Source organism: Seriola aureovittata, chromosome 1, assembly GCF_021018895.1.
Source record: "Seriola aureovittata isolate HTS-2021-v1 ecotype China chromosome 1, ASM2101889v1, whole genome shotgun sequence".
Lineage (NCBI taxonomy): Eukaryota > Metazoa > Chordata > Actinopteri > Carangiformes > Carangidae > Seriola > Seriola aureovittata.
This window is the reverse complement of record NC_079364.1, coordinates 5215757-5286076: the sequence shown is the minus strand read 5'-3', so window position 1 is coordinate 5286076 and position 70320 is coordinate 5215757. Positions and strand designations below refer to the sequence as shown.

General features: G+C 40.9%; 5 protein-coding genes and 3 long non-coding RNA genes across 13 annotated transcripts in view; 5 read left to right on the top strand and 3 right to left on the bottom strand.

The window, feature by feature from the left end:
* Window positions 1-6114, top strand: part of psmd13 (proteasome 26S subunit, non-ATPase 13) — a 6584-nt gene extending 470 nt beyond the window's left edge. Inside the window, exons 2-13 of the mRNA XM_056380351.1 lie at window positions 361-439; window positions 1288-1322; window positions 1415-1470; window positions 1557-1600; window positions 1697-1783; window positions 2044-2215; window positions 2314-2393; window positions 2491-2616; window positions 3846-3908; window positions 5092-5172; window positions 5378-5494; window positions 5783-6114. Coding sequence (XP_056236326.1) covers window positions 361-439; window positions 1288-1322; window positions 1415-1470; window positions 1557-1600; window positions 1697-1783; window positions 2044-2215; window positions 2314-2393; window positions 2491-2616; window positions 3846-3908; window positions 5092-5172; window positions 5378-5494; window positions 5783-5878 — 1036 coding nt within the window. The 3' untranslated portion in view covers window positions 5879-6114. The remainder of the gene's footprint in view (window positions 1-360; window positions 440-1287; window positions 1323-1414; window positions 1471-1556; window positions 1601-1696; window positions 1784-2043; window positions 2216-2313; window positions 2394-2490; window positions 2617-3845; window positions 3909-5091; window positions 5173-5377; window positions 5495-5782) is intronic.
* A 6579-nt stretch (window positions 6115-12693) lies between these two features.
* On the top strand, window positions 12694-28215 carry jph3a (junctophilin 3a). The gene is made up of 5 exons (XM_056376436.1): window positions 12694-13075; window positions 21404-22184; window positions 22782-22906; window positions 24206-25452; window positions 26373-28215. Exons 1-5 carry the CDS (start codon window positions 12694-12696, stop codon window positions 26451-26453), a joined length of 2616 nt encoding a protein of 871 aa, XP_056232411.1. The 3' UTR covers window positions 26454-28215.
* A 126-nt stretch (window positions 28216-28341) lies between these two features.
* LOC130169629 (uncharacterized) lies at window positions 28342-31680 on the bottom strand. Its single transcript, XR_008827852.1, has 3 exons — window positions 31553-31680; window positions 30026-30084; window positions 28342-29719 (listed from the first exon to the last, which is right to left on the bottom strand). It is a non-coding gene; the product is annotated as an uncharacterized LOC130169629 (long non-coding RNA).
* Window positions 31611-35924, top strand: LOC130169615 (zinc finger protein 319). The gene is given in 4 exon segments (XM_056376509.1): window positions 31611-31786; window positions 33539-34236; window positions 34238-34268; window positions 34313-35924. Coding segments are annotated over 3 exon segments (1731 nt in total). The 5' UTR covers window positions 31611-31786; window positions 33539-33685; the 3' UTR covers window positions 35462-35924.
* Window positions 35863-39049, bottom strand: LOC130169636 (uncharacterized). The gene is made up of 2 exons (XR_008827855.1): window positions 38913-39049; window positions 35863-38357 (listed from the first exon to the last, which is right to left on the bottom strand). It is a non-coding gene; the product is annotated as an uncharacterized LOC130169636 (long non-coding RNA).
* LOC130169603 (casein kinase II subunit alpha'-like) lies at window positions 38980-48676 on the top strand. Of its 2 annotated transcripts, XM_056376487.1 has the most exons (13): window positions 38981-39188; window positions 40720-41096; window positions 42001-42112; window positions 43705-43806; window positions 43981-44031; window positions 44230-44289; window positions 44392-44475; window positions 45151-45261; window positions 45368-45469; window positions 45583-45683; window positions 46774-46922; window positions 47562-47649; window positions 48193-48676. In XM_056376487.1, exons 2-12 carry the CDS (start codon window positions 40990-40992, stop codon window positions 47633-47635), a joined length of 1053 nt encoding a protein of 350 aa, XP_056232462.1. In that variant the 5' UTR covers window positions 38981-39188; window positions 40720-40989; the 3' UTR covers window positions 47636-47649; window positions 48193-48676. The 2 variants fall into 2 exon arrangements, with proteins under 2 accessions (XP_056232471.1, XP_056232462.1); XM_056376496.1 differs by lacking the exon at window positions 43981-44031 and having other exon boundaries at window positions 38980-39188.
* A 315-nt stretch (window positions 48677-48991) lies between these two features.
* On the bottom strand, window positions 48992-59966 carry kiaa0895l. 4 transcript variants are annotated; one of them, XM_056376465.1, is made up of 7 exons: window positions 59749-59966; window positions 57284-58065; window positions 57044-57187; window positions 56146-56278; window positions 53365-53670; window positions 52466-52563; window positions 48992-51986 (listed from the first exon to the last, which is right to left on the bottom strand). In XM_056376465.1, exons 2-7 carry the CDS (start codon window positions 58013-58015, stop codon window positions 51825-51827), a joined length of 1575 nt encoding a protein of 524 aa, XP_056232440.1. In that variant the 5' UTR covers window positions 58016-58065; window positions 59749-59966; the 3' UTR covers window positions 48992-51824. The 4 variants fall into 4 exon arrangements, with proteins under 4 accessions (XP_056232440.1, XP_056232449.1, XP_056232431.1 ...); XM_056376474.1 differs by having other exon boundaries at window positions 57284-58062; XM_056376456.1 differs by having other exon boundaries at window positions 57284-58062; window positions 59753-59964.
* Window positions 59965-66045, top strand: LOC130169623 (uncharacterized). 2 transcript variants are annotated; one of them, XR_008827850.1, is made up of 4 exons: window positions 59965-60099; window positions 62791-62827; window positions 63208-63290; window positions 63564-63871. It is a non-coding gene; the product is annotated as an uncharacterized LOC130169623 (long non-coding RNA). The 2 variants fall into 2 exon arrangements; XR_008827851.1 differs by lacking the exon at window positions 59965-60099 and adding an exon at window positions 65860-66045 and having other exon boundaries at window positions 60504-62827; window positions 63564-65760.
* Window positions 66046-70320: the final 4275 nt, after the last annotated feature.

Here is a 70320-nt window from a genome sequence, read left to right as displayed (position 1 = left end):
TGGTTGTTAGCGTCTGTACGACTTTATGGTCACGGCTCCAAGTATACAACTTAAAGACCCTGAGTATTCAATACACACAGGTTGGACCAATTCACACCTTGTATACTACCTATTTGTATTTGCATCTGTATAACTACTGACTATTAATCAATACTAGTCGCTGTTTGGTTTTAGAAGTTTAAGCTGAATGTTCGACGTGTAACCATGACATGACAAGTTATTTTAAATCACTTTCACTTGTATCTGAAAACTCAGTTAGTTTATTTCTTGGCTAAAACTACATTGTTTCTGTGGAACATTTGTTTGTCTTCGGCTGTTGTGATGCAGTGTAATTCAGATGACCTGTGTTGTTATTGACAGATTGTGGCATCAGTTGACTCTGAAGCTGACAGACTTTGTTAAAGATCCCTGCTTCAAAACAGGAGATGGCCTCATACAGGTAACTGCACCACAGTCACACTATATTACTGAACATAAACAAAAGCGGTTGATTGCTTATTTTTATAACTCTCGAGGAGAATTCAAAACGTCATTGTAGTTCTATTTACGCCAGTCAGAACAGGACATGGTGTCATCCCTGTTTAATTCACACTGTACCAGCATCAAGCAGACAGTCACCCACAGTTAACTCTCTGAGGTGCTTTAAATGACACTGACACCGATGACAATAAGATGTCTAGTGGTGGTGATCATAAGTGTCCAATTCCAGACAGGCTCATTACTTGTTAGGAATAATATACCACAAACCTATTTGTTTTGTTTTATGTGTCGTTAAGAGGCACAGCTCTGTCAGGCTGTGTGACATGGTTGAAATTATTAACATGATATTAATATGTCTATTTTTACTGATCATCATCATAATATGACTAATGTATGTAGAATTGCACATAAGACAATCAGAATGATGTTTAAAGCAAAAACTCGTTCCACTGTTTTACATTACATTTGACCAAATTGGGACCAAGCAGTGATGGAATTGTTTACGCTGCTAACAAAAGATCATTCATCATCCAGCTCTGTATCTCGTGTTGTTATTCTGATTGTTTTGTGTTCATGTTCAAGATATTAACTGGCTAAGGGACCGTATGAGGCTTTATGGTTAGAAAGGCTGGTGAAATATCAACCGATACAGACATTTACAAAAATGAAGGAACGTCATACAGATCCTCTCTACAAATGTGAAACTTGAACAATAAATACTGTCATAGTCCAAATACTGTTAGTGGGAATTTGAACGTTGAACATATTATATTTTCTGTGATCTAACAGTTTGTTTTCTTCTTCCAGCTCTATGAAAATTTCCTCAGTGACTTCGAACACAGGTGATGGAAAGTTGCTTGACGCATGTACAAGCACCAGTTCAGTATTTATTGTTGGTTTTGGTGCTAATTTATTATTTTTTCTCCCTCAACAGAATCAATCCTTTGTCCCTTGTGGAAATTATACTGTATGTTGCCAGACAGATCTCAGGTAATGACAACATGATGCAGTACAGAATATTGCTCTGTACATTTAGCTTTTCTTCGAGTGTTTAGGAAAATGTTTTTTGTTTTCAGAGCCTAAAGATGCCATCACTTTTCTCGAGAAGACCAAGGAAAAGGTAAGCTGACAGATCCCAATATGTCGGCTCTCTCAGCTGAAAATTTTCAAAGCTGTTATATGATTAAACTTTAACACGTCTGTGTGTCTGCTCCAGGTGAAAAGCAGCGAAGAAGCCGTCATTCTCTGCAAGACAACTATTGGCAGCCTGAAACTGGAGATCAGCGATCATCCTGCCACAAAGGTTAGAGCTCCTAAAATCTCACCTCTCTCCTTTTTTACATGCTGCTGACGCAAAACCCGCCTTACACCTCATTCGCATATAACACGCGGTGGCACATTTCAAACTTCAAGCTGCTGGTGATCTTCACACATGATGTGTTGTAAAGCAGAGCGTCAAAAACCAACACCTGTAAAACAAAACAGAATCTGAAATGCTGCCCTGATACTGTAGTTCTGTATGAAAATGTGTAAATCACCTTTGATTTCCTTTTTGTGCTCCAGAAACTCATCGAAGAGGTTGAGGAAATGTTGAATAACTTGCCCGGGGTGACGTCAGTCCACGGCAGGTTTTATGACCTGTCCAGCAAATACTATCGCATCATCGGGAACCACGCCTCCTACTACAAGGACGCTCTGCGCTACCTCGGGTGTGTGGACATTAAAGACCTTCCAGGTGAGCAAAGGCACGATGGGGAAACAAACAGGAATTGATGAAACGTGGTGTATGGGTCATATCAGTGGCTGAACGACTGGTTGTTGTTGACTCCACAGAAACAGAGAAGCAGGAGAGGGCGTTCACACTCGGACTGGCTGGACTCTTGGGAGAAGGAGTTTACAACTTTGGAGAGCTGGTGGGGTTCTCACGTAAAAACTCTTTTGTTAATGCTGTGCAGCCTTCCAGCTGAAACGCAGTGTAGTAATGACCATGTCTGCTGTTGGTCTTTGCAGCTGATGCATCCTGTGCTGGAGTCCCTGAGGAACACAGACAAACAGTGGCTCATTGATACACTTTATGCCTTCAATGGAGGCAATGTGGAGAAATTCCAGGGCTTCAAGTCTGCCTGGGGCCAACAGGTAATTAACATGTACTAAGACATTAGAGACAGATGTGATCTGATCTACCTTAGTCACCTCTGATCAGTGAGTTAAGACTAAAAAAATGCTGTCAATCAAAAGCTGCCATAATGGCTGTTTGCCAAATATGGGAGTGTTAATTCATGTATTTGGCAGCTTAGTGTTTACAATGAAAAGGTTCACTGGCAACATCTGTTTCACTGGGAAACACAGAGTTTGGTTTTGATTCTGCATACATGTTTGAAGGTAACTTGCACAGTTAGATTTGAGAGATTAGCTCAGTTACTGATTGTTTACTGTAGAAGATTAGAAGTGGCTCCAATCAAAGGTTTCACAGTACAACTTTAAACCTCCGAAACCATGAAAGAGTGAATTTAACACGTTACCACATGTTAACAAAAGCCGCTTTTACACAGAGAGCCCAATATACTGCCGTTAAGAAAACCCCTCGGTTTGTCGCCTTTCCTTGTTTACACTGAACCAAAAAAGCCGACATAATGCCACCGCAGTGTGTGGACGTGTAACACCGCAGCCTCACCGTGACTATCTCTGCTGCTAGCATAAAGGTGGAGCAACAATATCTACACTCCATGTTCATACCCTTTTTATGCAGAGCAGCGAGACCTTGAACAGGCTGTAAAAGGGGCTAAAGAAATAAAGTTAGATCAGAAATTCAATCAATCTTCTGTATTTACATGGTGGAAATGATGCAATTGAGTAATCCCACACATCTCCACCATTAGTTACATTCGTCATTTCAGCCAACTTTAAGTCAACAACACGATGACATCCACATCTTTTAGCCACCTACTATCAGTAGGTGGCTAAAAGAAATGTAGGCACTCAGCAGCCGAGGCATTGGAGTGGGGTGGATGACTAAGGTTGTCCAAGTTAGCTGGGATTAGTGCGTAGAGGGAAATGGGCTCAGTGTGTTTGTGTGTGCTCTTTGAAAACCATTTTAAAATCATTAATACTTGCTAAGCTGGTAGAAAGTAGGAGAATGGGTTAATTTGAACGCAGCCAATAATTCAGAGAAACTTGACCGATCTCAACTTTTAACGTTGCATTCAAAACGGCGTTCGTGAGTTTTTCATTCTAACAAAATAATTCATCTTCACAAAACAAACTGTCCCATTCAAGTTCTGAAAGTCACCTGGAGCTGACAGAAAGATTTTCACTTGTACATGTGGATCATTGTTGACTGGTTTATTCTTCTCTCTTGGTGTTAGCCTGACCTTGCAGCACATGAAGCTAAACTGATGCAGAAGATCCAGCTGCTCTGTGTCATGGAGGTGAGCACCCCCACTACAAAAAATGATGTAACTCTGATCTGTATCAACATAAGTTTGTTTTTTCTCATAACTGAAGCTTTAAGACCGAAGGCCCACCTATGATAGCATTTAAATAATAAAATTTCGGTGGGGAAAAAAGTTAATTTCAGTAGAATCACAGTTGTGTTTTCACTAGCAGCTTGACTCTGATCGGCTGCAGCGTCTGTGTCTTTGATTTTCCCCGCTGCTGCTCTGAATCTTCATTTTCCTCACTCGCCTCGTTTCTCTCCGTCTGATTTGTGACTTTATTTGATGAGAAATTGATCCATTTCTATTGTTTGTGCGCTACATGTTTGCCAGCACGAGACCCTGCTGTAGCTGAATTACTAACACCTCTCCACAAGTGAGCAGTGTTGCCAGATTGCTGACAGATTTGTGGCTCAGACACACCTTGAAAAGTTGCAAGCTTATATTGCAGTGTGCTGTATTATATGTCTCTTTTTTAAAATCACAATATTTATTTACCCGTCCAACAACACTCTTCACCTCCTACACAGGCAACACTGCAGTATGTTAGGGTAGGTCCTGTGTTTGTAGTCCATGCTGCCACCTTGTGTATGAATAGTGTTGCTGTTTTTAGTATTTTAGGAATTATGTGCAATGTCTACATGTATGATTCATATAAATCACGTGCTGTCGACCAGTTGCAAACCATCTTAACAGTGTGGACCTTTGAGATATAACAGAACAACTGAGTCCAAAATGGAGGATGCTACTGTATTGGCTACATTGCACCCTTTTCTATTGCAGTTTAAACTGCGCCACAGTAAAGATGCAGCATGGATTTACAGTCATCCACGCGAGAGAAATCTATATAAATAATGTCTCTTGAATGAAACGTGTTAATTATGATCTTGTCTGCTATTCCTACACGTGACCTCTATGCCACCAAGACTTCAGTAGCTATTTGACTTGTATGAATCTCGCAGTGACACTTTCTGGTCTGACAGGTGCTCGACAGCTTTGTCAAACAGTTTTAGAGTAAAACAGATAATCAACAGCAACAAACCAAACTTGTAGTTTCTCAAACCTGTGTCTGACTCTACGGTTGTTTTACACTTAATATGAGACGGACATGACTGTCACTTTTGAAGGTTACAAACAAGAATACCAAATCACTTAAAATGTCTCCTTTCCCTTCCAGATGACTTTCACACGCCCTGCAAACCACAGACAGCTGACATTCACTGAGATCGCTCAGAGTGCCAAAATCCCTGTTAATGAGGTCAGTTGGATGACAAGTGCATTTAATCAGCCCGGCAATAAATGTCAATAAACCCAGTGATTAGCATGATTGACTTTGATTACCAGATGGTTTCTCAGTTTTAACCTGCAGTAGTTCTTACATTTTATTTGTCAAATTGCTTCATGTTTTGTCTGCATGTATTTGTTCGGGAGTTAAAAAACCTCTGTACGTTTGTCTCCTGCAGGTGGAGCTCCTGGTGATGAAGGCTCTGTCTGTCGGCCTGATCAAAGGCAACATTGATGAGGTGGACCAGAAGGTTCAGATGACCTGGGTGCAGCCCAGAGTGCTGGACCTGCAGCAGGTTAGTATCCATTTTCTTTATATTTGTTCTGTTACAGACTAATTCCAGCATCTTTGATTTTACCGCAACCTGAATCATCTTCATCCTGTTTTTTTTTTTAACACCTGGAAATTGGTCAAATGTAGATCATGCACTGTACATACAACATACGAACACCATCTCGATGTGTTTCCATCGGCTACGATAGGCTGATCGCAGAAAGTTGGAGTTGCTAGATCATTTTAAAGGAAGCACAGAGGCTGGTTTCTACCTGCTCGTCTAAGGCTCACCTGTTGTTTATGGTTTCAGATCAAAGGTATGAAGGAGCGGTTGGACTTCTGGTGCGGTGATGTTAAGAACATGGCCATGCTGGTGGAGCAGCAGGCTCACGACATCCTCACCTAAACAGGTTTCAGTCCACAGAAGGAAATCTCACTTCTTCCCAGAGATTTGTTTTTTCTATTGTTTTTTTTTTTTTTTCTATCGGATGTTTGTTTTTCTGTTGCTGTCACTGTTCATTACCAACCTGTAATTTACACTGTGGTATTTTACAAATAAACAGTTGGTTGTAACATTATCTTCACCATATGGAATAAAAATATTGTCTCAAACATTAATAAAAAATGTGTTCAAAAACTATAGTCATCAACGTCAGTTATTACCTGCTTAGTTGGGTTGTACATATAGACATCAGCCAATTAGATTTAAAATCTGAAAGATGTTTGAAGCCGTTTGACTTTTCTCACGTCTCAGGTTGTGTGTAGTCATGCAGTGAGGCACAGCCGTGCTAATTGCTAACATGCTGATGTTTAGCAGATGTATGGTTTACTATGTGCACTGTTTTAGTTTAGTATGTCGGCATGTAAACAAAAAAGAAAGAAAAGTACATCGGAGGCTGAAGGGAATATCATTAGTTTTGCAGGTACTTGGCCATAAACCAAAGTGTGGGACAAATTACAACTTGGAGCAAATGATGGTGATGAAGGAAAGTCAGAGAATCACCAAAGTTACTACGGTTCAACCCGTGGGACGTCCATGCAATCGTTGATGTTTCACTTTAGACCAAATTGCTGGACTGGCCAACACTGCCTGTTCTAGAGCCACATCATGGCTAAAAATGCTCTTAAATCTGCATTCAAACGACTAGTGAGAAAGGATCAGTAATACGACACTGAGCAGTAACTCCAAACGCAGAAGCTTTTTTTTTTTTTTCAACATTGGAGAAAAGTCAGAGGAAAATCCAAAAATCAGAAGGACTCATCCTCTGGGGACACAGAGTCTGTACAAAATTTCATGGCAATCCATTAAACAGGTGAAATACTTCAAGGAGCTATTTGTTGGTATCTGTTTTGTCTGACGCCAAATGTGGCAATAATAAAACTTACAAATAGCTCCTTTAGGTCTGGACCAACCAATGGACCTACTACCATACGAAGAGCTGTGCTGCTAGCATGGCTAAAAATGTCCTTAACATGTCAATAACAAGACAAAGCTCGCACAGAGAAAAAATCGTACAAAAACAATTGGCATTAGCTTCTAATTTTGGACAAAACATGGTGTCAACTTAAAAACATGAGTCCAAGGTGTTAAAGTTCAATGACTTCCAGCCACTAGGGGGCAGAAAACTCCACAACAAGCTGACAAACCAACAGCCCTGACACCTTGTACAGTCAGTAAGGCTAACAAGTTAGCCTGTTTACACAAACAACACATGGGGAAATTCGTTTGGAGTCATATTTGCCGCGTTCATGTCATATTGTTTAAACTGTAATTACCAGCAGGAGAACTGGCCACGTCAGCGTCCGACTTGAATCAGGATTTTTCTGACAACAAAGATATATCCCACTTGTGTGAAAAGAACTACAAACTGTTGGCAAAATGGCTGAACACGTAGCACTGCTAGCAGTTCATTAAGATTTAAGCCGTTTATCTGGTGTGACTGCAAGGTTAGCACTAGGGCGGACCACCTCGTAATAATGCGTGGATATTCCTGAGAGTTTGTCCTGATTTTCACACAGTATATCCAATAATCACTCTCCTTTTTGCTCTGCTTTTGGTCTCTACCAAGTGAAAAATATATCTCGCCCTTTAGCTGCTAAATGTTTCAGTATTATTCACCGGCTAACTAACTGCTAACTCTGTGTGTCTGCTGTTTAAACTATATTTAAATTTGTTTTTGTTGTTTGCTTGTTTGTTTTCAAACTTGTTTTCGGCAACAACAAATCTAAATGATAATATCACATTATGTGACTTTTAGTTGACTGCTCTCAGAGGAGCAACGTAACTATAATTACATTTTACTCGAGCACTGTTTTTGCACTTGGGCACTTTGAGGTATTTCATTTGAAGATTTTTCTTGTTCACCATATAAATTTAAATTCACACACATTAACCGATATATTTGACGAGTTGCAGATGGAATATAATTGAAATTATATTCAGTACCAATACTGTTGTGAATACTTGTGTACTTATATTTTTGTCTGACGGTGTGACCCTTTTGTTTATATTTGGATGATGGTTTTTAACTTTAAGTATTTCCATTTTGTGAGACTCTACACTGCACCACATCTCAAAGGGCTTGTTTCTTTATAGTCCTCTACATTAATCCTGTATCAGTGTCTGCTTTGCATAATAGGATTTTACATGTGAAACATTGTGTTAAGCTTATAAAATATGAAATCACTCAATAATATATGAAGACCACTGGAAGATTCTTACTACAATCAGCTTGGGTAGAAAAGTACAGTGGATGGGAAACAGCTTGTGACATGGATCCAAGAAAAAGAAATTGTGTTTTCTGTGAATCCGTATTAAATCTTAATGTGTTCTGGGAGTTTCAACAACTCATTACTGTGACAGAAAGACAAATTTGTCTTCACTTTTCTTTAATAATAATAAATCACTACCTTGTGCAGTAAAAGGTTAAGGTGTCATTGTTTCAACTGAACCTCGTCACTCACTGTTTCATAAGTCGGCGTACACTATCATTGTAAAGTGCAAGTTAATATATATGCTCACAACTACAGGATATCTTTCTTTCAACATGGAGTTAGAAAATAGTGCTGCAATTAACAATTATTTTCATTATCAATGAATCTGCAGATTATTTTCATACATTAATCATTTGACCTACAAAATGTCTGAAAAGTCATTTTCCACAGCCAAAGTTTTCATATAAACATTTCTTGTTTTATTCAACTTGACGTCCGAAATCCCCAAGTATTTATTCATTCATCCAATAGGTCGTGATCACTTCTTCAACTTGTGTGTATTCCTGCTTGTGTGGGTCCTTTAAGTTAAATTTGTCTCCATTTTGTCTTCATACTCCTTCAAGTGAAAGAAAATCTAGTGAGCGGGAACAAAGGTCGTGACGAGCGCCGTGCAGACAGCAGCTCATTAATCTCTTCCATAGCTTTCACTGTTATTACAGTCACATCCAACTCCGATTCATTCCAAAGTGACAAGCTCCTGCCTCCCGACACGTCTGTGATCATGTCTTCACGTGTGTTCTGACATATGGAGATTGTAAAGGTTTTTTCTGAAGCATCACAACACATCTTAAAGGCTCAAACAGATGACGACAAACTATGTCAAACAGAGATGTTAATTCACTTCTGCTCTGTGTAACTTTGAGGTTTAAGTGTTTTCACAGTGAATTTGTCACGTTGCAGCTACTATTTTCCCGTCCTCAGAGTGATATCTGAAGTGTTTTTCTTTCTTAAAAAAATCTAACAGAATCCACAAAATGTGTATTAAAAGAACGGGAGTGTCAGTAAATCATTGAAAAAAAAAACTTTTTGGTTTTTTATACTTTCACTGCATCTGTCAGTGTCAGAAATTAGATTTTTCTTTTCATGCTTCTGAATTTAGATAAAATGTGTTGGATATTGTACAAAATATGTATTGTTGCTTCCCCCCTCCTTTTTTATAACAGTTGATCATATAAATATTAATGTAGGCTATTTATTGTTGTATTTATTATTCTTGTATTATTCTGTTTCACTGATTAATTTATTAGTTCAGACAGAACTCTTATAAGTCGATGAATAGTTATTGTTAAATTAAAAAAAAAAAAAGAGAAAGGGATACAGATGGGGGAAATAACAGGGATTCAAAAAATGAAGTATTGCAACAACAGACTTGCACGAGGCAGAAACAATGTTTTAGTCGGTTCTCGGACCCTGATCTTCACACCACAATGTGCAAAAAAGAAAGTGCAGAAAGTGGAGACGACAGCATCATCAGCCAATGACAAAAACACTTATTATGAAGAATTTAAACATTTCCGCTGACATCTGCTCTTTAGCATGTTGTTTTACACTGTGGTGCAGGGAAGGGTCCATTAAATACCTTGAAGACATTTATTTCTGCCTTATTTGAGTCTTTTATGATGCTAAGTAGTTTTCAAGTTCTTTGTTTGTTGTCATATTTGATGATAGAAAAGAACTTTACACAGGGTCTTTACGTGCTTTGTGTATATTATCTTGCTTCACTGAACACCCAGGTCACGTTCAGCCCTGCCAAAGAAAACATGGTGCTTTGAATGTGTCTGTGGCAAAATCTTGCTCCAACATGCTGTTATAAAAAAAATTATTTAAAATTTAAGGTAAGATAACAAGCTAAGCTTTCATGCCCAGTATGAATTTCTTGCATTTTTTAAATATATTAGTGTCGACTGGTTGGCTTTTGTCACATCCTGACATATAAAAGCAGCTTCCCTCCCATGTCTGTGTAGAAAGGCTGCTGAAGGGCTCAGTAATGAACCACTCCTCTGAATACAGATGGTGTGCTGTGCTGTGCTCTCGTCGACCTTTGGTCTCCTCTACACCTGTCAACCTGCGCTCAGGTGTAGGTGTACAACTAACTAACAATTATTTTCTTCCTCTATTTGTCTGTTGGCTACTTTTATGTTTAATAAATAAACCATTTTGTCCATAAAGTAATAATAAGAATAATAATTAAGAAACATCATCATATTTCTAAATATTTATTATTTATATCATAGAAGAAAGGAAATATGAGTAAGATGTTTTATTACTTTCATTTTGTTAGAATAGAACAAACACAAAATTAATGTGACACATAAAACATTGAAGATGTATTTGTTTTTAATATTTCATAATTTAAATACTGATTTATTTTAATTTAATGAAATTATTTTTTTTAAATGTCAACATTATTTTTTATTCAAGTATCTATATATATTAATATTTTGAAATTATCATTGAATTGAATTATTTTTATATTTTAAACGTATATTTAAATGTGGGCATATGTATATGTATACGTGTGTGTGTGTGTGTGTGTGTGTGTGTGTATGTATATTTACAATGACTATTTATATAGTTATGTTGTAGATATAACTATGTATAGATTCTTACATTTCAATGCATTTAAATACACATTTTGTGTGAAATGCCACATCTTTTCCTCACAATCTGCTCTATGCGTTTCATTTCTATGACCGAAATGTTGGCGCTTATTAACCTTTGTTGAAACAAATAACTGGCTTTGAGGGACACCGGTCACTGGTCACTATACGATCCAACAGATGGTGCGTTCAATGACAATGATTTCATACCATAATGCTTACGTTATTGATTAGAAAAATATTAACCACATGACTGCTCTGAAAGTGAAGGCGGCTGTGTTTGGTTGTCACACTGTGATGAAGCTCCCACATTTTGGTAGCACACTGGCAGATAGAGGCTCCATAATTAGTTGTAGTTTTGTGGGCATTTTGCTGTTTAAAAAAAGGTCATTCAGGGTCTCTGTGGTCTTCAGCGAAAGCTCATTCAACTGACAGCTACAGTCCATATGAGACAACAGTGAAAAAGACCAACAATTAGCTAGGGGGAGAGTGGCAGAGGATCAATGAGCTCACAAACCTCCAGTTATCAGGGAAACAGACTGCTGACTGACCAGATTTCAGTCTGGAAGGAGGAGTGTGAGAGAGTGAAACGAGGCTGGATAATTAGGAAAAAGAAGGCTGTATCCCCAAAGGGAGAGAGCGGCGAGCTCCGTACATGCAGCTATTCGCACCATCCCTCCGTCTCTATCTCTTTAAGAGCTCAGAGAAGGAGTGTGTGTTCAGTGCGTGTGTGTGTGTATGTGGGGGAGGGGTATTGGCTGGGGTGGAACAGTCCTGTAATGAGCAGATTTTAGAGAGAGTGAGAGAGGGAGGGATAGAAAGAGAAAGAGCGAGAGAGAGGCCGAAAAAAAAGAGAGGGCAGATGACTTGGTGGAATTGGGATACAACAACAATCCAGATTCAGGCGAGCGCTGAAATGGAGACGACAAAGGGAAAAGGAGAGGAATAATTTTTTTTTTCTGCTTCTGTTTTCTGTCTTCACACCTTGATCTTCAGGAGAGAGCCTCATCTTCAGCTCACAGCAGAGCAGAGAGGAGAGAGGGGGAAGAAATAGGAAGAGCCGAGGAGATATTCACACTCTGTTATGTCTGCCGAGGTGGAGGTGTGTGTGCAAGGCTGAGGCTGTGTGTGTTTGACTATGGATGTGTGTCTCTGAGCATTAGCTTGGATTGCTTGTTTTCAGGCCATGCTATAGAAAAATATCTTCAACTTCTCTGATTTCCTCCTCTAATTTTTTTTTTTTTTTTTTTTAAATGGCGTTCGAGTGTAGCAGCATCCCTGTCCTGTATCCCTCTCCGTGTGCCGGAGCAGCAGGGATGTGAGGATGTTGTAATGTCTGATTGAGCTGAGCTCGGTCGCCGCTGCCACCGCCGCTACTCTGTGGGCCTGTGGGACTGCTGGAAAAGCCTAGGCCTCGCTTGTCTGGAGCGCCCCGCTGCACGGCTGAGGCGACGGGCCAGCGAGCTCCCCGGCTGCGAGGCTGTGTGGAAGCAGGAAGGTGGAGGAGGAAGTGGAGGAGGAGGAGGATGAGAAGCACTCTGAGCCTGCATGCCCATGGGAAGCAGCATGCACGGCAGCTGCGTTCGTCACTCCAGACCCATCGCTGAGGCTTAGATTGCTTCTCCATCGTAAGGTGATGCTCTTTGGGCCGTGTTGTGCTGTTTTTAAACCGAGGAGCGAGTGTTTTACATCCTAAACTGACGGGAGAAGGAGAGTCGAGGCCCTGCACCTCCATGCTACCTGATTCAAACGAGGCCTCCTCCCTCCTTACTCCTTCTGAGTGAACCAGGCCCTTGTTTTTTCTTTTTCTTGACATTCTAAGGATTTGCCTAAACCTGTTTCATGCATGTCCACTGGAGGCAGGTTTGACTTTGATGATGGGGGGTCGTACTGCGGGGGGTGGGAGCAGGGTAAGGCCCATGGCCGAGGGGTCTGCACGGGGCCCCAGGGTCAGGGTGAGTACGCGGGGGCCTGGAGCCATGGCTTCGAGGTCCTGGGCGTGTACACGTGGCCCAGTGGGAACAGCTATCAAGGCACCTGGGCGCAGGGCAAGCGGCATGGCATCGGAGTGGAGAGCAAGGGCCGGTGGGAGTACAGAGGGGAGTGGACGCAGGGGTTCAAAGGCCGTTATGGGCAGCTGGAGAGCACGGCCAGCGGGGCCCGGTACGAGGGGACGTGGAGCAACGGTCTGCAGGATGGATACGGCACTGAAACCTACTCCGACGGAGGTAAGTCTGCTAAAACTGATTTTCTGCAACACACAAAAGGAAATCTCACCTGTCAGAGCCACTTTACCCCCCCAGCATCGTCCCAGTGCCTCTGCTTTCACACCAAGCACCAGTGTAGAGACCAGGTTTAGCCATGTTCGACTTCTCTGAATAAAACATCTCTACTCGTTCCACAAACTGATTTTCAGGCTGAAAGTGGAGCGACTTGCTTACTGTAACAAATCTCCGATGTAGACTACATAAATAACATGTAGGTCACATCCACAGCCATGGATTGAATTACGGGGCACAGGCCCAGGGGCCTGAGGGGTCAGAGGGTCCCTGGGGGGCCATATTTTGTATAGTGTGCTGTAGCATTTAGTATAATATCTGTGCAGGGGAGTGCCGATCTGCTGTGGCAGGAGTCAGAAAGCCTCTCTTCATCTACAGTGTGAAGTAAATACTGAAGTTCGGCTGCTGCTTTTCCACTGACTTGAAAGGGACACAAAACGACCGGAAACACAATGTTGTTTGTCTACATTTTGTGTCTCTTCCAGTCTGGTCCAGTGTAGGAGGGGTGGGGGCCTCCATCCATGTCCACCTGTCCACATGTCCACAGTAGGTGGGCTGTCACAGGGATAGATCACCTTCACAGTGGCCCACTGACCAGCCTTTATCATTAGATGAGCAGAAAACAACAGTCACAGGCTGCGGGCGTTAAAAGGAGGACGTGTGTGTCTAATATTAGAAATTAAACCATGTTGAATTCTCATCACTCCTGTTTGGAGACACAAGGTTTATAAAAACACCCCCACCCCCTCCCTCTCTGCATCTCACCCTCTGTGCTGTGAGGTCTCCATGGTAACGGGAGACAGCAGGTCAGCGTGCCACTAGAGACCAGTTCGCGGCTCTTCTGCTCTCTGATTGGTTCTCGTTTCTGTCAGTCTTTGTTTTTTTTTTAATGACTTCGGGGGCTTGTAATCTAGGCCGTTTGATAACGGACGGCCGCACCGTCCGCCTCCGAGCAACGCGCAGGACCCGGATGATGGAGATGGAGAGCGAGGTCAATAAGTGATGCAGCGGGAATGAACACACGGGTGTGCGTCGGTGCTGCATCGAAGGTGGAGGTTGTTTACCGGCGGGTGGAGGCCTCCCAGCGCGAGCATTAAGGCTACATCCTTACACCTGCTGTTTTAACACGCAACTGTAAAAAGACAGAAAATAAAAACAACAGGAGAGGGAAACATAAAAAAGGACTGCGTCACGCGACTGCTCAGCTCCCGCTTCCGCTCACGTGGAAGACCGCCGACAGATGAATATAGCACGCACGAGCTGACACATTTTCCACAACGACAAAATGAGCAGGATGCTGCTTTTCTCAAGCGCACACACGAGATCGGTCTGTCAACAGAACGCGTGCTTATTAAAAACGATAACAGACTAATAATAAATGCATATCATAGGCCACACAAAGCCTCGTGCACCTATATACAGGTCTGCCAAGCGCGAGACGTTCCCGATTTGGTTTCAGCACCGCGGACAGCTCCTGATCCTCAAACAGTAAATCAGTGGTGGAAGATAGTGAGAATTAAAAGTACCAACACAACGGAGTAAAAATACTAAGAGTTCTACTTTCAAAAACTCACTTAAGTGACAGTACTAAACTGTCATCATCAAATTATGCATGAAGTATCAAAACTAAAAGTAAAATGTTCCTTGTGACTATTAATAATAATAATAATAATAATAATAATAATATTAACAATATTGATGCATCAATGCTTCATTTTACTGTTGTAGCTGCTCGTTTTAATCCTAAAAATCATATTTTTTCACATTTTATTTGAATGAATGAATGGGCTTCAAATTGTTTATTTTGGTTTATTTTAACAATACCAACTGAGAAAGTTGACTGGAGCTGCAATTGCACAGTTTTTATTTTCTCATTTATTTTTATCCAAAGTTGGATCACACTTTAATTTTTAACACTGTGTTGTATTTTATAAACTGATCATAATCTGTTTTAGGTCAAATCTCCATCTGCAAATTAACTGCATTCGTCAAAAGTAGGCTAGTGAAATAAGTACAATGTTTCCCTCTGAAATCTAGTGGAGTGGAAGTACAAAGCTGCAGAAAATTGAAATACCCATGTTAAGAACAAGTACTCCAATACCTGTACTTATGAGCTTCACATGAGTAAATGTACTGAGTTACTTTCCACCACTGTGGAAAATCCCATTATTAGAGTTTCTGGAGCCTTAAAAACATTAAGAAAAATATTTGTCAGTAATTAAAATGAAAAATAACAAAGAGCTAGGACAGAGAGAGTGAATTCAAAAATAAATAAAAGAATAACCCCAAAAAATTAAACATTTGAGATCTGAGTAGAGTCAGTAGAACTACAAGGTTTGGTTTCAGCACCATAGACAGCGCCATCTGGAGACAGTAGCTGTGCCCAAGTTCGAGGCTACAAAGACCGTATGCAGTATTTATATATATATACTGTACACTTATCTCTATAGAACACAGTTTTTGCCGTTAGTAAACAACACAGCCATTGTCCCTTACAATTTTTTACTAACAGGAAATGACGTAATACCAGCAACCAATAAACATCAGTCAAACTGAGATTTTAGAAGACGAATGCGAAAGAAAGTTAACAAAGAGAAAGCCTAGATTTCCGACATGACATGTTTTGTTTCCCAGGGTCGGTTTTACCAGAATCTGCAGTTTATATTGATGTTTTGCAGCTGTGAGTAGCCCCTCTATTTTCTCTCAATTCCGATGTGGGAGAATAGTGCCCATCAACAGCACATTCAAAAACTGTGTTTTTATTCTGTATTCTGACTGCTCAGAGTTTACTTAATGTGATAACCTTTTATGTGAAAGCATTACATGTTCAAAACCTGCTTAGAGTTAGTATGAAGCACAGTTAGGACACAGCTAGTGTGTGACCCAGTTCCTGACTACATACTAATTGTGTGTAGTATGTATGTAGTGTGTTCATGTTACCAGGGCCGGGGATGCACAATATAAATTAGTAAAGAGATTTGAAAATTAAATTTGACAAAGTTTTGGCTTCAAGATTAGGTAATAATGCAGGTGTCACCTTAAATGGTAACTAACACACTCTCCATGACAACTTTATTAGGTGATAATATGTCAGTGTTTATTTCACAGCTTGTTGTGCTGCCCCCAAGTGGCTAGGAAATCTCTTCAAACTGCTTTAAGGTCGTTATCATTTCAGTTGAGATTGTTTAGATGCATATTTCAACACAAACAAATAACACAGTGAAGATGATGCCCAGCCTTGCACACTGAAAACGTGACAAAGTATATAAAATAGTATAAAAAATTTGTGTTGTTTTTTTGTGTAGTTGAAATACAGTTGAAAATCCCAGAATGCTATGGTACAAAGGAAATGGAGGAGCTGCTCACAGTTGGAAAAATAAAATAAAACAAAATGTGCTCCAAAGCACTTTAAAGCCACAGCCACAAGTCTGAACCAATTCTGTGTCAACCGCTGTTGCAGTGATATGTGGATACTAAAATAATCAGGAGATTTTAAATTTTCAATCGATGTATAATTTGTTGAGGTTGCTTTCAGAATGAGTCTGGTAAAGACCAAAACACACCTGAAGTACAGTCCGACAGGTGGGACGGTGTGTTTTAAAAGTTGAAAGATACTGGGTCTGTCTATCGGTTTCAGCACCACGGACAGCTCCAGGAATGACCACATACAGTTTTACTTGATGTACTTCAGAGTATTTACTACATACTACACATACTGACGTTCATGGTGTACTGTGGTTGGAGTATAAACATCGAATTCACCACTTTTAACTAACATGAAGGTTCCAATTAATCTTGCAAAAGGTTTATAAGATCTCAGCTCTACCCTCTAAACGTTGTGGATGGGCTTGTGATTGCCATTGGATTCCATCCACAATCTGTTTTATTCATTAGAAATCTCATGATTCCAAAACACTTTAAAAAGTCACTATTTCTGTAACTTTTGCCTATTTCTTTATTTTTGTGTATTTCTATTTAATTCTACTTTATACTTCTACTCCACTACCCTTCAGAGGGAAGGGTTAGGGCTGCATTAACAATTAATAATAATATATTATAATACAATATTATGAAATGGTCCATTATGCATATTAAGCACTTAAGGTACTTTGGTACTACAGGTATATTTTGATGCTAATATGTATGTACTTTTACTTTTCAATACAGGACTTTGACATTGTGGTATTTCTGCTTTGACTTATGTAAAAGATCTGAGAACTTACATACAAAGCACCCCAACAGAAAAATTCATTTTGTAAAAAACAGAATAACCTTGGAAATATTAATTAACATTTTGAGGTTTATAGTAAAGATCAGTATAAATGTCAGTTCACTGCTGCAGCAAATAGCACAAACCCCTGTAATGACCCAGTAATGAAATAGTTTTCTCCTCACAGCTGTGTCTCACCAAGCAGCAAGTCTCACTGTCTCTAAAGCTGCTTCACTCAAGATTAAGTCTTTGAACTGAGGAGTATCTGTTTATTCTTAAACTGGTTCACTCTGAAACAGACCTACAACCTGTGTGAAGTTCATCATGTTCTGAAACAAACAGAACAGACTCTGAAAGACACTGCAGAGCCTGTCAACCATCCACGAATGTGTGGATGGATTTCCAAGAAAGTAATCACCACATTCATCTAGAAGCTGTAATTATACTATTACAAACCTGTGTGTCTCAACCCTCCAACAGAGCAGAACTATCAGTAATGTCACTAACATTTAGCCACATGTCAAGCATAAACACAAACCTGCCTGGCAAGGTGAGGCAACATGAAATATCTGTGATTGTGAAACTGATTTATTTGTGTTCGGTGCTAATTCAATGCTAATCATTATTGTGCTGTAGTCATCAGGCTTTGTCAGAACCATTCATTTTGGTTGAGTGTAATTTGGAGAGTGTGTGGTTCCTATTTAACATTCAACATTTACTTGGTCTGATGTTAAATGAACTTATTCACATGACAAGAATATTAAGCTGTTGTTACATGTCAAACTAACTTTTGTATGAATAATTATAATGGTCATCATGACAAACTCACAGACAATTATCACCCAACTGTGCAGTTCCCCTCAGCATTTTAGCTGCTTTTAGCTCATAGTTTTGGTTTTACAGCCCATTATTTGACTGTCCTGGTTCACTCTCACCTCTCTCATGGCCTTGTTTACAGTAACACCAGGCAGCTGTTTCCAGAGAAAAGGATCTAAAGTGTTCACCAACTGCACCAGTCTATCATTTATTAATGGCAGTGCATGTGCAAAGAGGTGGTCCGGGTGGATGGTGGTTGTACAGAACGCACAACTGTCACACTAGAGACCAGTACTCACAACCACAGTCCTGTCTGTGGTTTAGGCAACAAAAGAAGTTTGGTTATAGTTACAGGAAGATTGTGGTTTTTATTAAATGTAAATAAACATGTTGCGTCTGAAGTCACTGTGAACTTGTTCTGTATTAAAACAGACCAGGATCTTTCTGCTGTGAGATTCTAAACAGGACCATAAAACAGATTAATACTGCTGGAGCCACTTTACTGAACTCAGAATCAACATATTTGCCATTTGCCAAATATGCAACCAACAACATATCCACATTACGTTTATAGAAAACATAACATGGTTGTAATGACATTTTCTTCTAAATGTATTTGCTGTTGCAGTTTAGCTGTATATATATGTAATTTCTAGGAGACAGGGTGAACACAGTGGAGCATTTCGCAGCTAGAAAGCCAGACTTGTCCCTCAGGAGCCGGTAGAGACCAAAAACAGAGCTAAAAGAGAGGGAATACTGAACTAACATTCATCAGGTGGCCAGAGACATGACTCCAAATGAATTAACATCTTTCTCTGTGTTTGCTGGATGTGTAAAAAAGCAACTGTTTGATATCACTTTCAACATAATTTAGGCATTAGGTTAAGGTGATATTTACAGTTTGTTCCGCTGCCCTCAAGTAGCCAAAACCCTGTATTTGTGCTGTTTTCATGAGGTAAAAATGAGTGTCCAGGCATGACAATCAAATCTAAATGAGCCGCTTGAGTTTAATGCAGTTTTGATTAGATTGGATTTTTGCTTTTAATGTTGACATTATTAACATTGTAAATGATATGTTCACACTGATTATGACACATTTGTGTGCACAAATGAGTTGTTTTTGTTCTCTCCTTGACACGGCTTGGCACCATAGGAAACAGACAATAGGCTAAAAGCATGTAGCATGTTCAGCAACTGGCACTTAGTTATAACATTGACTCAAGGTGCAGGATTAGAGCTCAAAGTGATGATTTGTCAATCAATATGAAGCACAAAAAAGTCTGAATGTGACTGTACTGTAAAATTAAAACCAATTTCTGACAGATTGCTATATTTGGTGTTTTTGCTTGAAAAGTGACAATTAACCAATTATCAAAATAACTGATGATTAATTTCCAAACTCTAATGGACATTTTCACTGTTTTCTGACAGTTTACAGACTAATCAATTCACTGAGAGCCCTGGTTTGATTTAGATGAGTGAGGCGGTCGTGTAGGGACACACTGAGGCTGAGCCCAGATTATATGAAGGAAATGTAGACAGCTGTTAAATGCCTTTCATGACATGAAACTCTGCAGCTTTGTCAGCGGGAACGTCTGCCGCCGAGCTCTCCTCTAAATGAAACTGACAAGCCACGAGTAGAACAGGAGGCTGTCGGGTTTCCTGCCCAGAAACATGAGACTCTGGATCTGCTTCATCTCTTGTTCTGACCACCTCAGGGATTTGAGGAGAGGATGGAGGGTGTACGATGTTGACCTCTCCCTACAGCAGACCTGCTTTGTTTTGAAGTTTCTCGAGGGAGCTCTGCTCCTTCCGGGAGGTCTGGGTGTTAACTTCAGTTTATTTTTCAGTGGTGTAGATGAACAGGAGGGAGGGAGCCTCCATGGGTGAGGGATTTAAATTTGTGTCGATAAGAGGACATTTTCAGAAGTTTTGAAGAAGATTCACAAGGAGGATTTTAGAGTAACAAGCCCCTTCTCTTTATGTTTTAGAAACTGTCGAACTGTTGGCAAACTCTCTTCCTGCACTGGAGAGTGTTGGTTGGCCGTCCACACACCCCCTCAGTCTAATCTGCCAAATCTTAAGAAGCTCAGGCATGAAGATTCACTCTATAAACATTACTGCTTGGCCAGTTTTTGGAAAGTACACATGTACTTTTCTGCAGTCTAGGAAATGCCAAATATCTGGTTTTATTCTGTGTTTGTTTCAAGTGTTTCTTTGATTTATTTTCACAGCTTAATGCTGCACCAATATGCCTCAGTTTGGCACTGAAATATTTCAAAGATTTTATTCCTGGCATTGTGTAGCTACCACACAAACCTTTACACACAGGAATTATAAATACATCTGTTGCTTGGCACACAATTTCTGGCATTTTGGGGCTGCTAGAAGGATACAAATTAGCAGCAGTGTATTAAGACATAAAAACGACATTGGTAATATAACATAGACACAGCTGTGCAGTCGAATAGTCGAATACAAGAGTCCTTCATTTAGTCGTACTTGTGGAGCTTTTAAAGATGAACCAGTTTTGAGGCTGTAACTTGTCACTTTAATCCAGTGCTACAGCAACTAGATACAGAAAAATATTTCTGATAATGCTGCCACTTTGAGAATTACTAAGGAAAAATGACAGACACTGGATTAGAAGGTGGGATATGTGGCAAGTCAAAACTTGCCCTGCGCCTGTAACCACAAGACTCCTTTACAGCTGTGCCACATGTGCAACTAAATCTTTGAAATTCCAGGGACAGAGAGACAAACGGAGTTACTTATATCTGCTGGCTGGGGCTACACATACCTTCTAACTCTCAAATTACAGTGGTACGGTGGAAATAGTTGTTAGCAACATCATGGAAACAACGCCATATCAGTGGCTCTGTGAGGCTGTACTTAGGCACAGGTGTTGCTTTAGATAAATGCTAACAATAACATGCTAACATGCACACAATGACAATGCTCACATGCTAATGGTTAGCAGGTATAATGGAAAAGTCAATAGCTGTTGAGATAATTCACTCAAAACCACAGATTTCAACCTCATGGTGGTGCTGGACCATGTGGGGACCATGAATGTTTGTACAAAATTTCATGGCAATCCATTTTTCAGTTGTTGAAATATTTCAGGCTGGCCCATAGAAGCGGACCGCCACACATTACGGCACGTTCCTATCGTGGCTAAAAAGCAGTGAAAATACTCCCATAAGCACTTGTTCTTTCTGAGACCCTCAGTTTCAATGTTTATGTTTCAGGAACCTACCAAGGCCAGTGGCTGGGTGGGATGCGTCATGGCTATGGCGTGCGGCAGAGTGTACCGTACGGCATGGCGGCCGTCATCCTCTTCCCTCTACGAACATCCATAAACTCCCTCCGCTCTGAGCACAGCCACGGGCCCCCAGCTGTGCTGGAGGACGGCAATGCCACCACGCCCACAGACGGTGTGGTGGCGGGGCTGGCCGGGAGCCCAGTGGGCCGAGGTGGGTTCGCTCTGACGGCTCCAAGTGAAGCTGAACGCCAGAGGAAGAGAAAAGGCCGTTTCCGCCAGTCCATCCTGAGCGGCCTGAAGCTGCGACGCTCCGAGTCCAAAAGCTCTCTGGCAAGTCAGCTCAGCAAGCAGAGCTCCTTCTGCAGCGAGGCCGGCATGAGCACCGTCAGCTCTGCTGCATCTGACATCCACTCCAACGCCAGTGAGAGTGAGCAGGGCGCCCCTGTGGACGCAACTGTCACAGAGATGTATGCTGGCGAGTGGCGGAGCGACCAGAGGGCCGGCTGGGGCGTGAGTCGACGCTCAGATGGCCTGCATTATGCAGGTGAATGGGCGGGGAACAAGAGGCATGGGTATGGCTGCACCACCTTCCCTGATGGCACCAAGGAGGAAGGAAAGTACAAACAGAACGTGCTGGTGAGTGGGAAACGCAAGAACCTGATTCCGCTGAGGGCCAGTAAAATCAGAGAGAAGGTGGACAGAGCTGTTGAGGCTGCTGAGAAGGCCGCAGACATCGCCAAGCAGAAAGCAGAGATCGCCATGTCAAGGTAGGAGATTACCTTTAAAGGCTCTGAAAACATGTTTTCTCCATCAGCTTTTTACTTAAAACCATCAAGGTCCTTCATGAACCTCGATTATTCACATGACAGATTACTGTGTGTCTGTGTTTCTCACTGGTTTGGAATGGGCAGTGCTATGTCACAAATGTCTGTGCACCAATCAGGATTTAGAAACATGCAAATTAAAATATAATCACAATCAATCAAATCTGATCAAACCACGCCCACACTTTGCTGAATAGAAATATCAGATCAAATAAAACCTAACGATGTTGTTATTTAGTCATTGATATTCAGTGTTAAAGAAAAAAACTTTAGGTTTTAATCTAAGGTTTCAGGGGATTTAACAGCCAGTGGTGCAATAATTTGTCAGTATTCAACGCTTAAAAATGGCGACTATTATGGGATATCTTAGCTTTAATAATCTTTCCTATATCTATTCCCGTGTTTCCTGGATGTGATTTCATAAAAATATAGAGAGTGAATTTGGCTTAAATGAGCACTAAATAGGACTTACATGACTCCAGAATCAATAAAGACCTTTAAAGCCTGTTTGACTGCACTGTGTCTACCTGTCCTGTTCAGGATGAGCCACGCTCGGGGGAAGGCAGAGGCAGCTGAAGGCGTGGCGCAGAAAGCCATGGAGGAGTGTCGACTGGCCCGGATAGCTGCCAAAGAGCTCTCCCCCTCCTTCCACATCTATGGGAACGGTGAGTAGCAGACACAGAATTTTAATTCCAGGCCAGACTTTTGTGGTGGATGTCATGTTTCATTGTAAACAGTCTCTTCATTTGTTCATCGTATAAAACCTGCAAGTCTTTTATAACCAGTTACTGGTGTTGTCATTTTTAGAGTTAAATTGCTGAATGACAGTTTCAAAGTTCTGCACGAAAGCACCTGGATTTACTTGAGGTTCCTCAAAATATGGGTAATCTGGTAATATAATAATATACTAATAATGTAATCAATGTAATGGATTGATTACATAATGGGCCCACTGGGCACAGGTCCAGGCACCCTTGAACCCTTGGGTTCCTGGACCTGTGCCCAGTGGGCCACACATCAGTTCAGGAGCTTCTGTTTGAAATGTTAATACTTCTTCATGAAAAGTCAAAACGATCACAAAGAGGTGGGAAACGAGTAAAAGAACAGAAAAACAACCATAAAAAGATGCAAAATGACTATATAGAAATGCAAAACGACCACAAGGAGCAAGACCGTCAGTTTATCAACATTAACATACTGATTACTGTGGCTTTAAAGATATCCACTAATATACAGTAGTTGTTGGGCAAGTTTATATTACAGTCCTATATGAAATATATGCAACAATGAAAAAGTAAATGATGAAACAAAAGTGATGGCTTTGTACTACAAGTCATTAGCTATGATATTGTTTGTATAATAATGTTCTCCTTTAGGTGTTTCTGTCAATGAGAGGCACCTTACGTTAAGAAACATACATAGCATTCATTTTTCTTTTGGCATGACCCACAGGCCTTTAATTTTCATCTTTGTTGAATATTCAAATTTGTTAAAGATCTACTGTCACTCTAAATTATTTTATTGCTGAATTTCTATCCATGTGATGGTGCTTCATTTCCCCCCAGAGACCTGGATTGTAACAGCATGTGATGTGAACTCACTATGTTGATTTAAAATCCACATAAAATATGTTTACGTATTTGACCTTTCACAGATTAATACAATACATATACAATATGTGGATTTACAATCCTGTACCAGGATCAGTGTTTGATCTCATAATAAACTTCAAACTACAGAGGATTAGCCTTTGAGAATTCAAACTAAATCAAGTCTATTCACTTCCATAATCCTCTCTAAGCCAACAGTGATTGCATGTACAAGATCCAGTCTGTATGCAGCTTTCTCTCCGTTTGTGACTCTGCATGCTAATAACACTGACACACACACTGTAGGTCTGATGGACTGGCTGTGGATCAGTGCCAAGTCGCTTCATTGCTGCTATTCTCCAACTGTTTTCATAGGGCTCGAATGTCAGAGGCCCAAGCACCAGGATGCCAAGGACAAAGACCATGAGGTCATCTCCACAGGAACAGACAGTCCGGAGCTGTGCACTCCGGACACCACGCCGCCTGTAATAACACCTGATCTCAGCCCCGTGCTGAGCGTACCCACCTCGCCCCCCCACAGCCCGCCCAAGCACGCCCATCGCCCCAGAAATGCTTGCTTCATGCGCCAGAGTGCCGTGGATGATCAGGGCGGGGCTGAGATCCAGGTGCTGGTGGAGGGGCGGGGGGTGGATCTGCCGAGGGGAGGGGCTAACAATTGGACTGATGACATGTACCCGGAGCGAGGGGGCAGCAGCCGATCCACCACACCTTCCCTTCTGGAAGAGCAGGAGGGCCAAATCAACGGCCACGAGCAAGCCCCTCTGTCCAACCACAAACCGCGGGAGAAATCCTTGTCCAATCACAAGTCCCGGGAGCACGCTTCCTCCTACAGAGCGTGGGAGCACTCCCTGTCCAACCAAAAGCCCTCCAAGCATGCCTCTTCCAATCACAAGTCAAGGGAGTACTCATCCTCCAATCACAAAACATGGGATCATTCTTCAACCAATCACAAGGCCTGTGAGCATGCCTCTTCCAACTACAAGCCGCAGGTGCACATTTTGTCCAATCACAAAGCCTTGGAACATAACATGTCCAATCACAAGACTTCTGAGCATGCTTCTTCCAATCACAAATCCCAAGATTATATCTCCTCTAATCACAATGCAAAGGACCACGTCTCTTCTAGTTATAACCCTCGAGAGCATGTCTACTCCAACCACCATCCAAAGCAGCACAACCCCTCCAACCACAAGCTTAACGAGCATGCTGTAATCGACCAAAGGCTAGATGGCCTCACGGTGGGCTGGACTGCTGAAAGCACCCTTAGGTGGAGCCCCGCCCACTCACGCCTCACGGAGCAGGACGAGGAGAGGATGAATGACTACACGGTTGACATGAGGCTTCAGTGTCCGGACTCACAGACATCTCGGGGGCTGGGCCAGGAGTCCCCCGCCCCCAAAAACAACAGGCTGCGATCCCGAGGCCTTCGGCCGGTTAGAGAGGGATCCATGGACTCTGTACAGATGCTGGACAACCTGAATGTGGGGGCAGAGCTGGAGGAGTGGCCTCTGCACAGGGACCTCACCCTCTCCCCACCCCTAAAGTCTCAGCCCATCACTCTGGAGCAGGAAGGAGAGCATCTCACCCTCAAATCAAACTCAGTGAGTCCTTACATTTAAGACAGATAAAGCGTATCTGTCTGTTTGTTTATAGCAACATGGATCCACATTTCCCATGATTTTTTTAATTGCTGAGTGGTAAATCTAACGACCAGCCAATGAAGAAATAATGCAATATTTTGGGAAATACGTTTTCTTTCTGCGACTGATATCGGTACCACTCTCATATCTGTAGGTTTAAAACAAAGCTTTTGTTTGCATCAGTCAAATTCAGGCAAAAAGGAGATGTAGTCAACTTAATGTAAAGAAAATTCTCACATAAAATCTAGTGTTTAATTAATGGCTCTTCACTAATGAAGGCAGAAACAATGAAAAACAGAGTATGGGAGGATTAAGCTAGTGCAATGGCTCACATGGTAAATTCAGCATGATATATATTTCCATTTTCACCACTCCGCTGCTCAGTGTTTCTTTTTAACAGAAATATCACCTATTAATCCCAGTGGTTCCACTTTCCTTCTTCTTGGTCAATGTTAAGCCATCAGATTTTTCACATTAAAAGCCTATCGATTTGAAGGCAGGAGGACTTTTAATGTGAAAATACAATACCTACGAGCACACTGGATCATTATTTAAAAAATTATACCTACAACAAATTTGAATGCAAAAATTATGTTCTTCACTCTTCCTGTCAACGCTCAACCCGCAGCAGAGGGACATCACATGACACATCACATGACACATCACAGACAGCTCCACGCTAAGTCGAGATGCTGCACTAGTTGCACATTTCTGAAATATCACGTTTGGTTAGTGTATAGGTTACTTATATACAAATAGGATCAAATTAACAACTGATAATTGATCACTTTTTGATTTCCATCTGTTCTTATATGGTGTAATATGTGTTTCTTGTAGCTGCACTGCACTAACTGCTTCTTTTCTCCTCTCTTGTCTCCCAGGGCTCCAGCTCTATTCTGGTGGTTATGGTCATTTTACTCAATATTGGAGTAGCCATTCTTTTCATTCACTTCTTTATTTAAGCTTATACAGGTATGATCTACTAAGACTTATTGATAATTACAGTATATGATATTATTACTTACCGAGACGGACATTCTGCCTATTCGACTGGAGCCCGCAGCCCGAGTGACGGACACAGCAGAGCCTTTCTATTGTTGCTACTGGTCTTTCCACCTCTGTTGAAGCCCATTTCAGTTTCTCTGAGAGCACCGTTCCTTTTCAAAATGCTTTTTTTGAACTTGCAACCATAGAAAAAAAAAAAAAGGTGATTGGATAAGAGTCACAGGAGGGTAAAGAGTGCAGCTTTAAACTAGCGCGGTGTATCGGGACACACATGCATGGGTGTCCATCACATACGGACTGGAGATGGCACAGGCAGTTTTGCCCATTTTTCCATCACTCTAGACAAGAATATAGCAACCCTTGTTTCCTGGTTATCATGAGGAACATGCTAACCAAGAGCATGGCACACACACTCCATCCTGAACTCCCCCCCCCCCCCCCCTCATTTGCCTTTTAACCCTTTCCCCTTTCAGTCCACTCCACCAGTCTCTAACCCCCCTCCCTCGCACTATGCGCTACATACAGAACTATGCTGCAAGAGTAGATCCATTTTAAAGGGCTCCGTCATTCTTTTCTTTTTTCCACTACGAACTACATAAACACACACAACCATTGCATGAGGCTGTGTGGGGTTTTAAAAAGTGCATTTTCTATCCCTTTAACATCACTGTTCTGTCTTCATCTGACACACTCCATCCTGATTATCACCTCTTGTCACCGCACCTGTTGGCAGAGATTTGGGAATCACTTCGCATCCAACCAAATCACAGAATCTGAGCGAAATCAGATTCACGTTTGATTTGTGGATCAAACTCCAGCGACCAACACACGCCGAGACCCATCAGTCTAAATCCTCCAGGGACTTCCTGAATTTTATTGTGAGTGAAGTGAAATTTTATGTCGACCCACACAAACACACACATTCGCACGCAAAAAAAAACACATAAAACAAATTTAACTGCTGACATACTGAGGAGGATTCAGCCTTGCCCCTTTGTACAGCCTAGAGACTGTTATGTTATAACCACTAATTCTACTATATATGTGTATGTGTCATTATTATTCAAGTTTGTTACTTTTTGCAGTTTGCAAGACAGAGAGAATGCTGAGTGCCTCGTATTTATTCATTTTCCGTCTCAAATTTATTTAAAACCCGACCCTGGATAAAACACCCCAATGTGGGCAGGCTAAGAGGAGAGGAATACCCTTCAACATTAAGAAAGGTGACCCTCCACCCCCCCACACACAAACCTTCCTCTTCACCCTGAAATGGCATGCACTGTTTTGTCTCTCTCTCCCAGTCCCCCTTTTGGACCAGTCAAAAAGGGAAAAATGGGGTTTCTACGGTGTCATTTCCAGACACTTTTTGGGCCGGATGAGATTTTTTTCAGCATGTTTGTTTAGCCTGCTCAATCTGGTGTCAGTTTGTGAGTTTCTCCCTCTCGTCTCTTTTATCCAGCAACACAAGGCTACGTGAGACATGGAGAGCAGTGTAAAATAAACGCTAGCTTTTAACTCTCAGTGGATACCGAAAAATGTCCTGAGTTTATGAATGATATAAAAAGAAACTCTCTGCTACTGTATGTTTTATACTTCGCACCCAGTGGCATCATCATGTTGTGACATCATTGCATGCCCGAGCATGCTCTTTCTTACTCTTTGGTTTATGAGGTTGTTTCGAAGTTAATGTGGAGAAAATAATGAAATGTTTGAAATTAATGAGTTTGGTGTGGTTATTACTGCTGTCTACGACTTAACTTCATAAAGGTGGTGAAGAAATCTACAGCTACAGCTACAGCTACTTGTACAACGACTGCAAACGACAGCTCAAGGTAGGGTCGGGCAATATGATGAAATATAACATGACCAGTGGTTGAAGAAGCACTCAGACATTTCAAAACCTTAGACTATATTACTAATTTGAGTCAAATTCAGGTAGCCATGATATGGAACTATGGGTAAGATATGAATAATAATTTCCCATATACACAATAAAACAGTGAAGGTATATGAATATGAACAATATGGGTAACTCAATACATACACCCACTACAGTAATAATAGAATACTATGATATATACCTACAGTGTGTATAGCTAAATGGAAAAGAAATTGAATAAACATCATTCCCTAAATCATACTTTTCCTTTAAATAACCCGAGTCAAACACAGAAACATAAATACAGTAAAAAAAAAACTTAACTTTTAATCTCTATGTTATGACTAAAAGCTTAAAAGGTTGAAGCCAAGCTTGAAATAAGTTTATATGAAGTGTTTCCACGTTTCCCCTCTTCAGGACTTGGGTAAGTACAATAAACTAAGAATCTTTTCACATAGTTTTCTGTATTTTGTTTTAAAATAAAATCTGAATACTTGACCGGGTTAGTAAAAGCAACACTGTCACATCCAACTGATGATTTTGTCTTTGAGACTGAACTTTACTTGCACTCATGTTTTCTTTTTGAATCAAGACGCAGTTGAAGTAGCATTAAGAGATGGAAAAAAGGGAAAAGGGATGAAGAATACAAACTGTAATGTAAGCAGTGAAAAAAGTTTAAATGTGAGTCATATTGTGTAAGTGAAGTTTTAAAGTCAAATTAACATAACATTTGGCATTACTTAGCCTAATCACACTCTACTGAGATTTACCGGAAACAGATGCACATAAAAAAAAAAATCCTTTAGTTTAGTAGTTACATGACAGCTGTGAGTGCACCCAATACAAAATAAATGTGCCACTTGTGCCTGGAGATTTCTGTTAGTTTAACACATTTTCAACCAAACGATTTGTTTTAATAACATAATTTCATGTCATGTTGAGTGGGAATATCTAGTACACATAACACAGAATTTGTGAGCTGTTTTTTCTATTTCTTAACAGAAAAAAAACTGTAATTCACACAAAAATACAAATTTCTTTGGCGCAAGCACATTTTTTCCACATGCACAAACTTGAATTTCTCATGCAGATTTATTTTACAGGTTTAAACCAATCAACAAGCTCAAAATCATTATGACCCGAATCTAAGTCCTCGACCTTATTTGAGTATGAGGTGTAGTAATACCCATGACATTTTTGGCAGCTCTTCACAATACAATATTGAAAAACAAATTTTACTTAAAATTAATTTCACTTACCATTATTAACTCAGTCAGGTGCCAGTTATGCAGGAAGCTCCCATCAGTTTCAAAGCAGTAGATACTGTGCTACTGTACAGGAATCCTGTTAAGATTTTAAAAGTTTTTCTTTAAGTTCAGTCAAACTCTAAAATGTTTTTGAAGCATTCTGATGTGTTTAACTCAAACTACTCTGTCTGTGAAGGAACATAAAACTCAATTGGCATATGAGTCTGTTTTTAAAGACGTTTGCTGCTAACTTAACATACATATCAGCATAAATCTATGACCATGGCTGTGTTAAACCTTAAATTACTTTACATCTTTACATTATGAAAATGAGAGCCTATTTCACCCTATGCCAAATTTTAACTGTCGCTTTTAGTGACAAATACGACGTCATTTGACTTACCATTTCTTGCTGGCTGTGGGGGACCATAAGGCACTCGCCTGAGGTGGATTCTTGCATCCCTGTGAAAACATGTATTAATACTAAATAAAATAAACTTTCCACTGCAGTACCAACAAGGACATTTTAAGCAGCTCAAAAAGCTCAAAAAAGGGCACCTCTATAGTTTGATGCTTTTGGCCTTATTGTGTCATTTTTAGTGCAAAAGCACAAGAAGTCTACAACTCTTTACTTTATATTCAGCATCTAAGTAAATTAAAATAAGGTAAAATGATATTTAAACTCAGTGCTTGAGTAAATATACTTGGTTATGTTCCACCACTGCTTTTATAATAAAATATATCACTGTTATATTTACTTAAATACTTTATAATACACTTTACTTTATTATACAAAATACATCAAGTTTTTCTTCAATATAGGATTACATTCACCCAGAACATCAAAGTGGTGTTTACTGTTGTTTTGTCAGACAAACATAATTAAAACCCTGCCCCCAGGATAAATAACAATTTACATCCAACAGCAATGAAACTGCCCCCTTTTGTTTTCCAATTAGGTTGAAACCTCAGAGGTTGTTAGATCGGGCTGCTGTGTTTAAAAATGATAATGAAAAGGTCCACCTTTAATTCAAGGAGTGTGTGAAGACTTCTACAGCTGAAACAAACAACAAAGTACATCTTAAATGGAAATTTTCTTTTCTTTATTTTGCATGTAACTCATTTTTTGATATATAAGATATAAAATGCTACTGGCCCCTGGGCCCAAAGAGTAAAGGCAAGGAGGGGTGGGGGAAATGTCTCCTTTAGATAGTTTATAATCTAGTTGTTTTGTGGCTCTTTTTTGTCGTTTTAAGTTTTATTATGGTACTGTTGAGTTATTTTATGGTCATTTTGCATCTCTTTGGACATTTTCCTTCTCTTTTTGGCTGTTTGCGTCACTTTGTAGACATTTTGAGTCTCTATGTGATGACTCTGTGGTTGTTTTAAGCCTCTTTGTGTTTGTTCTGCATCTCTTTTTCAGTTGTTTTACAACTCTTTGTAGTTGTTTCTAATCACTTTATGGTCTCTTTGAGCCTTTGAGGTCATGTTTTGACTGTTTTTTTGTTGTTTTAAGTTTTTCTGTTGTCACTCCTTGTCACCTTGTGATCGTTTTGACATTGTGTAGTCATTTAGTGTATATTTGTGGTTGTTTTGTGTCTTTTAACTGAGCTCTGATACTTGAAACAATAAATATCAAGAGTCACTTCATACAGGGGCTCTGCTGCAGGGACCCTTGACCCACTGGGCCTGTGCTCAGTTGGACTATTCGGTAATCCGTCCATGTTAATGAAGTGATTTTGTCTACAAATCGGTGAAAATGTCGGTTGCAGGTAAACTACCTACTCACTTCAGTGTTTACATTGATTGACTCGGTGAAACACTCCCCCCTACTGTTAAAACGAATAAATATCTTTGTAAATTTCTTAAGCTCGTATATTCCTTTGTATTTGTTTGAATCTTCTTCGAACAAACTCTGGGAGCAACCCACCTCGGGTTGTTTCTGGCTCCTCGGTGAAGCTCCGGCATGGAGCGGGTGTAGCATCAGCAGCACAGCGGCGGCAGTTCGCTGCGTGGCGGTTTCCGGTGTCCGTCCGTCTGTAGGAGGATGGCGTCCGGCTTCAACCGCATCCCCTCCACCGCCGGTCCTCCGAGTCTTAAATATACTAAAGGTTGTCGACCCCAGGCTGAAGCCGGCAGTGAAAATCATCGATAACATAATCGGGTAAGTTACCGCCAATTGTTTTTTTGTAAATGATGGTTTTTTGCGGATTTACGGGGCTAGGCTGCAGGAGGTTGATTTTCCCCTGCAGCTCCGGGGAGGCCTAGTTTGATTCGGGGTCCGTTTGCAGCGAAGGCTCGTATCAAACGTTAGACCAGTAAATGTTACTGTGGCCTTTCATAAAGCGGCTTTTCAACCGAAGCGAAGATAGCCTAAAGAGTGCGTCGCCTCAGTCGCCCTTGCCTTTTTATAGTTTAGCTACTATGTGCCGTTTACCGCACAAAAAGACCGGCGATTAATAATTACTCAAATAAGAGATAAATAGATATCTTCTCAAAGGGGGTCCAAGTGTTTAGTAGCGTTAGCTGTAGCCGTTAGCCGTTAGCTACGCTGCCGCAGCTGACAAGCTAACGTCTGATAGCAACATCCTGAAACCGAAACAGTTTCATGTACTACCTTGTAGAAATTTATATTTATATCTCCCCACCAAAAAACAAAGCTGGATAGACCAATCTGCATATTTTAAAGTCCTTTGCATCATCTAACGTTTGAAATACACATTTATATGAGACATTAGACCATTACGTACCCGATTTGCGTTTCAGGAAATAGACCGAGCCCGTTTCTTGGTTTTACACTGTTATTTTTGCAGGTTTCCTTCTATAAAGATGCTTTTGGTGTTTACATGTCACCGTATTATCTATCTTATAGATATTAGTATTACATAGTACTATGATATTTGTTTCATGAATAATCGAGGAACAAGTTTAAGGCCTCCCATGCTAACCTAGGTGGTTTGTTTCAGTTTTGGGCTGCAGCTATTGATTAGTTTTATCATTGATTAATCTCCTGATTATATGCACGATTAATTCATTCAGCCTTGGGTCATTAAAACATCAAAAATGATTAAAGACACCCATTGCTATATCTTAAAGTCCAACGTGATGTCCTCAAATGTATTATTTTATCCTATAAATTAGGATTCTAATTATCAATTGATTGTTTTCATCATTTAATTTGCAGATAATTTTTTTAAGTTAATCGAAACATCTAAATATTGTTTGATAAGTGCAACCCATCACTTTGCAAACACGAAGGTGACATCAGATGTTTTGACCAACAGAAAACTCAAAGATGTGTAGTGTACACTGATATATGACAAAGAAATCAGCAAATTCTGTAATTTTTAAAGGCTGGAATTAGTTATGTTTGGCCATTTTTCACTGGTTTTGCTATAAAAATTACTGAAATGATAAATTGATTTTGAAAATAACTATTTTTCTGTCAAGTGATGATTAATTGATAAATAATTTCCACAGTGCAGCCTGTCCAAAACCCCAAAATATAAAATATATAGTAATGTAACACCAAGAAGAGCAACGACTGCATTTCATCGTGAAAAATTACCTTAATGATTAATTAATCATGACAATAGTCGATGATTCATTTTCTTTCCAATTATTGCAGCTCTATTTGGTTTGTTTTTCTAACCACAACTTGACATTACATGTTATTCTGACAGTAAACCTTCTCTTGCTGAAATGAAGCCATTAAACAGAAATCTTGGCAGTTAGTGTTGCTGAACCTTACATTGCTATTTATAATGAATATGTTGGAAACCACTGTAGCTCATCAGCCCTGAACTTTTATATGAACTTGCAGCATTCGATTTAATCATTTGAAAATTATTTGATGTGCTTGATATTTACATGGTAATGTTGTTTACATTCTGTTTTTTTTTTTTTTTCCCTCCAGGTTTTCTCACCTATTACAAAGGAGGTGTGTGAAATCAGATATAGCACGCTGCTTCTCTCAGTGTGCTAGTTAGTATTTCTAAAACCACATCCACCCACTCCTTTTGGCGGTGAAAACCCCAACATCTCCTGAGCACTGAATCCCTACATGCGAAGTGGAAGGATGACGGAGGCGTGGCAGCAGCAGCAACATGCAGTGGCTCCACCCTCTGTTGTGCACACACTCCCTCAGGGGACCGACAACCCCCTGGGCTGCACTGTGTATGGAGTGGTCCTGCAGCCAGATACCTCCCTACAGCAGCCCCAGCATGGCCAGCAGCACTCTGTTCAAGCCCAGCAGCCCTCCTTACAGGTAGGGGGCGAGAGAGGGCACAAATGTGGAGCCTGTGGTCATGACATATCTCACCTGGCAAACCCTCATGAGCACCAGTGCATGGTGAGCCAGGACCGATCCTTCCAGTGTACGCAGTGCATGAAGATCTTCAGCCAGGCGACGGACCTGCTGGAACATCAGTGTGTGCAGGTGGAGCAAAAGCCTTTTGTGTGTGGTGTGTGTAAGATGGGCTTCTCGCTGCTCACCTCCTTGGCTCAGCATCACAACTCGCATGGCAATGGAAACAACCCGATGAAGTGCTCCATCTGTGAGAAAACCTATCGGCCAGGGTCTGGAAACGCCACTCCAACTTCTTCAGCTGCCAACCCCCAGCAGCCCTCCACCGGTGAGACCTCCGGTGGCGGTGCAGCAATCAGTGCCTCGTCTCCTCCTGCATTTGAGGCCTCAGCACCAGACAGGCCATATAAATGCTCAGTGTGCCATAAGGCCTTCCGGCATTTGTCAGAGCTGACCCGCCATGAGAGGGTACACACTGGTGAAAAGCCATATAAATGTGACACATGTGATAAAAGCTTCAGCCAATCCTCACATCTGGCACACCACCAGCGTACACACAGCTCTGAGCGGCCGTACAAATGTGCTGTGTGCGAGAAGAGCTTTAAGCACCGCTCTCACCTCGTACGGCACATGTACGCTCATTCGGGCGAGCACCTTTTCAAGTGCAATTTGTGTGAGATGCACTTTAAGGAGTCGTCTGAGCTTCTGCACCATCAGTGTCAGCCAGAAGGGGAGAGGCCTTTCCGCTGCGGTTCGTGCGGAAAGAGCTTCAAGCGGCCGTCTGACCTACGGCAACATGAACGCACCCACTCAGAGGAGCGACCTTTCCAGTGCGAGGAGTGCCAGATGAGCTTCAAACAGCAGTACGCTCTTGTACGCCACCGTCGCACTCATAAAAATCCTGCTGATCGCCCCTTCAAGTGTAACCTCTGCGATAAGGGATTCCTTCAGCCATCCCACCTGCTTTACCACCAGCAGGTTCATGGTATGGAAAGTCTGTTTAAATGTGCATCTTGCCAGAAGTCTTTCAGCCAATCAGGAGAACTGCTGAGGCACAAATGTGGTGGTGAAGTGGAGAAGCCCTATAAGTGTGATGTGTGTGGCAAAGGTTACAAAAAGAATTCGACACTGCAGCGCCACCAGAACTCTCACTGTACAGAGAAGCCGCTGAAATGCTCCCTGTGCGACAAGCGCTTTGTGTCGTCCTCCGAGTTCGTTCAGCACCGCTGCGACCCGACCCGTGAGAAGCCGCTGAAATGTCCCGACTGTGAAAAGCGCTTCCGGTACTCGTCGGAGCTGCAGCGCCATCGCCGAGTTCACACCGGGGAGAAGCCTTTCAAGTGCGCCAGCTGTGACAAGAGCTTCAAGCAACGCGAGCACCTGGCTAAGCACCAGAGTGTGCATTCGCGGGAGACACAGTTTAAGTGTGTGTGGTGTGGAGAGCGTTTTGTTGACCTCACAGCTTTGCAAGAGCACACGGTTCAGCACACTGCTGAGGGCGAGAGTTTCCCTGAAGCTCCCTGCATCCCATGAACTGCACTGCTCTTCAGTCCTGGGCAGCAAACGTGACATTTGCCCTCAAAGCAACATGTGCCAGACTCAGCTCTCCCATTTGTAGTTTATAACATGCACCCTTTAATTGTTTTATGAATTTTAGTATCTGTAAGACTCAATTCATCCTCATCCTTTATTGAGTAAAAGGCAAAACACCCTAAATCGACAGAGGGGATTGGGATCCCTCTTCTTCTTTTGGAACACATGGAAAAAACCAGAATGAAAAAGGCTTGTAAAGTAAAATGTGGGAAGATCTTGATTTTGTTTAGTACCGAGTGTGGGACCTTATTCTGTGGTTGCATGTGATTGTCTGTTTTGTAACTGTTGATTCTGTTGTTGAGAAGGATGGCAAGACCTTCCAGGCAGTCGTCAGATATGTGTGTGTTCATGTTAAGCTCCTCTGAAATCCATGTGCCTTTTTTTTTTTTTTTTTTTTTTTTAACCGATCACTCCTTTTGTGTTATTGTTAATTTCATGTCCAGTGTAGCTGAAACCCTCCCATCCGTATTCAGCGGCCGGCTTGTGCAGCAGTATATTTTCACATACTAGACCTTAGGTAGTATCATCTGTTTGTGCATGAATATTTATCACACTTTAATATCACTGTTGTATTATAGGTTTGGTTTATTTAGGGAAACATCCTAAGAAGAAGAAAAAAACAAGTGGATTTGTGAAAATGTATAGCCTGTGTCCTATGAAATCTGTGTTGTTGCATCTTTGTATTAAAACAAATGACATCTAGGTAACTAACCCATACCTATCATGTCATACAAACACTTGACATGTGCAATAGAACATGCACAATGTAATATTTATGACTACTGATTCATGGCATAGTCTACTCTGTTATATTATAGATTGTGTGTATACGCTTATGTAAACATTGAAAACTGTATAGTGCTTATGTTACATGCTTTTGTATTCACTATGAATGAGCTTGCTGTATTTTGCAAGCACTTTAGTTTCAGTTACAGATGGATTGTCACAAGGTTTTAACCCGACAAGACTTCAACGCATTATATTGCTCACTTGCCACAAACTAGCTGCATTAGTTACTGTGCGATAGATCTAACAAAAGTATTGTTATTTTTTATTTTTTATTGAAGAATTGGCCTTCTGATATCCTCACTGGATTTTAGCCTCCTCCTGGTCCACATCAGACATTCAGCAGATTAATCCAAGTAGCCTCAAAGTTGCGACTTATGTGTTGGTTTATACCAGGGATAAAGTAAAAATAATGTGTGTACTTTAGTTTAACGTGTGGATTTCTATATTCTGTACAATCTTTGCAGTATATTTAAAAGAAGGTTTTGGAGTTTAAAAATCGTGGATAAAGGGAATAATAGTGGGCAGACGGAGGGATGGGGAGGGGAGGGGAGGGTCTTCGGGGACTGTGTGCCATGGTTTAAGTCCTGGTGAGTCTGCTTCAAAACCTCCTGTGGGAGGATGAACGAGTGTAATGAAGCGTTGGATTTACACATATGGATATCAATATAGACTCCTGTTCATATTGTATACAGACAATTAAAATAAACCACCCTTATGAAAACGAAGGTGTACATTGTTTTCATCACAGCTAATTTTACTACATGTATTTTGTCTGTGGATTAAACTAAGGATTATTTTCATTACCAATTTGTCATTTTGTCCATAAAATGTCAAAACATTGTGAAAAATATGACATAATTTCAGAGTCTAAGATGGATGTTTTATACGTCTCAGAAAAACAATCCAAAACCCAAAGATATTCATTTTACAGTGATAATTAAATTAAAATGATTGATAGATTATCAAATAGTTACAGATATATTTCATTTCGTTTGTTTTTTCAGCTATAATTAAAATGTCTGCCGTTGTTGATAAACACATATAATAGTAAATTCACCGTAAACAGCATAAAACTAAAATATGCAGTAAATACAGTAGGTATAAGTGAACATCAGAGATGACCCAGATCTTGATCAGTTAAAGTACTTGTATCTGCTGTATCTGCTCTGACCACTTGTCTTAACACTGGATGGTTTTCACTGCAGGCTATTGTCAGCCACGGTTGTCAGTGGTGCGTGTGGTTTCATGACAGATTCATTACTAATGATAGACGGCACTTTTTCTGGCCTCAGCTAACATTTGGCTCTAATGGGAACTGCTGAGTATCTGCGCCAATAAGAAAAGCCCTACTTTTGGCAAGCTCTGACATACAGAACGGACTCTTAAAGGAGATGTCCACATTTTTTCAAGTCTGTTAAAACAAGAGATGCAAGAGACTTGATAATAAGCCTAATATCAAATGAATCCTTACCAAAATCTCTCTAAAAGCAGCTTCAATAGCATGAACAAGTAATAGTAAAGTGACTTCTGCAGTTAAACATTTAATAAGATTCTGTTCAGATGATTTTAGTTTGGTTTATGTCTTTATGGTCACAGTATCTCAAATTGAATTTGGTTTGGTTCACGTTTAGTGTACAAACAAATTTTGTCATTTTTTTTTATCATATATTAGTAAAGGTAATTATATTAAGATTAAATTATTGCATTCAAACCATGAATAATTGGTATTAAGGTCCAAAGTCAAGTCACCATCACACCGCTTTAACCAGCCTTGATTGTGGACACAAGGCAGGTTGAATCCACAGATTTATGCTGTTGATGTTAAATTCTGTCCCAACCATCTGCTGCCTCAGTAGAAATCCAGATTCTTCAGACCAGACTATGTCTTTCCAGTCTTCATCTGTCCAGTTTTGGTGAGCCTGTGTCCGCTGCAGCCTCAGGTTTCTGCTCTTATCTGACAGGAGTGGAACCTGAAGTTGTCTTCTGCTGATGTCGTCCGTCCATCTCAAGGTTTGATGTGTTGTTCATTCTGATGCTTTACTGCTCACTACAGTTGTAAAGAGTGGTTATCTGAGTTACCATAGGCTTTCTGTCATCTCCAACAAGTCTGACCTCTCTCCTCAACAAGGTGTTTCCCTCCACAGAACTGCTGCTCGCTGGATGTTTTTGCTTGTTTTTGTCTCCATTCTGAATAAAAACTCTAAAAGTCCTGCAGATCACATTTTTCCTCATTTTATGTTTTCCTTAACTGAAGCTCCTGAATTTTATCTGTATGATTTTATGCATTACGCTATTGCCACATGATTGGCTGATTGGATAACTGCACTAATAAACAATCTTAACATAAGTGATTTTGTTTAAAACTGTAGACTCAAACCCAATAAAACTCCTAATTTTTTTTTATTCAGGGATTTCAAGTATAGTGGAAAAGCTGGTCTACTACAACAAAAATGGTTTTAAAAGTACAATTGTACAATTGTATGTGTTCGTGTATTTTTTTTTTTTTTCAGTCTAATCGGTAATGCCTCAATCTACTCATCATAACTAACCTGTTGATAATTAATATAATTAATATATTAAAATGTATTTTTGTTGAACCCACCTGCCATTTATTGTTAGCGATTTCCAGGGTCGCTGAGTCTGCCGATTCACTTCCGGGGGATGGTTACTGCAAAAGGGAAGATCATCCTTCTTCTGCTAAACCACCACCTCTCTGACAACATTATTAAATCCCCGATTTTGCGGATTTTACTCACATTATCGGCAACTCCAGAACCGTTGGTGCCTCGTCGCGAAACGTCCCGCTAGTGCTAAGTGCTAACGGGCTAACGTTCATGTCGGGCGGACTTCCTCTGAGCTCCGGCGTTTCTACGACGAGGTTAGCCGGCTAACTTTAGCCCCGTAACTGATTTCCCATTTCACTAATCTCGACACTAATACAGACAATGCAGTGTACACATGTTTCTTGTTCAAAACAATACAACATCTCAGTATATAAATTTCTCTGCCTTGCTGCACGCGAACTTCAAGTTTTATCATTGTATGTGTTGCTAAGTAACCTCGGTCACCGTAACTACGGCTAGCTAGTTAGCGGTAGATTAAATGATCGCAAATGATGCTGAGGCTCCCAGATTGGATTAAATGTTGAGATAACTTGTCGGTAACCAGTAAGATTAATGTTTACTCGACTCGTCTAAAGTGTAAATACCAGCTGTGGGGCCGGTGGAAAAGGCCCCGCGGAGCCCGTGTCGTGACGGGCTCCATAAGTGTCTGTGGGCTTGGGGGCTTTGGGGAAACTGGTACTCACAGGGAAACAACATTTACCATGACACCAGCCAAGACATTTTAATGCTTTAGTCCAGGTTTGATGAGTCTTCATGTAGTGGTTTTAAGCTAGGTGGTCTGATGTGGTATGGATGGAGAGAATTGCCATTCCTTCATGTTTTCTCAAAGAGAATAAAATGACGGCTTCACAAACCTAAAAATGGGTCTTAAACAGTCTTTAGAGTCTATATGTTAATCTGGTCCAGGTTTGACAAGTCTAAGGACTGTGATTTTACTGCGGAGAAAGACCAGTGTGGTGTGTATTGTGAAAAAGCAGTGAAATCACCCCTTTCCGGTTTTCACTAAGAGAATAAAAAATTCAATGCTATGAAAAGGGGGGTTGGGATAAAATGGTTGTTGGGATATTAAATGAACAGCACAGGGACTAACTGGCAATTAAACTCCCCTGTATTGTTTATCTATGTTTATCTAATCCAGGTTAGACAACTGAAAGGGCAGTGTTTTTTTTATTTTTTTATGTTGACCTGGTCTAATGTGGTCTGAGTAGAGGAAATGCAGTGAAGAGTCTGTAGAGTCTCCATGTTAATCAAATCCATATTTGACATGTCTAAGTTTAGGGGCGTTTGGTCTGTACCTCTGATACGGTTTCATTGGAGGAAAAAGCATTGAAATTGTTAAAAAAAAATCTCTCAAATATAAAAAGGGGTTTTTGAAACACGGTTAGGGCCATACATGTAGTGCCGGTTTTCACACCTTTAAACAGCGTGACAACAGAGAGTCATACAGTACAGCAGCAAAAATTAGCCAATTAATTTATTAGTCAGTTGACAGGAAAAAAAGTAATATAAAAGTTTTAGTCTTGTCTTTATTTTTTAAGCAAACACACCTAAGTTTGTCTTGTTATAGCTTCACAAGTGTGAGGATTTGATGTTTTTTTTCTGGTCATATACCAAAAATAAACTATATATCTTTGGGGTTTGGACAGATGGTTGAAAAAAACATGCAATATATCACCTTGGGCTGTGGGAAATTTACTGTATATCAGAAGCCAACGTCAGCCTCGTTGTTATTGCATCCTTTATTTGAGTGCTCTGCCTCACCTCTTCTCTACCCTGTCTCTGCAGCTGGCGGGTCTTCATCCCATCCTGCCTAACATCCTACTCAGGGGCTTCACACACTCAGTCCTCGTAGCTTTGTCGGTCTGCACAACCGCTGCGTCAGACCGGCCTGACGCCTTTCATCAGAGGCCTCAAGCAGCCAAAGCCAATGGTAAGCACAGCACAGGGATCTTAGAGCCCCGTATTCTGGAGAGTGGGTGCGCTGCCTTCCAGTATCGAGCCAACAAGTATTCTGTGGGAGGGGAAGGTCCTCGACACGGAGCCTCAAAGCTAGCAATGCCCGGATCCACGCCGGCCAGCAGCAAGGCTCGGGTGTATACCGATGTCAACACACAGAAGAACAGAGAGTACTGGGACTACGATGCACACGTGCCAAACTGGAGGTACAGTTAAATGTGTGACATACGCAAAACATTACAGACCCAAGGGTGTTGACACGCTGCATTGATTTAGTCATCTATATGCTCAATTATAAAACGTAGCAAATATGAGGTGTTTGTATTCTTAGAATAGATCGTATGAGTTTCTGTTTAGGAGAGGACAGCATTTTGTGTTTAAAGGTACAAATGTAGTGAGTCAGTTTGACTGTTTGCTTTAAGAGTTTCACATATTGAAACTCTGTTGTGAAAACTGAACCAAAGCAATAAAATACTGCAAATCAATGTTTTACACACAGTGTCAACATTAATGTGCAGGTGAATAAACCTGATTAGTCAGTGGAGGCTACCTCAACAGAGAGACTGGAGTCCAGTGGGGTCCAAAAGACCTTGGAACTTGTGAAGGGTATTTTTCACTATCCTCTGACATCTTCTAGACTAAATGAATTGATTAATTGAAGAAAATAATTGATTCCTAGATAATTGAAATAATCACTAATTTCCTCCTTGTTATGTGTGCGGCATAAAATTCCCAAACGCAATGTCCTTTAGTGCTGCAACTAATGATTCTGATTAGTTTTATGATTAAACAATCATTTAAATATTCAAAATGTCAGAAAATATTGATAAATGCCTCCCTGAATTCACCAGAGCCCAGTGTCATATTTTCAATATGTTTTGTCTGATCAACCGCCCAAAACTCGGAGGTTCGATTCACAATTATATAATCAGAGAAATAATAAAATCATAAATGGCTTAAGTGAGTAATGTGTTATCAAAATTATTTGATGAATTGTTTTTTCATTGGTCATTTTAGGAGGTTATTGTTGTTTGCACATGTTCTTATGATTATGTTTAAAGTTCATTTACTCTTAAATTACTGCTGAATGTTTTCACTCTTTCTCCTCAGCAATCAAGACAACTATCAGCTGGTGCGCAAACTGGGGCGAGGGAAGTACAGTGAAGTGTTTGAGGCCATAAATGTGACCAACAATGAGAAGGTGGTGGTTAAAATCCTCAAGGTGAATCCCATACAGTATTTACCCGGGTTTCTTCCCTGTTTTTCTATGTGAGCTTGTCTTGCTCTCTCGTCTGCGATGTCCGTCTTCACCTCTTCATGGAGCTTTATTTGCAGTTCAAACTTGTTGTCCAGATGTAATGTTGGTGGTGATTTTAATCTATGTTTATATCCTCTCAGAGAACTGGATATGTAAACTGTATAAGTGCAGTTATGCATCCCAGCAGGTAGAGGTGCTCCTACTCACAGCAGGTCACTTTGCTGGTTCAGCTTCACGCTAACATGGGAGAAGTTTGTATCAGTCAGCCTTTCATCAAAGTCTTTGTTTAGTTGCAAAAGAGCAGAATGTCGGCACAGCAGAGCAGGAATTACCTTCTCATGTGATTAAATGAGGTGTGAATATGCATGTTCTTAAAATAATGGAAGTAGAAGGGGCTCATTAAGTATAGCTCATTATTTCAAATTAATGACAGAATAGACCAGGCCTTCCAAATCTTTGAACTTTTTTAAATGATTTTTTTTTTATCTAAAATTTTTAAATGATTTTTTTAAATTAAAAATCCTCTCTGGACATATTTTAAGACATGAAAATACTCAGCTTAGATAATTTGTGTCTGATGTTTTCTGCACAAAAAGTTGAATTAACTGACTAAAAACTCTAAAAATGGCCGCTCTTCCTTCTTCCTCATTGAAAAATCCAGAATCTGTGAATATGAAAAGAAAATAAATTTCAAAAGTTTTACGATCAGACACAAAATGTGTGTTTCCACTCTCGGTGTATGTGCACTGGAGGCTTCAAGTTTCCACATCACACTTGTGTAAGTTGCATACTGGACCACAGTTGGCTTTCAATGACAGTCGTTGTGATTTCACAAATCAAACTCTTGCGTACACATCTTTAAGATTCAATATGAGCACGGAGGAACTTTCCACCCTCAGCATCGCTCCAATGTCAAACTCTGCTCATGCATCATCTATTTTTGAGTGGAACGGGACATTAATGTTCTGAAACTCCTCACCACATGTTGGCGACATAATTTCTAGGTCACTGCAGTGATGTTAAAAAATGTGGGAATGTTCAGTCACTTTTATTATACCATTAGTTTTCAGTTTATTAGGTGCACCTAGCTAAAACTAATGCAGTCTACAACAGTCCTGCAGTAAATCTTCCTCTGTGAAGCTGATAATGTTCAGTTTTTATTGAAATAGTTATAGAGAGGTTTAGCATTTCTCTGGTTGTTCTACTTGTCTCTGTAGTCTTCTAACTGAGTTATGTGGCTTTCAAACAAGGTCACAGTAACTCATGAATTATATAAATAGGAATTTTAGATGCTGTAGAAATATGGTATAAAAGTCAATAAATTCAAGTTCCTTATAAATAATTGTCAGCCTTACTGTTTGTTTTCCTCCATTCTTCACCTGGTAAGACCATGAAGAAGATATTGAATTGTAGTGCAGTATTTAAAAGGTCTCAATAAGTGACCATTGCTAAAACCCCTGCATTACTGGGTGTTTTGTTTTTGTTTTATTTCATTTCATTTTCGATCTTCTGTTGAATGTGGATCGTTATGTTGAATTGCTTGTTTTCGTTCACAGCCCGTCAAGAAGAAGAAGATCAAAAGGGAAATCAAAATTCTTGAAAACCTGCGTGGGGGTACCAACATCATCCGGCTGGTCGACACGGTCAAAGACCCAGTGGTGAGTTAGACCAACAGTCAATGTGCTGCATGTCGGCTGCCAGCAGTGATAATCCAGTCATGCTTGTAAGTGTGTGTGTGTGTGTATGTGTGGGTGCGCGTGCGTGCAGTGATAATGATCTCCACCTACCTGCTGATCTCCTCAGTTAAGCCTTGTGTTGTCCTCTCTTTGCAGTCCAGAACACCAGCGCTTGTCTTTGAGTGCATCAATAACACAGATTTTAAGGTACCTAAGTTGTGGCTGACATCATACATGCAGAACTACCAGCAGATTTACCATCCATGCAAATGCATTGATATCCATTATTAATAACACGCATAACCCTCTAGTTAGTTTTGTACATGTAAAGAGTCTCATTTACATCATGTAACTAATGATTTATATGAACATTTTATACATGAATGTCTTTTATCTGTTTGACAGGAGCTTTACCAGAAGCTGACAGACTATGATATCCGTTACTACATGTATGAGCTGCTCAAGGTAAAAACATCTAGCTGTCATCATTTATCTAGTTGCTACCGTCACTAAAGGCAGAATGTTACAGGAATGAAGGTCTGAACACGTTCCTGTCTTCTCTTTAAGGCTCTGGACTACTGTCACAGTATGGGGATCATGCACAGGGACGTGAAGCCCCACAACGTGATGATCGACCACCAGCTGAGAAAGGTACAGCTCACACTCATTTTTTATTTAATTTATTTTTGCTTCAAATAGTTTAGCCAAGGTTGTTTATCAGTAACAGTTAAACTGTTGTCATAATGTCAGATTGTGACACTGTAAAGCAGTGATATATGATAGACTTAGTTACACTATGGTCTGTGGTCTGTAAGAATGAGTGAACAGGTTGAACAGGTGAAAACAAAGAGTCAGGCTAGCTGTTTCCCCCTGCTAACTATTTACTGGCTATAGCTTAACTGAATATGGGAATGATGTTTTCAATAACGTCTCGTCAAGAAAGCAAATAAGCAAATTTCCAAAGAATGCTGAACTATTCTTTAAGTGAAATAACTTTCAGTTGATGGGCTCCTGTATAAATAGAAAATTCCAACAATAATATGACTACAAATCAATATCACAATCACTATATATTTTATTTGATAATAAAATAATAACAAATCACAGCTATATTACCTTTTGAGTAATGTAGAATTATTTGTTTAAAGTTATTGTTTGAACTTTTCTTTCTTTAGAATAAAAAGTAGAACAGAGAGACGACCATGCAACCATTTAACTGGGTCAACAAAATTCACAAAATCCTGTCTTGGACCGTCTCCTTCCAGCCAGAAGCATTTACCTTGTCAATTAAACCAGATCAATGTGTGTTTTCTTTTTGTGTCACAGCTTCGTCTCATAGACTGGGGTTTGGCAGAATTTTACCATCCTGCTCAGGAATACAACGTCAGGGTGGCTTCCCGCTATTTCAAAGGCCCTGAGCTGCTAGTGGACTATCAGGTACCTGCTGTTACAGTTATTCTCTCTGCTCTGAATTTACTTAGGGGAAAAAAACACACACCTCCTTAAGGATGTGTTACAGTACAGTCTCTTGTCCTTTTTCCAGATGTATGACTATAGTTTGGACATGTGGAGTCTAGGCTGCATGTTGGCCAGCATGATCTTCCTGAAGGAACCGTTTTTTCATGGCCAGGACAACTATGATCAGGTAACGGCTCAGGAACAGAAAGAACACGTCACAATTAATTTGTTGTAATTATAATAGAATGCATCCTCAGCATGTAACTGACCTATTAAATGTGCATGTACGTTGTTTCCTAGCTGGTCCGCATCGCTAAGGTTCTGGGCACCGACGAGCTCTTCGGCTACCTGCACAAATATCACATAGAACTGGACACTCGCTTCAAAGACCTGCTGGGACAGTGAGTATCTGCAGAGGAGGGAAGAGTGATGAGTACTATCAGATAATGTTCACATCAACCTACAGAAATGAATTCAAATTTATTCAAAACGGCTGAAACTCAACCAATATAATATGTTAATATAATAATAATAAAAATTTAATATGCAAAGCTGCTGTTGTGAAGAGGGAGGTCCGTGTTAAGTCATAAAGGAGCCTGTTGTTGAGCAGCCAAACAGCTGCAGTGTGTTACTAACTGCTTCAGGTTGACACATTAGTTTTTCTTTATCAAGCTGGTTTTCTGAAAGACTTCAGATTTTTAGCATTTTTAGCATTTCACCATAGACCACCATTGTAAAAGAGACGCCTGTGCAACTGTTGACAGGTCACCTCCGGCTCTTACTCTTTGTATTGTATCTTTTCAGCCATGTGGTTTTAATCTTTGTAAAAGATAAAAGCCCAGAAAAGTTTTTTTTTTTCCCCTGAATGATCGAGCACTCTGCATGTGTTATTGCCGTGTCTCAAGAACAAGGATCCTTGCTGGGTTAAACGCTGTGCACGTGCAAAAATTAAAGGGAAAATATATACAATATACATACAATAAATGACACAAAGGTGTCATTTTCACACATCAAGATCTTGTGGTTTTGCATCACATTTATTGGTCTCTTGTTGGCCTTTCAAACTTAATTGTTTTGTTTTTAGTCGAGATCATGTTTTAAAACTTGCTGAACACCAATGTGTGCCTGCTAATAAAATTACTATTGAAATGTAGCCAGATGTAAGATGATGGAAATGTAAGAGTGACACTGTCAAGATGTCTGCTGTGAAAACTGGCTGTCATTGCTTTTGTAAATTACTTATTTTGAACAGTTGTATCTGTATTGTTGTTACTATACATTAGCTGTTATTGCACCAGTATTTATTAGCAGCTAAAGGAGGTTATTAAGTATGATTTCAACTTTTTTATTATGTCCAACCTGCTTTGACTGTCAGATTATCACCCTAAACATAGATCAGCACTGTGAACATGCTCTTATAAATAAGATATACATTAAATAAAGAGTATGTGCTAAGTTGACTCACATTAAATGTTGCTTGTTTACGTCCAGGCAAACACGGAAGCGCTGGGAGCAGTTCATCCAGTCAGAGAACCAGCACCTGGTGAGTCCAGAGGCTCTGGACCTGCTGGACAAGCTGCTGCGCTACGACCACCAGCAGAGGCTGACGGCAGCCGAGGCCATGCAGCACCCATACTTCTGTAAGTATCACCTGTACTCAGGGTGTCCGGCTGTCACAACGACTGCTAACATGTGTGCATGCTAACACGCTAACAGCCGGGAGAAGGAACTTATTGAAGCAGGTTCTAATCCTGTAAAAGCATAGCGAAAAACAAACTTCCTGTTTCATTTTGATGCATCCGAATGAAGTAGCTGTCAGAATATTTGCCCTCAATCTTGTCAATGGAATCGGCTTCCTGCAGAACGGTATAAAAAGAACAGTCACTAGTTCAGCTGTGTAAGGGTGTGGGAGTAGTATTAGTATGTACACAGCGGTCGAATGAGTCATATTCCGATTGCATTGAGGACATGGATGGATAACTGAACGGTACTGCAGCCTCTTTATGAAGTGACTGTAAATTGCTGGAGAGTCATTCAGACGACTACAACAGATGCAAATAGAGTAAAAATACATGCAAAATGACTCTTTTAATGAATGACCCTTAATGCCTGCACTCATGAGCCCAGTGTCTCCTAATCCATCCAGAGTGGAGCGTCAACGGTTCAGTCACCACGATAACACTTGTGTATTTGCTTCATTTACTTAAGACCTGTGTTTTAATTGTTTTATTGTGAGCTGTTGCAGATAAAGTGACAGTGACTGTGTCTTTGTCCCTCAGATCCTGTGGTGAAGGAACACGCTAATGCTAACACCGACAGCACAAAGGCAATAAGCAGCTCCAATGCAACATGATAACCAGAGAGCAGGTAACGGTCACAGCATAGACACTTTTTTTTTTTAAAAACACAGTTCTGTGTAAAAGTTTTAGGCAATAAAAGTGAAGTGATGACGCGATCAGGTGAGACCTCCCTGATGGTATTAGAATCTAAACATCTAAAGTACCTAAAACATTTGCACAGTATTGTACAGAGACTGAGTTGTCAGTTTATTAGGAACACCTAGTTAAAATGAATGCAGTCAAGTACAGTCCTGCAACAAATCCTCCTTCATGAACCTTAAAATGTCCAGTTTGTGTTGCAGTGTTTTTACCGATTCAACTGTGATCATTTTGGAGGATGTAGTTTGTGCGGCTGTTGAATTGTGTTACACTGACAGGTGTTTCTATTATTTTGTCCATCCCATTTCTATCAATGAGTGTAAATAGCAAACACCTGTCTGTATAATGCAACACAGTTCAACAGCAGCGCTCCTCACATTTCTATAATGAGAGTCTAACAGATGTGTTTGATTATTATCATCAATATTACTGTTAGTGTTTGATGATTCTGTTTTTTCCTCTGTCCACTCAGGAAGAATCTTTGTTACCTCAACTTGTGACCTTTTCGTGGCAGAAACCTCTGCCTCCACATCAACAGCCATACTGGAGTAAGATGTCAACTTTGCAGCATAAACAAACTCGCACGGATTAAACTTCTCCAAAAACAGAGCCCGGGGGAATCTGCGCTGCTTGGTCCAAGTCACAAATAAATCAGATCTGAAATCAGATCCGACCCCCACCCTCCTTCCTTCTCCTCCTCCTCTTCCTCTTTCTCTCCCTCTCCTTCCTCCTCCGCCTCCCAACATCACCCTCAACCTGTTTTTAAAATGAGCAAACTGACTGTTGGATCAGAATCAAGCCAGTGTCGTTGCTGTAAAGACATTTGTCGGTCATTGCGACGCTGTGGTGACCTGAGATCCAGTTCCAGGTTTTAGCACTGAGTGGCATGGAGGCTCTTTTCTGCTATGGATAGAACAAAAGCTATATTGAAAGAGAATAAACCGTTTTTATTTAAACATGTGTTGGACTTTTATTGCCACAGGAGCCACATGACCTTTTTGCCCCCTGGGCCCGTGTCTGGTAAGGTTCGGTAATCAGTTCACACAATTACTACAACTGTGCTTTTAATCGTGTTTTCATTTACATTTTTGGCAAACTGGCACCATTAACCGTGTGCCAAATGAGCTATTAGTTTGTCTTTACAGTGTACCAGTGTTTGTACAGAAAACTATCACTGTCACTTTGATACTGAAGTGGAGTAGTTAAGTGAACTCTGTTTATCCAGGTCTTCAGCGCTTGTTTTGGTGCATCAAGAAACAAACGAGAGCTCGTCAAGTGTGTGTACTTTTTAATAAATAACCTGGAAAATCAAGATGTTTTCCAGAACATAAAACACTTGTGCAACATTCGTGCGTTACAAATAGGTGCATTCGTTTAGGGCCCAGGTTGATGAGGTCAGCAGACGAATTTAAAACGTATCTGCTTCATCAAATGGCTAAAATTGTAAACACAGCAGAGTAAATGTCAATCACACGTTAAACTTCAAATCCAAGTATTTAAAATGCATCATAGAAGTGGAGTTCACATTTTGGTTGAGTGTTTAAGTTAAAAACTGGGACTGCTGAACCAGCTGATGCTGGTCAGCCCACGTCCTTTTTGCTGTGATTAGTTTTTTCAGTCTGTCAGTGTTAATTCAGCTCACAGACAACGTGGCCCATAATGAATGCCCTGACTGACATCTGAAGTTTGAAGTGTCAAACACAGTAAAAAGCAGCCTACAAACACACGGCTAGCTACAGCAGATGAGCTCGACACCCATCGAAGGCACGCCCACAACACCCCCGCTTCCTCCTCAGCCAGCGACTCGAGTCTGGGTGAGGATGGAAGACGACTGGCTGGAGTTTGGCTGCGTCACAAAAAGCCCAGCAGTGTATTAAAGATGCCACTCAGGCACTTTTTCATCATGTTAAAAGGAACAGTTTCACATTTTGGAGAAACTGTGGCGATGTTAAATGAGAAGATCCCAGTCTCACATCCGTCAGTTGAATATGACGCTACAGCCAGCAGCCGTTAGCTTAGCATAGAGACCGGAAACAAGGGGAAACAGCTAACCTGGCTCTGTTCGAAATGTAAACACCACAATTGGACATTTCACAGGGAGTTATGTACCACACTATTTGTCAAGCTTAGCACTTACACAGTTTATAATGAAAACCGCTTTAGTATCAAAATCCTCAGTCATTTTTGAAACAATGAGTCCTTGATATTAGGCAGAGGCAACAAAGCAAAGAAGGATGGTTAACAATCGGTATCGGCATCAGAACTGATATCGAACCTTTTTGATACGATACCGGCAGATTTAATGAGTTGCAGCTCACTGGCTAATTAAGCAAACAATCGTTCCCTAAGTTGATTTAACACTTTCTCTCTTCTTTCAAGGTGACTCTTCAGTGTTGATACACATTTTAACATAAACTGTAACCTGTAACATGAACTAATGTACGGTCAGTTATGATTATTTTGTGACCACATAAAAAAAAAAAAAACTACAAACATGGCAGTGCAGGTGCAGCATTGTAACTTTTTTTTTTTGTCCATATCTATAAAACTCACCAACTCTCTTCTAAAAGTCATTTTCAACTTTCTAAAAACTTCTGCACTTCAGTCGTCTCTGTGCTGCTGTTAGTATAGATGTCATAACTTCAACTCACTCATGCACTGAAAATATCCAATAATCAACAATGTTAGATCATTTTCCAAAAACACTAACGTCCTTGTTTAAAACACATGTAACACAGTCTGTGTTTCATGGATGAAGTTTAAAGTGTCAGTGGATTTTGAACTAGGTTTTCTTACTTCAGGAGCAGAACCCAGAAGTTATAAATGGACTGTTTAGCACTTTTCTAGTCTTGTCGACCACTCAAAGCCACATTGGATGCCGCATTCACCCATTCACACACTGATGGAACAGGCAATTTGAGGTTCAGTATCTTCCCCAAGGACACTTCGACATGCGGAGGAGGAGCTTCTGATTAGTGTACGACCTGCTCCAGCTCCTGAGCCACAGCCGCCCCGTGGTTCCAGTTCCTGTTTCATTTTGGTTTTCTATTGTTTTACATGTAGAGAAGTCTAAAGTTTGCGCCTCAGCCGAGTTTCTAATCTATGATTAAACAATCAATCATTGTTGGGAGGAGGCGAAACAGAACTGAGCTGAGCTTCACGCCGTCTCCAGCTACACACTGAACGAACATGCACGAGAGAGGCACCGATCTTCTCATCGAACTCTCAGGGAACAAAGATAATACGCATGTTTCCCAGAATGTTGAACTGTCCCTTTAACGTAGCAAAAAGAAAACTGGCTGCCGCGCCGGGAGGTGGGAGCTCGGGGACGGGTCACATCACAGTAGCGTACTGATATCCAAAGACCACCAAGGACACTGATAAGACAGAAACAACACAGCTGATTATCTTCTTAATAACACTGATATTTTAAAAACCTCCCTGGGGAATATTTTAATATCTGACTGAGTCCACTGGCACTTGATATTTTAAAGATTCATGGCCTCAGTTGTCACTTCCCCAGGGCTTAAATAACGTGTCCTTGGTGTCCTTTTTAAAATGCAAACAATCTAAGGCATAAAAAAATGTCTAGAAAAAAAAAAGGTATAAAGCTAATACCAGAGACATTCAGTCTGTTCTCTCAAAGTAAAAAACTTAAATACTTGCATAAATAAAGCGTGTGATTATGAATGTTAAAAGCTGTACACGACGTGTTAGCAGTGCCCTGTACAGGCGTCGGGTGCAGTGATTATGTATGAGTCTACATATATAATGTTGGTTATAGCGTAGAGTTGCAGTATTGAGGTAACTTCATAATGGGAGTAAAGGCAAAGGGGAGGGGGGGGGGCACTTGAACTGTACTAGGCTCTGTGAAAAAGCCACATAGACATGCATTGGACAAAGGTGATAATGTAGATAGAGGTGTTAGTGTGTTTGTCCCTTTTTGTTCAAGTTTTACAAAAACAATTGCTCAAATAAAGCATCAGTAATACTGGATATTTGACGTGAGATTCTGGGCACCACATGATACAGTCCCATGTACCAGCATCCTCCACTTCTTCTTCTTCTTCTTCTTCTGGGCTCCAGATGGCACGGGGGGAGCGGTCAGGGCAGCAGATGCTGCAGCGCCGAGTCGTCCAGCTCGTTGACGGCGACGATGTGATCCAGATGTTGCAGGTACCTCTCCGGGTCGCGCATGAAGTGCGGGATCCTAGTCCTGGGGAACACCGCCAGATGTCGCAGCCTCTCCACGTCTTCGTAAGACACCTGCAGAGGGAAAGGAGACAGTAGAAAAGGTTTCCATTGCAACATAGAAGCCATTTCTTTTTCGGCAAAACACAATTGCGAATTGTAGGAACTCTGTCACCTGGTCATTAATCCAGTCAGTGTGAAGCCGATTTATGTTAATCACCTCAGAAGTCCTGCAGGGGGCAGCGGCTGCTCAGGAAGCCCCTCTACATCTGCTTCCAACACTGTCTTTTAATTTGTCCATAATACTCAAACCCAGCATGATTACATGATTTAATTATTCTTAGAATTTTCAAAACTTAATTATTCAGTGGTTTTATTTGGTTTCCTTCCTCTGTCTGTTTGATAATTCCCAGATTCCTGTTGTTCTTTATATTACTGTGTTTTTATTTGTCCCTTTAGAAATGAAGTTTACTTGCTGCTTCTCTGTGCATGTGAACACACAGAGGGCTCCATGATGATGACAAACGCTCGTACTTGAATGAATTAACACTGACCTTGCCTAAAGAAGTCAACATCTTGAAGTCGATGGAGCGTCGATGGCGAAGAATCCTCAGGATCCCGTCCAGATAAACCTGATCTTTACTGAAGCAACCTGCGACAGAAACACACGACACACAGGGAGAATAAAAATAAAAGCAGTTCACATCTGTGAAACTGAGTTATTCTACAGAGGAAGTGTGTTCACTGTTCTGTTCTTATTTCTCTCACATTGTTTACATCTTTACATGAGCAGCTCCATAGCTACAAGAGGAGGAAACTTCCCCTGTGAACCTTTAATCAGAGTTAGTGTTTTAACGCCACAGTTTCATTTGAAAAGCTGCATAATTAATCATAATTTCATACTAATGTATTATTTGTTAGATTGATATAACTATCAGTATTATCAGGGAGGCGTCTGATCAGTGCCATAAAAATCAATCTCCAGAGAGAAGAAGAACAAGGAGTCCTGCAGCAGATGGTCTGATCTGATCTGAGGAGTCCTGATCTCAACATCATGGAGTCACACTGGGATCACATGAAGAGACAGAGACACTGAGACAGAGGAACTGTGGCACGTTCTCCCAGATGCCGGAACAACCTACCTGCCAAGAACCTGAAGAACAGGTGCACTGACGAGAACGAGAACTGATTTAGGTTTTTTTCTCTTGACTGCACTTCGTATGAAGATCACTGATGAATAAAGACTGAAAGCGGAGCTGTCGTAGTGGATCGCTTCAGATCGTACAGGTTCACCACTGAGTGTGTTCATTCAGGAAACAGCAGCAACATTCATGTTTTCAGAGGTTGTTTTCTTGTCATGTGGGACGTTGTGTGCCCCCCTCCCTCCAGTTTTTGAGACTAAACCTACGCCCTGTGTGTGTGTGTGTGTGTGTGTGTGTGTGTGTGTGTTCACCGGGCTGTGAGGTGTCCGTCTGTCCCCTCTTGGCTCTCAGACAGTACTCCCAGCGGACGTCTGGGTCCTGGACGAAGCGTGCGATGTGACTGAAGAGCTGGCTGAAGCTCATGCTGGTGGCGTGGTACACGGTGTAGTAGAGGAGAGCCGCGCGCCACAGGTAGGGCTGCTTCCGTAGCAACACGCTGTGCAGGCTGGCTAGGCCTTCCTCCGTGGGATTGGCCGGTTTAAGGCCGAACTGCTTCCTGCCTTCTGTGGTGGCCCACGGCTGCAGGTTGTTGTTGACGCCTCGCAGGTAATGTGTGCCTGAGGAGACACAACCACATTAGAAAACAGAAAACCCACCTTCAAACACTTTAACACTTCATCAATTAGTTGCTGTGAAAAAAAAAAAACAACCCAAACACTATGTGATGTTTATATGTTATATAACATATGTGATGGTTGAACGTGTCATTACGCCTCCACAGGTATTAATCTGCTGCTTTAACAGCCTCCACTCTCAGATGTTGAACCTGGCTGCAGGGATTTGCTCCCATTCAGCCACATAAGCATTAGTGAGGTCCAACACCGATGTGTCTTAAGGTCTGGTTCACAGTCTAGACTCCAGTTCATCTCAAAAGGTGCTGGGCGGGGCTGAGGTCAAGACCAATCCACACAAAACTGGTTTGCTGGTGTCATGTTGCAACAGTTTTCCCGAAACTGTTGCCTAAATATTGGAAGAACACTGTCATCTGAAACATCATTGCACGTTGGAGCGTTTAGATCTTAACTGAAACCAAGAGTTGCTAACCATGAAAAACATCCCCTGACCGAAGGCAGCGTGTGACCGCGGTGATTCGACTCCTCTACACTCCCTAAACTGTCTCTTTACGTCACTCTATTGTCTCTCTGCCTCCCATTTAAAGAGCAAGGAGGAGGAGGTCAATATACTGAAATGTATATTCTGGGAAGCGAGAAACCGCACACCGAGAGGCGACACCTCACCTCCAGGCTTGGTCACCTGTCTGTGGGCTTCAGACTGTTGTAAGATCATATGACCCTGGAGATTTTTATTTGAGAAGATCATATGATGGATGATGTTCAAACAGCTTGGGTGCAACATTACAGCTGCTTTTTTTTCTTTTTTCTCTGACACCACCCTCTGGATATTTTTTCCATCACTGCCACTGAGGATCAGCTCTTATCTTTCTATAATTTGGTTCTTTATAATGAACAGTGCAACCTCACAGAGGTGTGGCTGTAGACGCTTCGTCTTGTGTCTTTTCACAGTTTAGACGCCTCTCTACTTACAAACACTCAGAACTTTATTAACTAGTTAGGACGATTTATAATCAGCTGACTTCCTGCTGACAGTTCTTGACCTGCCTTACAACTTACAACCTCCTAACTAGTTAAATTCTTATTAGTATTCAAACTTTTGCACATGTAGCAACTACGGTTTATTTTTTTCTACTTTTTAAGTCCATGAAATAAAAAGTAACAGAGCAGTAACATTTGTAGGAAGGTTCATTTTAAAGTCTGTTTGCTGCAGAGATTTTATTTACTTATTTTCACTAAATGTCTGTACAACTGTGTGTTTCACCCACTTTATGCGTTTATGCTCTGCGTGTCTGCAGCTGTATTTTCAGTGGCTGCTTCGAGGCAGTTTCTTCACTGAAAGGACAATAAAGTGAAACGTTTTCAGTCCCTCAGAGTCAAACAGCAGGACTTCCTTCTTTGCACCAACATTCAACAACCAAAGAGGAAGAAACCCAGAACAAGGTCTACATGAACCTTTCAACACTTCGTGACCACTTCACTCACAGACATCTGAACATCAGAAAGACATCTTTCAGCATTATATAAAGTGCTGAACATCAGTGATCAACTAAATACATTTTTTTTTTTAAATGAAAAAATACTGAAAACACCAGACAGTGATTGGCAAAACATGTACTGTATCACATAGAAGGTAGAAAGTGAGGACCTGCAGCTCGTTTGTAAAGTGCTTCAACAGACACTAGATATGAGCTCCCCATGAGTTGTTCTTTTATTCTTCACTCTGAACGGGAGTGATATTAGCATGCTAACATTAGCTTTGTCGGCTGTTACACCTGCCAGTTACTGGGTTTAACTAGAAATGATCTCTGTTAGAACTAGCTCACGTGGTGGTACCGGTTTTGATTTAGCGATGTGCAAATCACCACTTAGTAAACACACAGAACTAGTTTACGTTTGAATTCAGGAACGGATCTCAACCCAGTCTCTGAGTTTGGGCTATTTTCAACTTTATTTACAATCACTGAGTGTCAAATCCAAACGGATCCGACAAGGATTCAGGTCTGATTAAATGCTACTGAACCACAACTCTTCTGCAAATCCTGTCACCGTAGAAAAGACGATGATTTTACTGTGTTTAAGAAGAACTCTACACAGATGCTTTTTGGCATATAATGTAAATAAAGGTGATTTTTCCCAACAATACAGAGAATGTGTGTAAAATACCTGTTTTTCCCTCAAAATTAGCTTGTATATGTCTGCTTGGATTTGAGAATTCAGCTCCTAACTGTGTTCGAACAGGCTCCAAACTTGCCAGTATCAAAAGTCAAATATATTCCAGTGGGAAAACAATGTACAAGAATGACATTCATTTCTCTGCAGCGTCAGTAAACACAACACACGGGCCCACTGATAACTGTGTTTCTGTATTCAGAGCAGAATTTAAGGGTGTAGTGACCCTTTAGTATCGGATCTGTGCCTCGTCCCGGGTGTGAGGTGACCATGTGAGGGGCAGCATACCTATCTCGTGTCTCAGCATCCCCTCCAGCCAGTGCTGCCGAGCCCCGGCCAGGTTAATGGTCAGAGTGGGACGACAGCTCTCCACCACCATCACCGCCTGAGACAGCAGCTCGTCAGACAGACGCACCACAACCTGGAGACACGGACACACCGTTTTCATCATCATCACCACCACCATCGTTATAATTTCCGCCTGCTTCACTGGTGACATTTCATTAGTTCCCCTTTATGACCAGGTTTCTGTTTGCAGAAGATCATTTGTCAAGACTGAGCAAACACGGTCCACCTTAATGAAACCTGTGTGTGAAGCACTTTGCAATGTGATTTAGAAAAGTCTGTAAATAAAGATAATCATTATTATTAAATAGCAGCCTTTTCACACTACAGATGACTTATGGTACTGTGGCTGTGTCACTTCCAAGCGGGAACCTCAGGGGCTGAAAAATGAAGCCAACATGAAGTGACAAAAACTACAGTTCCTCTAATGACCACTAGAGGCTGGCTCCAAAAATGAGTCAATCCCCATAGACTCCAATTTTAAAATGTCCCAACTTTACAGCAGAAATAAACATGTTTACAGCCTGGTACAAAAAAACAGGTTTGGTCTCTACTGCCAATTTCCTCCTTCATGACAACTGTACTGGGATGACACTATAATAATTTCTTGCAGCCCTACAATAAACAAATGTTTGTATAAATGAGTCCCTGTGCTGCTGTGAAAACACATGGATTCAGGCGAAGTCAAAACTCCTACCGACTTCATTTGACTGGCTCAGTGGAGGTGCCAATACAGAGGCTCCAGGCAAAAAACACAGGCTTAAATTTTGCTGTAACACAAATCACCGTCATGCTGTTTTGGTCAGTCAAATACCTGGCCACACCTACGCACTGCACTCACCTCTCCCACACAGCCTTCTTTCTGCAGGTATTTGCGTACAGCAGCCCAGACCTGACTCTTAGGGAGCACGCTGCCCCCCGTCACCTCCTCAAAGTTCTCATAGGAGCTAAACTTCCTCAGCACGCACTCCATGATTCCAACCGCCTGCAGGTAAACAGATACATCATCATCATCATCATCATCATCATCTTCATGTGAAGGCAGAGGTTGTCTTAGGTCTTTGACCCTGACATACCGTACCTGTTCGAGGAAGAGGCCTGAGCCCTCCCTGTACTTCTCCAGCACACTCCTCGGCTCAGGCTGGGCGTACTCAAACTGAGGCTCGTACTTGTAGTCGGACTGGAAGAAAGCCTCCTTCTCCTGCTCCAGGTTAAGAGGTCTGAGGGCGACCAGCAGACATGGCCTGGAAGGCGTAGGCAGCGACGTGCTACCAACCCCTTTAGCTATGTGTGGCAGGGAGGTAGCAGGTCGCATTTGCCCCTTGCCGCCCCGCAGCCCCAGGGAGTAGTTGACTGAGCAAGTGCTTTCACTGCGGCGCATCCAGCCTCCTGCCCCAAGGCTGGGGCTGGTCAGGCTGCGAGCTGGGGGTGATGGGGCAGCAGAACCGCTACGCCAAGGAGGCTGCACGATCCGCCTGTCCACCATCTGCTCCTGAGACCCTCGCAGGCGCTGGGGCGTCATCTCCAAGCTGAGGGGGCGGCGGAGCGGTGGTCTGGGGGTGGCTCCACCTTTTAATGATGACGACCTCCTCTCTACCTGGCCGCTGTTCGTCTGTGCTGGAAGTCCGTTGTGGGACACCTTCTCCTTCTTGGCCACATTGCTTCTCTTGGCCGACGGTCTGGCTGTCGCAGCAGAGCTGCTAGTGGTTTTTGGTGGATCTGCTCGGACATTTGGCCCCAACAGGTCCCTGCTCCTCCTGACGCTTTGACCCTCAACCTGATCCATGAAGACTTCACCTGAGTCCAACACCATCACCACGGCTGCAACGCCTCAGGCTGCCCCCCGCTCCGACCCCGACACTGCTGACAGAACAGACACATGAATGTGTACTTCTTATTTATGACCGGGCTTCGGTGATATCCATCATGTAATATCTCAATACAATCAATACATCTCAATATACAATATTATTGCAATATTCATAATAATATTGTATTTTATGTTTCAGGTATAAGTGATGCTGCAGTTCAAAGTTTTATTTGTCACATCCCATGGTACAATGTACATTAGGCAAAGCAGTGAAATGAGGATTCAGGTCAGACTGTGAAAAACTGCACAAACAAATGTATATTGTGAAAAATATCGCATATGGCAGGAAATATCCCACAGGGCCAGAGCCACTGTATGACTTGACTGTTTATATTTCTTGTCTGAAAGTCACAGAGCTCAGTACAAACCACTAGGAGAGTGGGAGTCCTATAGGGAGGGGGGAGGAGGGGCTTTTTACTAGCCTACTAGCCAAAGTGATGGATAGATTAATGAATTAGAAAATAAATAATTAATTACTTAAATTAAATATTTGCTAAAATCAACACTTGTCTATAATGTGTAGATGAGCTTCCTAACAACTAATGTTACTGTCTACGGCAGGCAGGAAAAATAAAACTCAAGACCTTTGCAAATGAAATTTAAGTTTAAATTTATTTAGAGCTCAACGCGCTGCAACTTAAGAAAACGCATGCAAATACACAAATGCGCAAATGCAGTGCCATATACCATGAAGGCATAATCCGAACCACAGCGGCCTGGGTTTGCATCCAACTTTGCGCCATATTATCCCCTCTCTCTCTCTCTCTCTCCGAATTTCCTGACCCCTTCTCAATCTCGCTTTCGAAATTAAGGCACAAAATAACTAAAAAAGAAAAAAAGTGATGAAACTGGCTGGGACGCACTTGTTATTCAATGATTTTAACTTCAATAGTCACAATTGGGCATTGAACAAAAATTATTTTGCAGCTGAATTTGCAGCGTTTGTGTATTTGCATGTGTTTTCATATGGTTCAGTGCATTGAGCTCTTTACCTTTAATAGCTCTGAGGCCTTTTGCTGAGCAAACTGGATTCAGTGCTTTTAATGTTTTATCAAATTATTTCCATTTTGTCCATACGTCAAGAAATTCAATTGTTTAGTGACTAAAATGTTAGAAAATACAAAGGAAGTCTGTACTTATTTTGTGAATCCAAAGATAACATTTTCAGATGGCTTTGTCCGTCTGACCAACTGCCCAAAGATGTTGAGTTTAAGGTCACAGAAAACATTTTGTCATTTTTGATTTAAAACAAAAAAAGGATTAATCAGTTGTCAGAAATGTTACGAATAAATTCTGTGTCAATGAACTGAATGGTCTCTGGGAGTCTGGAGAAACAATGAAGCTGTCATCTTATCTTGGGAGTTAAAAGGGGCCCAAAAACGACGTTTTGCCCCAGGTCCCCTCAGGAGGACGCCCCGGCCGTGCGTGTGTCTCCGTGTTTTAGGTGGAGACAGAAAAGAAAAGACACTGGACAGTCCATAATGTCTGAGCAGAGGCTCCGCAGCAACAAAGCTCCTTCACAGGTCAGCTAACATGAAGCTAACATGGGCTGAAAACTGTGTTATCAACTGTTGTTAACAGAGACACCGAACCAAACAATAGAAATGAGTTGGCAGTGATTGATTCCCTCAGTGTTTCAGCCCTTTAACTCCAACAACAACTCACAAAACACTAACCTACCAGCGAGTCCCGGGACTTCTGCTGAGGATCTGCGGGTTTCGGCCTCTTCATTCACTCATCACGGCAGCAGACCGAGCGGAGGAGCCCTGTCTGCATTTTTTTTTTTTTTTTTACCGGTGGATGATGACAGTCTTTGGGTAACGGTTCAGAGAGGAGCGGGGCCTGAGGCGGCTGCCTGGGCCGGCCAGGAAGCGGCGGTTGAGTTGGAAGATATGACGCGGGACGTACGCCGGGTCCGCCGCCACGACGCTCGCCTCGCGTCATCACGTACAACACGAAGGGAGGAGGGAGCATGGAAGGATACAGGAAAGGCCCCCACCCCTTCCACGCTGGAGCAAGACCCACAGGTTGAAAGAGACTCTTCCTGGTTATTTTACGTCAATATTTGATTTAATTTTTGTCTTTGTGTTGTTTGTCTCTTTTCAGTTGTTTGCTATCATCTTCGTGGTCCTTTACAGCCATTTTGTGCTTCTTTGTCGTTATTTTACATCTATTTCCATTAATTGTTTATCTCTGTGGTCATATTGCATGTGTTGGTGTTCATTCTGTGCAGAGTCAGTCTCGTCTTGTTGGTCTTTGTGGTCGTTTTGCATCTGTTTTTACTGACATTTTTCTTATCAGACATGTGGTTTAAATATTTTCTCACTTCACACAGATTCTAAACTGGTCCTGGTCCAGGGGTAACCTGAGTTCAGTAATGTGCTCAGGCTTTATGCATACTCCAAATACTATAAAATATGGTGAGGTATGCTTCAGTGGTTTCTGCAAATTTGATAAGAAAGTGAGCGAAATTAATTGATTAATTTGTCGCACATGGAAGGCACAGAGTCAATTTCCACCTGGAAAAGGGAAAAATAGATGAAACATTAGGTCAGAAATTAAAAACAAAAACTCATAGTGAGTCAAAATCTTAATAAAGGAGGATTTATTATGAGCTCGCCAAAATTTGTGTAACACACCTTTTCTGTGTGTAGTTGCATCAGCTAAATGTTACCACGTGCAAAATAAGAAGGAATAATTACACTGATGACAATGTAGAATGAAACTCGGGAGATGGTGGTTGTGTAGAAAAGGTGCCATGTATTAAAAAATTAAAGGAAAACAAAACAGAAAATATACATAACATATGGCCACACAAAACTTCTTAATATCCAAGAACCAATAGCAGCTAATAATTAACTATCAAAATCAATCCCTTCTCTGTACAATGACCATGAAGCTAAATTATAAAACCCTCCAAACAATCATTAAACAATAACGTTGGACAGAAACAATAGAAATAGAAAGGAGAATAACCCTTCAATGCACCACAGATTCACACAATAAGAGGAACTTAGTTCATTTTTCCTAGCACAAGGGAAACAGTGGAAAAAGAGGGGAAATTGGGGGTTTGCTGGGTGAGATGTGTGGCTGTGAATTGGGGTAGGGATGAATGATTAGAGTCTGGCTGCAGCGTGACCTACCGCATCAGGATTATTAGTCAGTTCAGACCCCTGTGTCCATGTTGGATTAGCTCGCCATCACAGTGATCCATCGAAGGCTTCGTACTCAACAACAAATCTGGCCGATTCCGGGATTCAGACCTTTCATTCAACAGGGTTTCATGAGCTTCATTGACATCTGCTGCCAGTAACAAGTTTAACCACCTCATACTCGACAGATTGTATATTGAATGCAGTTGTTGAACAAACGTTTACAGCACCGACCTGCAGCAGCTCTTCTCCTTGCAGCGCCACCATTCATCTATCTACATGTATATAATGTAGGTTGCCAGTCTGATTGGGTGCCAGGTGCAGATTTACCACAAGATTTACCTATAGCTACAGCCGCTGCTTACAGTTTACATTTTACCCGTAGTGACCTGGGTTATATGTAGGTTTCACCTGAAAAGTAAAAAAACTGACTTTGTGTCTCATAGTTTTTATTTTAAAAGTTACATTATTTTTTTTATCTTCACTGCAGCTCAGCACACAAACACTGTCTGGCTGCTTATACCCACATTATATGTTAATTAAGTAACTCCGACTGCTCACACCTCATTATAGCTTCAGATGAACATTTGACTCTGGGTTTGGTCCTTACATAGGTGCGTTAGGGAGTGGTCTTTTATGCATAGGAGAAAGGAACACACCTGCATATCTTAAGGTATACATGTCTCAACTGACTATTGTTTCAAGACAGACCTGAAAACAAGTGATCATATCCATTAGTGCAGGGTGCACTTTAACATCCTTATACATGTGATAGTTATATTATTTGTCAATGGTAAATATTGTCAAACAAACTTAGAGCATCTGTGGCCACAGACAAATACTTGACAAGGCGGTAACAATATGAGATGAACGACGTGTGGCTCCGTTTTTGAATGAATTATAGCAGCTGTGCACACAATGTGTGCTTTGTCATGATTCGGATTAGGCTGTTAGTTCCAGTGATGGGAAATCTGAATGCTACAGCACACAATGATATTTTAGACACTATGTCCCAGTGCACAAAGCTGGGTGCATGATATGTGTCCATTGTTACGATGTAAAGCTCCATGAGGCAACTTTGTGATTGGTGATATTGGACTATATAAATTAAATTTTACTTGACTTGACAATGTCATCACTCGTATCAGTTCAGAGAGCAGTGAGTGTGAGGGTTGTGCCAGACAGATTGGCAGCACGTCTTTGTAGCTCTTTTTTTCTAATAATCTATACATTTATTTAATATTTGACTCTCTGTGTTAACTGATCGCTTGTTCTTAACCCATCTATCTATCTATCTTTCTTATCTCATCTCATCTGGATACTGTGGAGTTAACAGACACGTCCAGAAATCAGTAACAGATTAATAAGAACCACTTGTTCTCTGCACCAGAGATACTGATCACACTATGACAAGAATCACAGCAGAGTCTCATTTGCTTTTTACTTTGCATTTGTGAAAGTTGACATGCAATAACCTTTGTCCATTAGAATGTGTGTCAATCGTTGCCCAAATTATACCTTTCACATGCGGGCCATCTATTCACGGCATGCCTTTTGTGTTTCCAGCTGCAGCCACATGAGGACCTCTGCTGCGTCAGCCAAAGTAATGAGAAACTATGCATTGTGTATATAGTTCTTTGTATTGTGTCTTTTTTCACTTAAATACAGCATATATAATACAGTTAAATGATACAGGTTTGTTTGTCTTGTGTATCTGTATCTTGAGTTTTAATTAACTGTATTTACATTTAGTTGTTTTGTTTTATTTTATCATGTATGTTACAATAATATTTTGTACCATTAGTGATTTCTTTTTAGATTTGATAACCGTATGAGCTTGGCAAACATTTGTGTATTCGATGAGGTTTTCCCAAATAAGCAGATTACACTGAATGGCCTCTTGTCTAAAGTTTTAAGTATTTGTTTGTATAATGATTCCAGTGATAGTAAGGATCTAAAGTTTGTATTACACCAACTTATCAGACAATAGGTGGTGCTTCTAGAAGAAGAAAAGACGTGATAAGCAAAACAAGAGGGTTGCTTTCCACCTCTGGGGACAACTGTTGGTGAGTAAAGGAATGAAGTTTTCTTGTTTTGTTGAACACTGTTTCCTCTAGACTGGTAAGTAAACAGCTGTTAATGCTAACGTTAGCTATGTAGCAATAGCAGAACCTACAAATAGCTCCTTTAAGTGGTGCTGCTCTTGGCTACCATCTTTTTTTGAATGGAAATATTTATAGAAAGTGATTTGTGCTAAACCAGATTTAGTTGATATTGTGACGACCCCTTCACCAGGGGACTATGTGTCCCTGTTTCTTTTTGTTGTTTTCCCTTTTCAGGTGCTGAATGCAGAGGTCTCATTAGCCTGATGTGCTACACCTGGGCCCAGTGTGCACCATGAAGGCCTTCCCAGTCAGTCCTGTCAAGGGCTCGAGTCAAATCAGCTTTATTGGCATGACAGATCAGAAACCTATATTGCCAAACCAGTACAGAAAATTATAAACAATGACAGCTGATTGATTAATGATTATACAATAATATGCAAATATCAACAATAATATTAATTAATTCATTTGATTGTGAAGCACTTCACAACTATTGTTTGTGAAAAGTGCTATATGAATAAACTTTGGTTGCTTTTCCCCTTTTCAGTTGTGAAATGTCTTTTTTCTTATCTTACCCACATCTGACCTTATCTGTGGGAAATAAGAATAATGCATTTTGAAATGCTTGTAATGTTTTAAACTCTTGTAGACACTCACTTGATTTGTTTCATTCAGACTGCAGAGCCTCATATTTGCTTCAGCTGGACTTTAGAAAACTGGATTTTATCCTCCATCACTTCTACTGAAGTTGCGTTAGCAAGGGATTTCTCTGCTGCCAGGATGGACAAGAGGATCAATTTCAGCCACCAAGAATTATTTCAATGTACTTACACTACGGGCATGTGAGTACTGTTTTAAAATAGACTGAATCTATCCTCTAACTATCAGGGTGAAAGAGCAAAAGAGGTCCTGTGTGACAAAGCAAGTGCCAAACATCATATTTGTAACAAGTGAGGCTAATGTTAAGATCGTTATCCACTAACTGATGATGGGATGAAAAGTGTAATGATCTGCAAGGCTGATCTATTAATTCCTTCAAACAATTTCCCTGTTGAGAACCCGTTCAGGATCAGAAACTGGTCTAAACAGGACACCGGTATCACTCACACTCTGTCAGCTCTGTGGTTTTTATTGCCTTTGGCAGAAAACTGTGTTTACACAGGACCCGCCTCCACCCACCAGTGTCACTACTGTCGGACCCACAGCAACTCATTCAACAAGTAACAGTGGACAAACTGGCCGGGCTTCATCGTTGTACTTATTTGTTTGTAGAAAGGGATCGGTCACCTCTTCAGGCCCCAGCTACAGGACAAAAAACTTTTCTGAAAAATCCCCCACCAAACTGAAAGGAAGAAAACACTAGATCACTTCTGAAATCTAAAACCATTCACCAAACCAGATTAACTCTGTTTATATACCGAGGTTATAAACTGAGTGAATGATTTAAAACTTGAGAACATGTTCATCACTGGTAATTCACGCCCTTCATTGGAGGCAGTGAAATCTATGATGGAGCTGCAGTCGAAGAAATGTATTTCCCTTAATGGCGAACCTACGGTGGCCCTAAGAGCTCGAAGCACTGCGGCTTAAAAAAACACATGCAAAGAGACTAAACACAAACAAAATCAGACGACGTCCACATCACCGCGTTTTTATTTGGAAATGGCGTCTCAAACGAAAACAATGTCCATCCAGACGAACAATCTCTGTCCAGACTATCACACCTGAAAACGCACACATACATGAGCAATGACGTACACTGGGCGTGCACGAGCCGGTGTAAAAAGGAAGCAGATTGTCTTCTCTGCAGTTCAATAGGTGCAAAAAATACTACGAACAAGGAACAGCAGAGTTAAAATAATTGAACTGCACAACAGCTGTTAGCGTAGCGAGTTCATAAGTTGGTGATGTCATTACTGGAAGCGCACTGATTTTAATTTATTGTTACAAACTTACCTGTTTCTAGATTATGTTATTTACTGTTTTATTGTTTTATTGTGATGTATTAGTTATCACTGAGATTTCTGTTGTGTACTTTAACGCCATACTGACGAGCGCATGCAGACTTCGCGGAGACACCTCGTGTTCCGTCACAGTCTGCGAAGCTCCGCCAAAATACTTTCCTTTTTATGGGTAAAAGTGTGTTTTATTTTATTTTACATGTGGAGATAAGCTCCCGACAACACTAACTAATGTTCTCTGATGATGTTGGGTGGTTGAAATGTATGTGGAGCAAGTTGCTGTGCAGGTTACTGTGTCGGTAACTCTGTTAGCTTCTCTAGTCGTTAGCTCATGGCTAATCCTGGCGACAGCGCTAACCACTGCACCACCGTGCAGCCCCAAGCCTCATGTGTTTAGTTTAATTTTGTTCTGCTGTATGCTGTGCTGCTTCGTTAATGAGAGCTGGCTGTGGAGGCTGAGTTTTCACCAGGTACATGTAATATTATTTTCATAGGTAAACTGTCACAGTCTGCTGTCTCCGGACTCTTGAACTCTGTGGAGGCTGATTTTTCTGTGTTTTATTCACCAGTGCCAAAATAAATTTGGGTCCAAGCCGAACAGTGACTGAGAGTGTGTCATCATTTAATCTAAACAACGCAAGACTACTGACCCACTACACTAGCAAAGACAACAAGGTCAGTGACGCTTGTATATCATTATCCACGTTTCTTTCACCCCTTGTAGCCGAGGCTGATAAGACCCAATCAGGGAGCGGCCGTGTGTTTGTCATCAGTCAGTCATTTCCAAAGGTCTCTGTTTACGCCCGTTCAGACTACAACGCAACCCTGAAGTTTGCAAACTAAAACAGGGCCAGCAAGAAATAACTTCATCACTTTTCAGTGTCCTCTGGAAACACTTCTGTTGTGTTGTGAGTATTTGCAGCACAACTACGACCTTTCTGATGAAGTGGGACACTTTTAATAATCATAATAACATAACAATATGTCCACAGTTTTAGTGGGCGTGTGCATGCTGATAAGGGCCGGGTCATTACTACTACTTTGTTTTAATCTGTGTGAACTCTGAGCCGTAGCAACACTGAAGCTTCAGGTGGACGCTATGACTAAATAAAAATAATATAAATACTCCAGCACATGTGCTTGTATTGGAATCTGCAGTTTTAATTCAGCAAAAATCTGTACAAGGTGTTTCAAGTCAATCCTGGCTGATCTAAGAAACCCACTGTTCAACCATTTTAAATTGCTTCTTTTCTGCAGATACAAACTGATACAAGTAATGATTTGTCATTTATTCCTGTTTGTTTAAAGTTATAATTGAACCTTGAATAAGGAAAATAAACCAGTTTTTTACATTAATGAACAGTCACTTGGTAAGAATAAAACAGAACATAACCATAGGTATTTTTAGATGCCAGCACACAAAGCTAAAAAACATGAAAATCTGGAGATGTTCTATAATGTGACCAGGTTAGTCAATCATTTCAGACTGAACGGTATCATAAACCAACAAGCTGTTCAGTTCACCTTGAGAGCAGATAACAACAGTGCTGGTGAGTTAAAATATAAACCACTTAAAGGTCATATATAGCTCACCTTTGGAACAGCTGATCTTTGGTCCAGGGTGTCGGGCAGATTGAAAGTGGACTTTTGCCACTTGTCCTCCTGTATGGCGTGGGACACTAATCAATCTAATAATTATTATTGTTTATTTATTATTAACTGGTTTTATTATTATTATTATTATTATTATTATTATTATTATCAACAATGAGCTAATGGACATACGAATTTCCCCTAGGGGATAAATAAAGTATCAATCTATCGATTTAATCCAGGATAAACTATGTTGTCAAGACTGTAGTGACTCAGGTCAAACAGGTTTGTTTATTTAAACTTGATTTGACTAGAGGACTCTCTTCCTCCTGTCTCTCCCTTTTTGATTATGGAAATCACAGGTGATGGTATTTCTAAGGCTGCCTCCAGATCAACTTCAGCCTTGTGTCAAAAAATGAAGCATCACTCTGATGACCTGCTTTTATAACCACGTGTATGTGCTGTTTTGATATGTATATGCTGTTTTGTGTGTGTGTGAACTGGAATGTGATGTTAGGTTTTGCTCTGTATTTGACTTGAAAAAGAAGTTGATTTGAATGAGGTCACTGTGGCAGCTGTGTCCACAGGTAACACAACTCAACTGGCCCAAGTCTGGCCCATATATTTCCACGTCTGGGCAGATTCTGGCTGTTATCCTCCTGTATTGGCCTGTATTGATCCAGATGTGGAAGTAGCATCTGACAGTCGCGCTGTATATGGTCCAAATTTGGGCTTTTGAACCAGGCGTATACTGGGTAATTACAAGTATTTTACTATCTGGGAAGTCTTAAAGACCTTTTTGATACTGCTTATAATGCAATTCAATACCAAAGTGTGTATAGCAAGAATTCCTAATAATGTGATTAATTAATTGATGAACATGACCTGGACCCATGTATAGATCATTGAACATGCCCCGGGCCCTCCTGGCCTATGGATGAAGTGACTGTGAATATTTCTTGTTTAAAAATTCAGTTAAAACACACAACATGACCACAAAGAGACACAAAACAAGTATGACAAGAAACGAAATGACTACTAAGACCACACAGACAAAAGAATCAGTACAAATAGACACAAAATAACCACCAAGAGAAGCAAAATGACAACAAACACACACAACAACAAAGTACAGATGCAGAACAACCATGAAGAGACACTGTGCCCCTTGCCCCAGGTGAACAGGTTAGCCTATTAAAAGATTAATAATTTGTCAACTAAATTGTGATTCGATACCGTTTACCTCACATTTGTTGTGACTAAAGATAAAATATTTGGTAACTTTCCAGAACTGTAAAAGAAATCTTATATACTTTACTATAAACCGCTGTGGAGTGTTTCAGTAATTAACCCTCACCTGTTGATGGAAGACGCTCCAGACAGTGGTGAGGCAGGAAGCAGCATCCAGGGAGGCTGCGTTTGCATATCAGGCTAATAAAGGTCTTATCAGGCAGCGCTGTCAAGCTTTATTCAAAAATCAAACATATGTTCTTTCATTATAATACAACAGTTTGAAAGGGTTTACCATCGTCATCAATATCAGGTTGATGTACTACTGCCATATTGATCAGTAAACAGTTAAGCTGTGCTGATCAGGTTCTTCACTGCAGGTGGTAAAATCCTCCAATCCTTCTCATTGAACTCATCATGCGTGTAGTGTGTATGAAGGATGTGTGTCCTGTTGGCATTGTTTCAGGAGCCACGAGTTGCACCAGAAACTCACACCACAAAACGAGCCGAGTTAACTTTTCAGTTTCACGAGAAAAAGACGCACTTTTTTTCTTCTTCTTTGAAGTCGATAAAACACGATTGCGAATTTCTGTGTTTCCATTGACTGATGATTTTTCCTCTCACGATTAAACATGGCAGCGGATTTCCAGCATCTGCTTGTTGTTGGGACCCTTGTCTTATTTAATCGAAGGTGCAAGTGATGACAGAAAGGCCAACGCCTTTTATCTGGCAGCGGTCAAGCATCAGGGACCTTTGGGAGACAACAGTCTGCAACGTTTGGATGTCACGTCATTACTCACGTCATGTCATGTGACTTCAATGTGGAAAAAGTGTTTTAATTTCACTTCAGCTAAATATCGCTTTGTCGAATAGTCTGAAAAACCACCTCATGCGAGGGTTTACTTGCGACATTTGAATTTTTTAAAAAATTTGCATATAATATAAAAAATTATAAAAATAAGGAAATGTTTTATTACTTTTCCTGTGACATCCCTGGTCCTACATAATATTACCCCTCAAATGTATTTAAACATGCTGCTTGACGGATCGTACTGAGAATGATTAAGTGCATTCACAGCAGTAATCACAAACCTTTCTCTGAATCCTGTGTTTCACCTTTAATAAACTCCTGAACAAATATTGATCTTTACGCTATTAATGGTTTATCAGGAAAGTACAGCTGACTCCTCTGGGTGCTGCCGACTGCAAGGCTCATGTGGTGACGTGCACTTGTGAGTTAATAGACACAATATTAATCCAGCTGCCTTCAACTGAATGAAGCCACAGTTAGATGTTACGTGACAGCTGCTACTGACGGGTTAGTGTGAGTCAAGTTAACCCTGACGGAGTGCGTCTATACTTATTCAAAGTTCTTTGATGCTAGTTTAATAATTCAAAGGGATCATGGAGCCAGTTTCACACACACACACACACACACACACACACACACATACACACACATACACAGAAAATAAATTTAAAATGTGAGCACCAGCGATATCTTCTTTTTTCATTGTAGAAATTTAGAATTTAATAATGTTTTGTTCATATCCACCGACGCACAGGTGAACACTGGCACTTTTTTCCCCCCAAGCACTGGTTTAATGTCAAAGTAATTGGTTTCTTACATTTCTTACGCAAAGCTTGACAGACCTGCTGGGCCTGTTCTGGGCGGAGGGTCCACACTCCAGTGGTAATTCCAGTTTCCCTTGTTTGCCTATTTTCACTATCTCCCTCATGTCTCCACATCCCCTCTCTCTCTCTCTCTCTCTCGCTCCGTGTGTGTGTGTGTGTGTGTGTGTGTGTGTGTTTGTGTGTGTCTGTGTGTATCTGTGTGTGTGTCTGCTTCACCTTGTGGTGGAAAAAAGAAGTACTACGGCTCTTCACCCTTGATAGTTCTCTGTGGTGTTTGGGCCTTATAACAAAGGATTTCATTTATGACAAGTGTTATACAACGTCAGTATTTATTTCAGATTAGTTGGGTATATGAAACATTGTCATTCTCACTGGTTTGCTCTGAGGTTTGCCAGTTTTTATCCCTGATTAATGTTTTTTGAATAAACAGGAAATGGCAGTGTTCACTAATCTCATCTCAATTTAAAGAGGAAGCCAATTTAAATATGTAACCCCATATGTAAATATTAACTGACAAATAATTGGGGTGTTGTAGTACAGTGGGATGGGGCCTGAGTTCGTCTGGAGATGGC

Excerpts from the sequence above, each read along its gene's own strand:
- LOC130169603 (XM_056376487.1), top strand. The coding sequence starts at position 40,990 with ATGCCCGGATCCACGCCGGCCAGCAGCAAGGCTCGGGTGTATACCGAT. Across the intron at positions 42,113-43,704 it reads TGGTGGTTAAAATCCTCAAG|CCCGTCAAGAAGAAGAAGAT; the intron begins GTGAATCCCATA and ends TTTCGTTCACAG. Across the intron at positions 44,032-44,229 it reads TCAATAACACAGATTTTAAG|GAGCTTTACCAGAAGCTGAC; the intron begins GTACCTAAGTTG and ends TCTGTTTGACAG.
- kiaa0895l (XM_056376465.1), bottom strand. The coding sequence starts at position 58,015 with ATGGTGTTGGACTCAGGTGAAGTCTTCATGGATCAGGTTGAGGGTCAA. Across the intron at positions 56,279-57,043 it reads AAGAAGGCTGTGTGGGAGAG|GTTGTGGTGCGTCTGTCTGA; the intron begins GTGAGTGCAGTG and ends CCGTGTCTCCAG. Across the intron at positions 52,564-53,364 it reads GACGGACACCTCACAGCCCG|GTTGCTTCAGTAAAGATCAG; the intron begins GTGAACACACAC and ends TTTCTGTCGCAG.
- jph3a (XM_056376436.1), top strand. The coding sequence starts at position 12,694 with ATGTCCACTGGAGGCAGGTTTGACTTTGATGATGGGGGGTCGTACTGC. Across the intron at positions 13,076-21,403 it reads TGAAACCTACTCCGACGGAG|GAACCTACCAAGGCCAGTGG; the intron begins GTAAGTCTGCTA and ends TTTATGTTTCAG. Across the intron at positions 22,907-24,205 it reads CTTCCACATCTATGGGAACG|GGCTCGAATGTCAGAGGCCC; the intron begins GTGAGTAGCAGA and ends CTGTTTTCATAG.